The sequence below is a fragment of the Zingiber officinale genome, chromosome 5A, assembly GCF_018446385.1.
Source record: "Zingiber officinale cultivar Zhangliang chromosome 5A, Zo_v1.1, whole genome shotgun sequence".
Taxonomy (NCBI): Eukaryota; Viridiplantae; Streptophyta; class Magnoliopsida; order Zingiberales; family Zingiberaceae; genus Zingiber; species Zingiber officinale.
In genome coordinates this window covers 141,203,843-141,268,001 of record NC_055994.1, presented here as the reverse complement: position 1 = coordinate 141,268,001, position 64,159 = coordinate 141,203,843, and the positions used below count along the sequence as shown (strand labels likewise).

General features: G+C 39.0%; 3 protein-coding genes and 2 long non-coding RNA genes across 7 annotated transcripts; 2 read left to right on the top strand and 3 right to left on the bottom strand.

The window, feature by feature from the left end:
- Positions 1 to 20,738: 20,738 nt before the first annotated feature.
- LOC121980095 (zinc finger MYM-type protein 1-like) lies at positions 20,739 to 22,196 on the bottom strand. Its single transcript, XM_042532062.1, has one exon. The coding sequence runs from the start codon at positions 22,194 to 22,196 to the stop codon at positions 20,739 to 20,741; it is 1,458 nt and encodes a 485-aa protein (XP_042387996.1).
- Positions 22,197 to 22,217: 21 nt separating this feature from the next.
- On the bottom strand, positions 22,218 to 23,183 carry LOC121980094 (zinc finger MYM-type protein 1-like). The gene has a single exon (XM_042532061.1). The coding sequence runs from the start codon at positions 23,181 to 23,183 to the stop codon at positions 22,218 to 22,220; it is 966 nt and encodes a 321-aa protein (XP_042387995.1).
- Positions 23,184 to 33,594: 10,411 nt separating this feature from the next.
- LOC121983324 lies at positions 33,595 to 38,316 on the bottom strand. 2 transcript variants are annotated; one of them, XR_006112455.1, is made up of 4 exons: positions 37,955 to 38,316; positions 37,362 to 37,484; positions 34,564 to 34,662; positions 33,595 to 34,089 (listed from the first exon to the last, which is right to left on the bottom strand). It is a non-coding gene; the product is annotated as an uncharacterized LOC121983324 (long non-coding RNA). The 2 variants fall into 2 exon arrangements; XR_006112456.1 differs by having other exon boundaries at positions 38,106 to 38,316.
- Positions 38,317 to 39,327: 1,011 nt separating this feature from the next.
- LOC121983323 lies at positions 39,328 to 40,070 on the top strand. Its single transcript, XR_006112454.1, has 2 exons — positions 39,328 to 39,580; positions 39,669 to 40,070. It is a non-coding gene; the product is annotated as an uncharacterized LOC121983323 (long non-coding RNA).
- Positions 40,071 to 42,233: 2,163 nt separating this feature from the next.
- On the top strand, positions 42,234 to 47,162 carry LOC121982143 (putative E3 ubiquitin-protein ligase LIN-2). 2 transcript variants are annotated; one of them, XM_042535058.1, is made up of 8 exons: positions 42,234 to 42,622; positions 42,766 to 43,965; positions 44,094 to 44,229; positions 44,920 to 45,890; positions 45,995 to 46,139; positions 46,237 to 46,488; positions 46,574 to 46,886; positions 47,001 to 47,162. In XM_042535058.1, the coding sequence occupies exons 2-8, from the start codon at positions 42,980 to 42,982 to the stop codon at positions 47,108 to 47,110; spliced, it is 2,913 nt and encodes a 970-aa protein (XP_042390992.1). In that variant the 5' UTR covers positions 42,234 to 42,622; positions 42,766 to 42,979; the 3' UTR covers positions 47,111 to 47,162. The 2 variants fall into 2 exon arrangements, with proteins under 2 accessions (XP_042390992.1, XP_042390991.1); XM_042535057.1 differs by having other exon boundaries at positions 44,094 to 44,252; positions 44,916 to 45,890.
- Positions 47,163 to 64,159: the final 16,997 nt, after the last annotated feature.

Here is a 64,159-nt window from a genome sequence, read left to right as displayed (position 1 = left end):
TCTGCTGGCGACGTGATAGGCGCCTTTTTGAATTCGATGGTCGGATCTCCACCTAGTTTTTCACAACCCTAGATCGGACGACTCAGGTCGATCGGTCGTGAGCTTTATAAACCTCGCGTGCGTCATCGTCTTCCTCACTTCGCGTGCTTTCGTCTTCGAGTTTCCAGATGATGTTTCACTCCTTCTGCCTCTCCGGCGATCCTTCCTATAATCCTCTTCATCTTTTCCGTCAAATCTTTTCATTGTTCTTCATCATCCTCCTTGTTTTCGATGGCAAGCTCCTCCTAGCCCCTCGCCTCCGTCCCTGGGCTCTGGTACACTTCCACCGAGTCCAGATTTGACGAGGGCGACGTTGAGAGTTTGAACTCTGCTTACAAATTTCCCTTTGGATATCAAATTGCTTTTCCTTCTACTTTCGACCGGCCGCATGAACCACCATCGGATTTTTTATGCTTCTTTAGGGACCAGTTCACTATCGGTCTGCGATTCCCGACCCACTCTTTTTTTCCCGTGGTTTGTAAATATTTCCGTATTTCTATCCATCAATTAGTGTTGAACTCCTTTCGGCTGTTGTGTGGGGTCGTCGTCTTATTCCACCTGCACAACATTCCTTTGACTCCTCGACTCTTCCATTATTTATATTATTTGAAATTGTCCGAGCCGGGGGCTTTTCTCTTCTAAGCACGAGTGGGCTTAGTCTTCTTTAATAAGATGTCATCCTCCAATAAGCATTGGAGAGATTACTTTTTCTTTGTACGTTTTCCCAAGCGGCTAGATTTCCCGACCAGCTGGCAGCTAGAAGTGCTGAACCCTCCGAAGCTCAAGAAGTACAAGAGTCGATCAGACTACCTCCATGCAGCTTCAAGCTTGGTCGATTAGAAGTACCACATCCACAAGTTGTTGCTGGAGGGCGTCCTCTACGTGTTCATCTTGAGCCCGATCCGCACGAAGCTTCCGTCCAGCCTAGGTATGCTCTTTCTTCTCCCAACCTTTGAATTTAACTGATTTTTCCTCCTTTTGTACAGCTCGAATCATGTTACGAGCGCGTCTGGTTGGCAAGTGAATGCTCGTGAACGCAGAGATCAACACTGTGGTTGTGGCCGAGTTGGAGTGTAAAATACGACACCTAAATATAATTTAAGGGAATTTTCAAGCATTTTTAGAAATTTTCTGGGAATTTTTCGGAGCTCGTAAGACGAGTTTAAGGGGATTAATTTTTGGGTCACGGGAAAGTCTGTTTAAGCTACTCATTTAAACGAGAAAAAATTTTATTTTTCTTCCTTTTTTCCTTTTCTTATTCTTCTCTCGTCACCATGTCGTGCCCCATTTCTTCTCCCCTCTTTTCTTCCTCTTCGCCGCTGAACCCTTCTCCTTCGCCCGACTTGTGCCGCTTTCCCCAACCCGACATCGGCCCTATTCGTCTTCCCCAGCCGGTGCTGACCCTCGCTTCATCTTCCCCTTCTTCTCCTCTTCGATTCCACTGCCTGAAGCCGACCGCCACAACCCGACACCGGTCACCAGAAGCCGAGCACCATCTTCTTTCCCGACGTGTCGCTGGCGTAGATCGACGGCTGGCCTCGTGCCCTAGCCGTTCCTTTTCACCACCGGCTGTCATGGGTCGACACCGGAGCATAGGCGTTGTCGTTGGCCCCTTTCTAGCTACAAGTCTTCATCTTACCTTGGGTTGTGACCTAGTTTAGGATCCACAGCTATCTCTGTCTTAGTCCGAGCCCAACTCAGCCATCGATCGCCTCTCTTTCGGCCATAGGAAGGTACGCTATGCTTTTCCATTCCTAATTTTCCTTCCGTTCAATTGTCGGCCATGGAAATCATCATATCTGCATATAGGAGGCAGACCCAACCTATAACACTACACCCCTATTGATATCGTCCAGCAAGTATTGGTTTGTAGTACTTGACATAAAGGGCAGAAGCTTCACCTAACTTCCTTCAATTGTAACCTTCAGCAACACATTCTTCTGCACCTTCTTAGACTGAGAGTTAGCAGAGGTGCCTCTTATTTGGGGTCAGTTGTTAGCATAAAGGTTACTGATGTGTTAGGTCTGATTTGATTAATAAAGGAAACTTAACCAAGGTTAATCAATAATGTGGGATTAGCTATTTGTTTCGGATTGTGATTTAGCTATATATAACATATGTAATTAGATAAGTTAGATATGTGATGTAGGACATTGATTTAGGGAGAGGATCACGACATGAAGTTTATTTCGGATACGATCCTATATTTTAAGGCAGGTACCATTGACTTATCGTTTGATATTGTCATTCTGATATGCTTAGTAGGTTATAATTTACAGTAATGGTTATGTTGATTTCTGTTTGGTATGTCACTACATGATACCTGTTGCATGCTTTTTATCTGTTCTACATTTATGTTTTATTACCCTCTTGATTATTGCCATGTGTATTTATGTTCATGGAGGTAGTGACATACCATGCCTTATTGTGTACTGCACTAGTTATTTGTCATACCATTTACCTTTTTCGACATACTTTATGGATGTGGATATGGTCAGAATTTACATGCTTAGTGTAGAGCTGTCAGACGGGCCAACCCGTGGCGGGGCGGGTCGACCCGTGGCGGGTTAACCATTTGGCGGGGCGGGGCGGGCCAACCCGTCAACTTGGCGGGTTGGGAAATTTCCAACCCAACCCATTCTAAGGCGGGTTGCGGGTTTGGCGGGCCAACCTGCGGGCCCATCAAAAATTTTTAAAAGAATTAAAAAACATTTCATATCTTCAACATTTTACTTCAAAAAAATTTTCTACAATTAAATGTATACATACACATGTATTTTAAATATAAATGAATATAAACGAGTACTTATGTTGGATGAAAAATACTATTTTTATTTCAAAATTATAACAAAGAAAGATAATAAATTGGCCTAAAACTTATCTTACATGTGTTTGTCAACCCGCGGGCCAACCCAAGCCCAAGCGGGCCGACCCGCGCGGGTCGCGGGCCTAGGCGGGTCGGCCCACGGCGGACTTGGGTTGATAAAATTCCAACCCAACCCGCTTAAATTGTTTGGTGGGGCGGGCCAACCCGACGGGCCCAACCCAAATTGACGGCTCTAGCTTAGTGTCATACACCTTATTGCATGATTGCATGCTGAGCAATTGACATCTCCATTATTGTTGAGCTCATCGTCAGTTACATGGATCTGCACACACAACCACTCATGAGTTAGTGGTATATCAGGCAGGGTGTGTGGCAGTTTGCTCTGTCAGTGCTCCGCTGGTCCACTCATAAGTAGCGTGACTCAACGTGGTAGCACGACAGGGATCCCTCCTCTGAACTGTCTCAGGGAGATGAGAGCATTGAGTTCCCCTACTTATAATTTCGGGTAGGAGGATAGGTGTACTCCGACAACAATCTATCCACTCGGTCACTCAGGAGCAGTGATGGCAGAGTGCACAGTTATCACAACCCTACCCACTCGGTCTCACCATCGTGTGTGAGATAGCTGACTTGCATCATGGGTGACCATGACATGTCATTTACATCATATGCATGATTGCATTTATTGCTTGTGTTTGCTGCACTTTGTTTGTTGCATATTTGATGGATGTATATGATTGACATGCATACAGGAGATATGATATTTTTGGTCTGACAACCTTATTATTCTGATAGAAGGTCCTGATGAGTACAACTTCTCCCATTTTCTACAATTTTGCATTTTCTATTATTATTCCAGGAGACTGTATGCATAATTGTTACTATTGGTTATTTTCTACTATACACATCAGCTTGGTATCCGCTGAGTGTTGGACTCATCCTGTTGATATATTTTCTATTTCAGGTTGATACTGTCAGGAGGTTCCAGTTGCTAGTCCCCACCCTGAGTTGCGACAGTTTCTATCTTTGAACTTTTGGTTTCCTTGTTATGTTCCTATATACTTATAATGTGTGGTTGTACTCGAGGATTTTTATATCGAGTTTTGGTCTACTACCTTTGTTTTTCCGCTGCGATGGTTTTCCGTTGCGGGTTGTGTTTTCCTCGAGTAGTGGTATAGGTTTATTAAACTGCGTGGTTATGAATTGTTGTGTAGTTAGCCGGAGGTTGAATTATATAAACTGTTGGTGTAGCGGAGCCGGCAAGGGGTGAATTGCCTGCAATAAAAAAAATACTCTCCTCGATCTTTCAACTCTAAAATAGCAACAATAAGATAATAACAAATAAAATAAAAGAAATAAAAAATAAGAGACTCAGAAATTTGACTTGGTTACAATCTAGATAGTTGTTAATCCAAGGCGGTTGAACAACGCAATAAGAATTTCCTTCTCTGAAGGCAGAGAAGCCTTTTACATACTTAGAGAGCTCAAGAGTTGCTAGGAAATTGAATACTGAGTTGAATGAACAATTCCTAGCTCCAGGGGTCATTATATAGCTCTTGGAAATCCTATCTCGAGTCTTGAGGGTGATAAGCAGATAAAACTTTATCCACACACAAACGAGCGAATTGACCCAGTTGAGGGCACCCTCAATGTTGTTGAGGGTGCCCTCAAGCTGAGAGGGCAAAGGTGCCTCTAACAACTGTTCAGGGCGCCTCCAACTACTTTTCCAGCAATTCTTCATCTTCTCTTTAGCTTCCGAAGTTCTGATTGCTTAGGTGATTACGGTCAATCGAAATAGGGCTCACCTGAATCCAATTTCCGGCCTTTTCCTCGAGCAAACTTCCGCCCCGGCTTCTCGTCCCTCGAACGTCGAGCGTGTTCTTCTCGTCCACCAGTGTACTCTTCCGCAGCTCTTTCATCTTTCAGATGTACCGAGCCCGTCGGCTCCCTTCTCATGTCATTCTTCTTGCTAGAATCTTCCGCTCGACTTCCTGCGCTCCTAAGCTCCTGCACGCTTAGACACAGGAATCAAAACCAAATAGGATCTAACCTAACTTGGTTGATCACATCAAAACAACCACGGGGACCAACATAAACTGCGTGGTTGTTTAAATATTTTATTGTATATGTTCTGGCCGTGTTGGCCGAGGTTTGTGAGCCCTGAGGGATATGTAGATGAGTTCCATATTGTCACCCATACAAGGGAGATGTTGTCGAAATTTCCTCGATAGGGACTCCCCCGGGGCATGACATGGAAAGTCGCGGCTTGTAGCCGGTCGGCTCCCACGAAGATCCGCTCGGCGATGATGAGGGAACACAAGTGTTGGGGAGCAGAGTTGGGAGAAGTCAGACAGTCGCGAGCGACGCAGTGGCTGCAACAACGGACCTTTCACCTGAACGGCCGTCGATGGCTCCAATCGCGGTCGCTTCAGAGTCAGCCATTTTTGGCTAACCCTTGCGGCAACGCAAGAGGTGTCGCGCAGAAGGTTCCTCCCGATCTGTGACTTCTGCCCTGCAGACCCTGACACCGATCGCCTCCCGACCCTCATCTGAGTGGGGTGAGACCTTGCTTCCACCTCTCTAGCAGGCAGTCATAAAACTCCCCGCGTCCATATCATCCGACTAGACACTTTCGCTGTCACCGCTGCCTCAAGGGATGATTTGCGCGCCATCGGTCACCTTCATGCCACCACCTTTGACAGCGACCCAGGTGTCTCACATCCGACCGGTTCTATCGTCTTGGTCTTCAGGCCGGGCAACTTCAAACCCCTCTAGCCCGAGCAGCCACAGGCAAATAACGACAATCATTCATTTGTCGACGGACGAGTACCACAGTGCGGACAACCCAGCGCCCCTCACCCCTGAGCACCAAATAAGAATTCAAGGGTCGCTCGCACAGATATGGGCCGATGCCCGAACCCGTGCAGCGGTTATCACTCCAGGGGAACTCGCCAACAATGACACCCAGATGCCCACTGGGGTATATACGCTATACCTTTCTTTTCTTTTTTACATCCGTTCGGCTCATACAATTTTACTGTCGTTGTAGTACTAGGTAGAGAGCCTGGCTATGTGCCATAGGCTCGCATATCTAGAACATGAAGTCCAGCAGCTGTGCTCCCTGAGCGACCAAGAGGCGGCTTCTCAGGCGCGCATGGAGCAGATGAGCGCCGAAATGGCCCAACTAAAGGCCGATCTAAAGAAGAGCTCTGAGCTGTTGGATGCGGAGAGGGGCAAAAGCGCCGAGCAGGCTACTCAATTGGATCAAATTAATAAACAGGCTACCTCCTTCGAAGCGAAGATCCACTCGGCCAATACCAGGAAGCACCGAGCTATCAAAGACTTGTAAATTAAAAATAAAAAGTTTTGGGCGTTGACTCATAACCTGAAGGAGGCGGAGGGCACGCTGAACGCTGAGCGGGAGGGCAGGTCGGCCAATCGATCTGCAGCGAAGGCCCAGCTCGACGCCAAAGATGCAGAGCTGACCACTTTGAAGGCGGATTTAGAGGCATCCCAATCGGCGCTGGAGGTTTACCAAAGCGCGGAGTCCAGCCGGTTCAAGGTGCAGAAAAAGGCTTACCTCCGCTCGGACGCCTTAAATGATCAGGTCTCTGATCAGGCGCTCCGTCTTTTCTACCTTGCCATCGACGACACGCTCGACCAACTGAAGAGCGACGACCATATCTCAACCAGCCTGACGAGCAAGGTTATAATCCGAGATAAGATGACTGAGTCGCTGCCCGATGACGTACTTAACTACCTCGAGTGAGTTTGCTGTGCATCTTGTCTTCTTTTTGTATTGCCTCGTCTAGCCTTGTAAAAACAAGTTGTAGGATCGAAAAGAATGTTAGAGGGGGTTGGGGGGGGGTGAATAGTGATCTCAAAAATCGATAGCGAATTAATTGAAGTACGCAGTGGAAGGAAAAATGAACCAATGCTAACAAATCGAGTTTTACTTGGTTCGGAGCTTTTGATGATTCCTACTCCAAGGCCTGTACTCGTTGAGTGCTTTCGTTGGATAGATCACTAACAGTTCGTAAAAGATTATAGGAGTTAAGTACAAGAACTGAAAAAGTTACCAACAACAACAATGGAATTGAAAAGTCTTGGTCGTCGGTTGTTAGTGGAGCGTAGAAGTGTTACGGGAGCCTTTTAGAAGCACCGAGCAAGAAGAAAACTTATAGTGATTATTGTTTTGAAGCTCAGGGTCGAAGACCTTTATATAGGTTAATTTCGGACGCCTAGACCACGTGGCTCGGCCAATCGACACGCTTTACGTCAGCTTGTAGATGAAGTTTCAAGTTCGGGCACCTAGACTGACTTTGGGCGCTCGGACCACTTGGGCGCCTGCGGCCCGCCCGAGCGAGCTTGGTCCGAGCGCTTGGACTATCTCTGAGCACCAGGACGCCTTTTCTTCAACAGTTTTCCCCTGCAGAAAATGTTAGTCCTAGGCAACCAAAAATGGAATTTTTTCCTACAAAATAGAGTTAGCACAACATAATAAAATATGAGTAGTAATTAGATCATGTCTCCCTAACACCAGGATCTAGTCAAGATCTCAGCTCAGGTTTCCCAAATAGACCTAAGTTGGACCGACGCCTACAGTTCCCTCAACGGGGAATGCGTCCTCATTGGATCTCTCCTCCAGTCGCTTACCTTTACTTACCACTTGCAATTACTTGACTTGCCTTTGACCCACCAGTTGTCAAGTCCGCAAACCCAATTGGACTTCGGCCGATTGTCAGGTCCTGCGAACCCAACCAGACTTCCCGCCAGATATCAGGCCCTGCGGACCTATCTGAACTTCACACCAGCTATCGAGCCCCATAAACCTAGTTGGATTTCAGTCTGGTGTCAGGTCCTTCAGATCAGTCAACTCCTGCACATTTGGTAGAAACGTTAGACAAACAACCCATCTAACTTTAACCTATTTGTCATACATCAAAACCAGAATGTTAGTGCAACCTGCACCAACACTAGTAGTGTTAATGAATGGTCGCCCATTGGGCGGTCCTTTTTATTTGATGTCGCTCCTTCATGCTGCACCGTTCGACACTTCCTTATTTTATTTTTTTGACTTGTTTGTCCCTGCGTTGCCGCTCAGGATCGATTAGGACTACGAACCGCTTACCATTTTATGAAAATTTCCAAGTGTGGCTCCATGGCCCGTCGGTCGGTGTTTGTACTACTTGTTTGGATAAGTCATTTTTCGTTGGCCTCGGGTTTATAGTCGTCGCTTGACTGTTGAAGACGTAAACTTGGATTTAAGGTCGTTGCTCGACCATTGGCACACATAGATGGGGATTTAAGGTCGCCGCTGGACCGCTGATAAAGACAAAGGTTTAAGGTCGCTGCTCGACCGTTGATGATGACAGGGTTTTAACGTCGCCGCTCGACCGTTGGTGAGGACTAGGATTTAACGTCGCTATTTGACGGTCAGTGAAGACTAGGATTTAATGTCGCTACTCGACGGTTGATAAAGACTAGGGTTTAACGTCCTGCTTGACGGTGGTGAAGACTAGGGTTTAATGTCGCCGCTCGACGGTTGTAATGCGTAGACAAGGGTTTATAGTCGTTGCTCGACTTTTGACTTGGCCGATCGGATCAAGAGTTTGGAACACTTTGGATTTTATTCATATTTGTCCTGCATCCAAAATGTTGGGACCGAAAAGTAGCTAGAGGGGGGGTGAATAGCTCTTCGCGTGCTCGTCGTCGGCGTTGCTCGTTTCTTCAGAGATATGCAGCGGAAATACAAGAAACAAAAGCATACAACGCTAACAAATGGATTTTACTTGATATCCACCTCACAAGAGGTGACTAGTCCAAGGATCCACACACGCCCACACCTTTTACTATGAATAACCCTCCTTTATGGTAACTACCAAAGGCGGAGAAGCCCTACAATCTCTCTATACAAGAAGAAAGCAAAGGGAAAACAAACACAAGAAATATCTTACAATATAAGCAATGAAAACCCTAGCTTTTCTTCTTGTTGTGTTCTCGCCTCTTGACTTGGATGTCTCTCCAAGATCCTTCAAGAACTGGCGATCTGAACCTTAAAGAGTTGCTGTGGAGATGCTGTAAGGATCAGAGATGAATCGGTGAAGTTCTCCCGAAGGAATCGAACGCCTGCAGCTAAATACGACGCCAACGGTCGGATCCCGATCGATTGGATTGCTCCCAATTGATCGGGGAGGATTTGGATCGATCCACTGATCGATCCAGAGCGCCTCTATGCTCTCGGAAATTGCCTGGATCGATCCGCTGATCAATCCAGGGCTTATCGCGCGAAATCGCAACTCCCAATCGATCCACTGATCGATTGAGACCTCTGGATCGATCAAAAGGGTTTCTGTTCGTGGGAACTCACCCGATCGATCAACTGATCGATTGGGCATGATCCAATCGATCGGCTGATCGATCCAGATCTGCTGGATCAATCGGCTGATCAATCCATATCTTGGTTTTTGTCCAAAACCAAATCCAAAGCCCCCTAAACCAACATCCAGTCAACCATGACTTGTTGGTACATAAAACCTAGCATCCGGTCACCCTTGACCAGCTAGGACTCTCTCACCAAGTGTCTGGTCAATCCCTTTGACCCACTTGGACTTTTCTCCTCTTGCCAAGTATCCGGTCAATCCCTTCGACCTACTTGGACTTTCACCAGATGTCTGGTCAACCTTGACCCATCTGGATTTCCCCGTGCCTGGCTTTACTCACCAGGACTTCCCTTCTACCTAGCTTCACTTACTAGGATTTCTCTTCTGCCTGGCTTCACTCACCAGGACTTTCACCTAACTTCACTCACTAGGATTTCCTTCTGCCTGGCTTCACTCACTAGGAGTTTCACCTAGCTTCACTCACTAGGATTTCTCTTCTGCCTGGATTCACTCACCAGGACTTTCACCTAGCTTCACTCACTAGGATTTCCTTCTGCCTGGCTTCACTCACCAGGACTTTCACCTAGCTTCACTCACTAGGATTTTCAGTCAAGTATCCTGTCAACCTTGACCTACTTGACTCTCCTTCACAATCTCCCCACATGAACAATTGCACCTGCAATTGTTCATGTGTTGTCTACAAGTATTGTTAAACATCGAAACCAAATCATTAAGACTCGAGCTTGACTCACTTCAAGCCCAGTCAAACAGGTCAACCTTGACCTAGGAAATATTGTACCAACAATCTCCCCCTTTTTGATGTTTGACAATACCACATGTTAAGTTAGGAAATTAAGCTAATCTCATAGCCTCAACTCCCTTCATGCCAATATCTGAATGATGGTTCCCTCCATTATTCTCCTTTTCTAGAGGGCAAACTCCCCCTTTAGGTACCAAAGGCCTAACTTACCAAGCATTCTCCCCCTATTGGCACACATCATAAACATGCCCCCATCTTTGGGCACACATCAACCACAACCTCTCCCCTGAAGAGTTGTTTATCGTTGTTCACAACTTCACTCGTTGTGATCAACATGATAATAAAGATCTCATACCCTTCATTATCATCAATGCTCACCCTTGAGCGTTAACCACTTGAATAACCCAAATGAAGGTCCCATACCCTTCATTTTTTATTAAATGCTCATCCATGAGCAAACTCCACTTAAACAATGAGGATATCCACTCCCCATTAATTTCAATGCTCAACCTTGAGCATTTTCTCTAAAAGAAGGTTAACTACCTCCCAAGGTGTATGAAAAAATAATTTTCATGTCCTTAAAGAGTAACTCCCCCTAAAGACATGGTCGTACCTTCTGTCATTGTAACAACAATGACTTGGAATCCCTAAACCTTTAGGAAACCCAAATTTAGAAGTTTTGAGATTCAAACATTCAATATTGAAATCAAACCTCAATTTAAACTTCAATTTAGTCTTCCCCAACCAATCCATCTTTGTTTTCAACATGAAAACACCCTTTTTATGTATACAAATGTATTTTGATGGGTCTGGAATGGTTACCTCGATTAAACCTGGTTTGGAATGCTGAAATTAGGCTTTCCCAGCCAAAATCAGCTTCCTCAATCGATTGGAGTCGGGTCCCAATAGATTGAATTGCTTTGAATCGATCCACTGATCGATTCAGCTAGTCTGGATCGATCGACTGATCGATCCAGCGAGCTTCTGCTCGCGAGAATAGCCTTCTCAATTGATCGGCTGATCGATTGAGACACTCCAATCGATCGGGTGATCGATTGAAGTTCTGATAGTTGCTGAAATTCCATTTCAATCAACTTCAGAAACCCCTAGAAAAATCTACAAAAATTTAAAAATTGTGAAAATTTGTGTAGACATTATTTAGGGCATATATTATCATGGAAAAAATAATTTTATAAGAAAATACTTCATATTTTCTAAGATTGACACAAACTAGAGAACTTGTAAAAACTTTAGTGTTTTCTTCTAGTTTGTGCTCAACTATTCAATGATGATTACTATCAAAAGATAATCTTCATCAATGTTTGCCAAAAGCATTTTAAAATGATTTTCAAAACCAATATCCCACCATGTTCCTTGGGCTTAATGCACATGACTTGTACATTAGCTTTCCCAATGATGGGAAAACACATACCTATGTGTTTTGATGAACTTAGAACTCAAAAGAATGCACTAAATCAACATCTTGAGTTTTGTTCATCATCCTAATATCTCACTTGTATCTAATGTGCACTAAACCACATACAAGTCACCTTATGGGTCTTTGTGAGATGTAAAGTTTGGTTTTGCCCTAATCTAGGGATCATGCATATCTATCTAGGCATTTTTGAATACTAAACTTCCATCAAGGATGTTACTTGTTAATTAATACCATTAGTCCTTAATAAACAAGGAATTCAAATGATGCATGATGATGTTATGACATACATAAAAAAGGAATAATTTTCAAAAGAAAATTTCTTATAACTATATGAAGTATGGATGACATGACATGGTATTTTTGTGTTTTTCATAATAAGGCATGAGTGCAAACACAAATAAATAAATATGATGTCATGGCATTTGATGGGCAAACAAAGCATGACAAGTTAGCATAGATAAAATACCTAGATTACCTACCTAAGTATTCTTAACCCCATAGCTAATTTTAAATCTAACCTAGATTGCCTAAAGTGCTTCAAGACAATGCCAAAGTCTAAATTTGCATTTCTAATTCTCTTGATTAATTTATGCCAATTGAAATTAATCATATTCCTCAAGTGTTGGCATATTTCATTTTTCCACAAGAGTAGCACTTTAAATTAAGGCCCGGATTGCCTTTATCTCTTAAGAACATACCAAACTCCCAACTTGGTAGTTCTTATGATTATCCTAAATTGTGTCAATTACGATTAAAATCACTATTTCCAAAAGTTGGCACATTTTACTCTTCCAAGGAGTAAATGATATATCTATTTTATTTTCAAAGGTTAATAATAACCTTGAAAATGCTCTTTGAGTGTCAACTTCAACATGATTAGGTTAACTACCCTTTCACTTAGAGTTGACACTCTCTAACCTATCTATGGGGTAGAGAAGATGCTCCTAGGAACCCAAAACCTATTGGTACTCCTTGGATTCTCTAGGTACTCACTAGGGATAACCTCCCTAGATACCTTCCTAGTGACCTTGTTTGGCTTCTTAGAAGCCTTTGTCACATTTTCTAGGTCAACCCTAGGAATTGCTTCCCTTGTGACCTTCTTTATGATTTTCTTGGACTTCTTAGAAGTCTTAGTCACATTTGTTGCAAAAATACTCTTAGGGGTGACCTCCCTAGTATTCTTTACTTGACCACTAGACCTAGGGTTAGTTCCATAACTATATGGAACTCTATGATAAGTAAGTACATCCTTTTTGGTTTTATATTTGTATCCCAAACCTCTATGACCCTTGGATGACCCTTGTTGTCCTAAACCTAGATTTTGACTCTTGGACCCTTGTGTCATATTTGTTATTTTTCGAAGAGTCCTCTCTAATTTGTCAACTCTTGACCTCAAGACTTGATTTTCCTTCCATAATTCTTCACCCTTAGGTTTTTCACTAAAACCTTGATTTCTCTTCTTCTTAGGCAAATACCTAGAATCCTTAGGGTTCTTGTCTAAATTCCTATCTACCTTTTTAGGCCTAGGTTGAGAGGTTTTAGCATGATAAGCTACATGATTTTCCTTAATCTTATCATGCCTTCTATTTTCATGGTAAATAGCATTAAAATGATATAGATTAGAACTATCATGCTTTTTACCATTATTAAAGGAGGTAGGTTCAATGAACGATACCTTCCTTTTTACCTTGGAGGCTCCCCCTTGAATTTTTCTTCCTCCTTGAGCCTTGACCACCTTCTTCCCCTTAGGGCATTGACTTCGGTAATGCCCCTTTTGATTGCAAGAGAAGCACACAATGTGCTCCTTGCTCTTCTTTGTTCTGGGAGTGGTCTCCTTAGGCTTCTCCTTACCCTTTTGTGCCACTTGGCCCTTCTTCTTGACCAATTTAGGGCATTTGCTCTTGTAATGCCCATGTTCCCTACATTCAAAGCATATGATATGATTTTTATTATTAAATGAACTATTTATACCTTCTTGTGTAGGGGTGACTCCTTCTCCTTTGGATCCGGATGTTGATTCTCCTCCAATAGATATGTCTTGATTTGTGGAGGTGGAAGCTTCTTCATCCTCTTCTCTTCTTGATCCAGATATGGAGACTTCTTCTTCTACTTGATCCGGTGTCACCAAAAGTTGCTCCCCCTCAATCCTAGAGGTGGAGATTTATTCATCTTCATCTTGTACATAGAACAAGGAGTATGCTCCATCCTTGCTCTCTTCATTGCATCCTTTTGAAGATGAAGCTTCTTCTTGGACTTCTTCTTCGGAAGTTGAGCATCTCTCAACTTCGGAGTCCTCCTCTTGGTCTTGATCCAATGAGTCGCCCTCTTTGGATTCCTCTTGATTCAGTACAGTGGAGGGGATCTCATGGATTGATGCCAATTTGCTCCAAAGCTCCTTGGCATCCTTGAACTCTCCAATTTTTTCAAGAATGTGGCTAGGCAATAGATTGACCAAGAGCTTGGTGACTTTATCATTGGCCTCACATCTTTGGATTTGCTCTTGGCTCTAATTGCTTTTCTTGAGGACTTTGCCCTTTGAATTTCTTGGAGCCTCGAAGCCTTCCATTAGAGCAAACCATTGCTCTATCTCCACCATTAAGAAGTTTTTGATCCTTGATTTCCAAAGATCGAAGCTAGTAGATGTGTACGGTGGAGCCACCCTTGTGTCAAATCCAAGTCCATCTTGGAATTGCATCTTGAAGTTGAGCTTCTTGAATTCTTTGACTTTGATGAATTTGCTCCAACTTCTTCACCCTCTAGCTTTGCTTGTTTTGTTTGCCCCTTCCGGCGATGATTCCGATGAAGAGCGGCCTCGCTCTGATACCACTTGTTGGGACCGAAAAGTAGCTAGAGGGGGGATGAATAGCTCTTCGCGTGCTCGTCATCGGCGTTGCTCGTTTCTTCAGAGATATGCAGCGGAAATACAAGAAACAAAAGCATACAACGCTAACAAATGGATTTTACTTGGTATCCACCTCACAAGAGGTGACTAGTCCAAGGATCCACACACGCACGCACCCTCCACTATGAATAACCCTCCTTTATGGTAACTACCAAAGGCGGAGAAGCCCTACAATCTCTCTATACAAGAAGAAAGCAAAGGGAAAATAGATATAAGAAATATCTTACATGATAAGCAATGAAAACCCTAACCCTAGCTTTTCTTCTTGTTGTGTTCTCGCCTCTTGACTTGGATGTCTCTCCAAGATCCTTCAAGAACTGGCGATCTGAACCTTAAAGAGTTGCTGTGGAGATGCTGTAAGGATCGGAGATGAATCGGTGAAGTTCTCCAGAAGGAATCGAACGCCTGCAGCTAAATACGACGCCAACGGTCGGATCCTGATCGATTGGATTGCTCCAATCGATCGGGGAGGCTTTGGATCGATCCACTGATCGATCCAGAGTGCCTCTGTGCTCTCGGGAATTGCCTGGATAGATCCGCTCATCAATCCAGGGCTTATCGCGCGAAATCGCAGTTCCCAATCGATCCACTGATCGATTGGGACCTCTGGATAGATCCACGGATTGATCCAAAGGGGTTCTGTTCGTGGGAACTCACCCGATCGATCAGCTGATCGATCCAGATCTGCTGGATCAATCGGCTGATCAATCCATATCTTGGTTTTTGCCCAAAAGCAAGTCCAAAGCCCCCTAAACCAACATCCAGTCAACCATGACTTGTTGGTACATAAAACCTAGCATCCGGTCACCCTTGACCAGCTAGGACTCTCTCACCAAGTGTCTGGTCAATCCCTTTGACCCACTTGGACTTTTCTCCTCTTGCCAAGTATCCGGTCAATCCCTTCAACCTACTTGGACTTTCACCAGATGTCTGGTCAACCTTGACCCATCTGGATTTCCCCGTGTCTGGCTTCACTCACCAGGACTTCCCTTCTACCTAGCTTCACTCACTAGGATTTCTCTTCTGCCTGGCTTCCAGTCAAGTATCCAGTCAACCTTGACATACTTGACTCTCCTTCACAATCTCCCCACATGAACAATTGTACCTGCAATGTTCATGTGTTGTCTACAAGTATTGTCAAACATCGAAACCAAATCATCAAGACTCGAGCTTGACTCACTTCAATCCCAATCAAACAGGTCCTTGACATAGGGAATATTGCATCAACACAAAAGACACACATGCACTTATACAAATACTTCTATATTTACTCACGCACCTCCTTGCTGCAGTCAACAACGTGGATCTCGAGTCACCGGGCGTGCGCCCTGCTCGCTTGGAATCATCGCCGGTCGGCCCACTGGGGATCATGTTATTTCTCCTCGAACGGAGTTGCTCCTGTTCTCCTCCTCTCGAACTAAAGGTTTGCTCCGTTCGGCAGAGGCTCGGGCAGGACCTTGATCGTCCCCTCTCTGAGATTGATGATGGCGTGGCACGATCGTCATCCTTTCTTCGTCCCTTCACCTGGCTGATTAGCGCCTGTGTCGCCGATCAGGAGATGGTGGTTGATGACGACGTTCTCCCTGGGGTGGCCGACTATCTACCGACGTTAGGTCGTAGCAATCCCTGCTGTTGTGTGTTAGTGACCGGTGGATAGAGCAAAATATTGGCGTCCACTCCTTGCTTTTTGCAACCTTTGGGTGACCGACTGCCACATGTTGCACGACATGCGTTATGGGCTCGTGATTTGGCTGTGATCCCCTTGATTGGGGGCTCTTGGGTGGCTAATGGTTGTTTGGCGGTCGCCTCTCAGGCATTGTTGCAGCTTTGATCAGCGCCTCCCTTCTTCTGGCCGCTTGGGCTTCCTCCAGGTTTATGTATTCTGTTGCCTTCCTTTACAAGTAGTCGAAGTCCCTCAGCAGCTTCCGAATGAGCAATCGAAAAAACTCCCCTCAATGAGCCTTTGGGTGAAGGCGTTTACCAATACATCTGAGGAGACCGCTGGGATATCCATGGTCACCTGATTAAAGCGCTGGATGTAGGGTCTCAATGCCTCTCTGGGCCCTTGCTTCAATGAAAACAAGTTTACGCTTGTCTTCTGGTGGCGTCATCTGCGGAAGACCCCCAGTTTTTGTCCACTCGACCCTGTTCCTCTGATGGGGTCTTGAACAACGCTCGGTGAAAGGGAATAGGTGCATTGGGCGCTTCCTCATATGTGCCAACCGGCTTCTTGCTATTACCCTGAGCGGATACTCGATCCGCTCGGTCACCCTGTTCGGCTCGTCGACCGGCGGCTGATGTTGTGGATTCCTGCGCTTGGCGTTCGACAAGCGCCTGCTGTTGCTGTTGATCGACTATCTTCGTCGCTCGGATTTGTATTAGAATATCGAGCACATCTTATGTCAGCGTCATCGTTGTGAATCGTCTAGCATTTTCATTTTCTTGTTCGGATGCAAATTGTGTTCCCATAGACAACGCCAAAATGATCCCGTCTGAAAGCGAAAAGCTAAAAAGCTAGGGAAGTGGTGGCTTCGCTGACCGGCTGTGGACCTCGCTCCGCTTTGGAACACAAACAATGTCAGTGCCGAACCAGGGAAAGGGTCCCGACGTTAGTCCTCCGACGCTCAAGTCAGTCACCGGAAAATGTGGAGAAGCATAGCAACAATAGCATTATGTGCAAACAGTAGATAACACATACTTCCGCAGGTGATGGACCCCCCTTCATATAGAGCTTTGGTAAGCAATGTGGGTGCTTCTCAAGGCATGGGCACGCTCTCTCATGTATCCCATGAAAGGGTTTTATCAGGAAAATACCTCTGACATCCTACTTTAATAGTGCATGCATATCCCTGATGCGACATTAGAAGCTTCTGTCATATGATCCGCCTCTCGACCATGCCACGTGTTAGTGACACTATCTCCCAAAAGGATGTCGAGAGATACTACAGTGATCCCGTTGTTTGGCCAAGCGGAATAGCTACTCGACCGGAACTCCACTCCGTCCATGGCTAGATTCCGTTGCTTGGCCGAGCGGGGTAGCCGCTCGGTCGAGCGAGGTAGCCGCTTGGTCGGAACTCCTCCGCTCTATCGGCCTCCGTGGTTCTTCTAGCGGTGACCGTGCATTAACATATCTTCCCTTATTTAGACTAACTATGCGGTATCCTCAGCATCCTGCTACTTCGTATTGAACGTCGGTTATCTTGCGTATCATCCCGATCCGAAAATGGGGGCATGCTCGGACCCGTCTCCTGCCGATCGAGGTCTGACCGCCCGACCAACCATTATAATTATCCTCCGTTCGACTCTTTAACACCCGGATATTGACCCTCTAAATTTTGACATCCACCCTGACAATTAATCCCGTGTAAGAAATGTCTCCCTCGACTTCGTATTTTAATCGCACATACATATCAATCTTGTTATATTGGTATTAGAGCATTAACAGATTTGATATGCATGTTTGTTTGCCTTTTTTTTTTTCCTGCAACCATGTTTTGCAAAATTTATGCATGTTGAATCGTGATATTAATATTGAAAAAGGATGATAAACTGTAAACATGTCTGTTTAATGTTCCCAAAAAAAAAACCATTGCTCCATTGCGATCTGCCATTAACACTGGGCGCAGTCGCGATCAGGCCCCGTCTTTGTGCTCCTGAAGTCGGGGAATGCATCACGGCAGAGGGGCGCTGGCAGAAGAGTAGCGTCGCGCCGGGTTCTCTCCGTCGTCGGACTATCACAGGTAGAGCTAGTGATCGGCTTTTGGGGCCGGAGAGCGCTGGCGACCGTGTCAGGAGACCGGCGATGAGCAGCCGCGACAGCTGGCGCATTCGTCATGGCAGAGGCGTGCGGCGTGTGGAGAGGATCGTGTGACTGCGTGGGTGACGGTGGTTCGAAAAAAAAACTCGAAGCTTTAGGTTTCGTGTTGATAGTAAAAGCAAGAAATAAAAAAACTTGTTTTGCATGCAGATAAAACGTTATTTTTATTATTTCCATGCTTCTGTTTAAATTCTGGCCTGTTTAGTTTTTTTTTTTTAAACCAATTTAGTTGGACTGATTTAATCTATCAGTGAAGTAGAGAAAAATTTCCAATCACAACTTAAATTTTGCATGTAATCTCCACTCATAAAAAATTTTGTTTTCATTCCCTGCATGTAAAGTTTTATTTGTTTCAACTCCCTCATACAAATATTGTGACCTAATTGCCCCTCAGATTTTTTAGGTACAAAAGGTCCAAAAATAAGTATAATTCCTCTTAAATTCAGTACTTTACATTAGAATTGAGTATATTTTCTATTAAATTGAGTATATTTTTTTTCCTGTTTTAATATAATTCCTCCTAAATTCAGCACCATGTAAAAAGAAAATCTAGTATATTTTCTATCCAATTAAGTATCATTTAAATAAAATCTAGTATATTTTCTATCCAATTGAGTATCATTTAAAGAAAATCTAGTATATTCGAGTATATTTTCTATTAAAATTGCTCTTCATATTTTTTAAGTATAAATAGTCTAAAAATGAGTATAATTCCTATTAAATTCAGCATTTTAAACTAGAATCGAGTATATTTTTTTATTAAATTGAGTATGACTTTTTCCTATTTAATATAATTCCTCCTAAATTCAGTACCATTTGAAAAAAATCTAGTATATTTTTTATCCAATTGAGTATCATTTAAAGAAAATCTAGTATATTTTCCATCCAATTAAGTACTATTTAAAAAAATCTAGTATATTTTCCATCCAATTGATGTGGAAAAAGAATCGTACTCAATTTGATAGAAAATATACTAGATTCTAGTTTAATGTACCGAATTTAAGAGGATTTATACTCATTTTTGGACTTTTTATACTTAAAATATCAGGGGCAATTAAGTAAGTATATTAGACTAGGGAGTGAAAACAAAGAATTTTTCGAATGGGGAGTGCATGCAAAGTTGTGTTTGCCAATGGAGACTGCATGTAAATTTTCCCTTAATCTATATCTGATTTACTAAGAGGGGTATTCAATGTTTAATTAAATAATTTTTATAAATTTTAAAAATTTAATGTATTCAACTTAGATTTTTATAAATTCTATAAAAATCTAGTGATATTCAAATTAAATTTTTATAAATTTTTTTTAAAAAAATGATATTCAAATTTACTTTTTAAAATTTTATGAAAATTTTTTGATATCTAAATTTTCAATAGATTTTCATAAATTCTTTTATAATTCCTTATATATAAATTTTAACCAATAAAAACTCTTCAACAATTTTAAAAATAAAATAAAAAATCTTCTCCTCAATTTTGAAATTTCTATATACTACAAATCATTTTAATTTTTTATGAATAAATCAATTTTTTTTTCCCGCTGCTCGATTTTATTATTTCTATAAATCTTAAAGGATCGATAATCATCCATTCTCCATGTGAGATAATTCTGCGATATGAAGATGAGCGAGGTTGTGGGGACAGTGGGATGAACGACTCCGGCGCAGGCACCGTGGCCGGAGGGGCTGCTGCAGGCCTTCTTCATGGCAGCGAAGGGGGCGTGGGTGATTCGACTCATGGCGCGGTTGGTGCACCAGGCGGTTTCGGCGCTGAGGGCGGAGCGAGGGGCAAGGTTCGACGAACAGTTCATGGAGGACGTGGCAATGGATAGGGTGAGGCGGGCGATGCTGACGAACGTGAGAGAGGTGGTGGCACTGAGGTTTGCAGAGCCAATAAATGAACATCATAATCCTATTTATATATAAACAAACTGTAAGCAAAGATTCAGAGATGCACATTAGGAGCGAGCAACAAGATTTACAACAACATTTCATGACCAGATCGTCTTCTTCTTTTTTTTCTAATCATAGACCATAAGACAAGAGTGAATTAGTTGGTAAGAAACAAAGTCATATTATTTGTTGGAGCTGTGTTGCTGTAATCATGCTTAATACATACAAAATCTTGTGTCCTTTTTACTTGAAAATAAAAACCCCCATGACTGTTCCAACAACAATGTCTTGCGCTATGCCCAACAAATGCGTTTTGCTTTGATTTCAAATTATGAAATATTTTAAGCTACAATCACATGAAATTACTAGTAACATAAAGAGGAACTGAGTCCGGTTTGAGACGTTAAGGCAGAGTTTACTTGGGTTGAAAATTATGATGCTTTAACATTCATCTATATTTTCATGTCACTTGTATGTTGCTGCAAAGCTACACTTCTTACCTATCAAGTTCGCCTTCGAAAAGTACTGAGTGACACATTTTATCTCAAGAACAACCAGAGACGGATCCAGGAATTAGAGTTGGGCTGGGCTTGAATTTAATATAACAAATTATATATTATTATTAAAAAAGAGAATAAATTATAGATATATAACCAAAAAAAAGTCATTACATTATACTGTTCAAAATTGTGCCCTACGAGATTTTGAAACATAAAATTCATCTATAATAGAATCTACATCTATATCTTTAGCTAAATCTCGTTCAATATAGAGTGTTAAACAATCTTCAAGAAAATCATCCTCCATTTTATTGTGAAATGCCGTCTTCACATGCTTCATTGCTGAAAATGCTCGCTCAGTAGTGGCGGTAGAAACAGGTAACGTCAAAATCAGATGAATCAATCTAGTCAACATAATGTAAACCTTTGACCGTCCACTCTCAGTCAATTGCTGACACAACTCAACAAGTGTTGAAACCTTCAAATTTTGCACTACATCAAGTTTATAATGTACCAATTCATACTCCAAAGCAACGATGTCTTGACTTGTGAAATCTTCAGGATAAAACTTCTTTGCAAGTTTGCAAATATCATCACTGTTGAATGAGTCAAATGAATTTTTAGGATCTAAAGTTGTACTAAGAGAAAGTAGTTCCATCGATGACTCATTGAACCGAGTATTTAACTCCATCAAGATGGAATCTATTGCTACATTAAAAACATCAAAGTGGTAATGATGCTCAACTGTAGTTTGCTGACGAGAACGACCGATCTTATATTGGCAATCAAGGTCAGGCACATCAATTTCATTTCTCGAACAAAAAACTTTCACTTCATGAAGAAATTCTTCCCAACCGCATTCTCTAAGTTCTTGAAGGATAGTTTTGGCAGTAGAGACAAATGTAATAGCAGTCAAAATATCTTGAGATTTTCTTTGAAGAATTTGACAAAGATTATCTGTTGTTCTCATAATTTTATGCATTAAGTGCAAAATGAACACAAATTCAAAGCTTGCCATGTTTCTGTAAATTCCCCGAACTTCAGCCTTAGCTCTTGCATTTGGAGAATAGTCACTAAGAACTTCAAAAACTTTGCAAGTTGCAACGTACATACCTATTAAGCTTTTTACTGAGTCATAGTGAGAACTCCAACGAGTAGCTCCTGCCCGTTGCAAATTACCAATCTGATTGGCCCCACTTCCGGAATCACGTTCTCCAATTGCCAACATATGTTCAATTTCATTTCTTTGTGCAGTACGTAACTCAGCAATACGCTTAGTAGAAGAAGTGACAATATTGACAATATTATCCAAATGAGAAAAGAATTCCCAAATAACGCTGACATCTTTGGCTGCAGAAACCAATGTTAGTTGTAGTCGATGAGCAAAGCAGTGGATATAATATGCATAAGGACAATCTCTGAGAAATAATGCCTGAAGTCCATTCCATGCCCCACGCATATTGCTAGCACCATCATATCCTTGACCTCTAATTTTCTTAACTTGTAAGTCATAATGTATAAGAACATCTGATATTTCATTTTTCAGATTCAATGAGGTAGTGTCACTAACACTTTTGATGGCAAAAAATCTTTCTGTCAAAATCCCATGATTATTCACAAACCTCAAGATAATGGCCATTTGCTCCCGTTTAGATATATCTTATGCTTCATCAACAAGAATACAAAAGATTTTATCTCCAACTTCTTTACGAATCATCTGTCGTATTCTATTGGTCATAATATGTAAAATCTCTTTCTGAATATCTGGAGCAATATATTGAGCATTTTTTGGAGCATTTTCTAGTACAACTTCATTAATTTCTGTACTCATTTTTGCAAAAGCCTTCACCAATTCAAGAAAATTTCCACGATTAGATGAAGATAGAGATTCATCGTTGCCTCTAAAGGCACAACCTTGAAGTGCTAGCCAGCGAACTGTGACAATTGAGGTCCTCAAACGCAAACGATTTTTCTCCTTTTCCTCTTTAGCTTGAACATGAATCACATTATCGATATGTTGAGAGGGTCTCATCAAATTTTCAGCCATTCTCTCACACATAGTATGAGGCGAAGAAGCCACAGAACCAATATGAGCAAGAAATGCACATGTTTTTCCTTGATTTACTCTTTTCCAATTGTCAAATCCTTCATTGACCAGTGCTGAGATATTAGATGAATTAATATCATTCAGAAAAAGAAAACAATAAAAACAATATGTCTTATTTGTTAAAGGCGAATATTCCAACCAATGAAATTTCTGGAACCATTTTTTCTGAAATCGACGATTTTGACTTCCAAATTTTGTAGCCGGATACTCCAACATATCTGGTTGATAAGGCCCCATCTTTAGATATGAACGTCTTATCTCATCTCGTACATTAACATGATATTCACATATTTGTTTTCTTTCCCCCGGATCTCGTACAATACAAGTAGAGGATGACTGATAATCTTCATTAGGAGAAGAAATAGAAGGGATTTGAACACTAGGAATGAGAAGATTCTCACTAAATTGATGTTCCATTGTAGTAGGAATTGAAGTGCTTTCACTAGTTTCACGATCTCTCTTTTTAAAGAAAGAGGATATTAATGTCTTTCCTTTCTTTGTAGCAGATTGATGTTCCATTTGAGATAGTTTAATTATATCCCCTAAATAAATAATCAAATAAATAAACAATTAATGACTCAAAGAATTATGTGAGGAACTAGTTTAAGATAAAATATAAATTATTAATCTTATTCTAAAAATAAAATCTTAAAAAGTTAAAGTCAAATTAAGGGTACACGGTACTAATCAGTAAAATCATTACTTTACTAAATTACCAAAGTATATTTACTCTATTGTCTATTGATTACCATTTACCAAAGTAAGTCAAGCAAGTTAACAACTCAAGTAGTGACAAAATCACCGCTTTAGAAAAACTAAGGCGGCAGTGACGCAACGTGCAAAGCAAATAAGCAATGCTTTGGCAATTGGCAATGAAGCCACAATGTTAGCTGCTCAATGGCGGCCACGACAACAGAAGTCGGGAGGCAATTGCAAATAAGTTATCGCAGGAAAGAGAAAAGAAAATATTAGGGATTTAGGGTTAGGGTTACCTGTCCAATTGTCCAACTTTCGTCCTCGAAGTCGGAGAGATCAGAGATACACATATGCTGCCAGGCCTGGTGCAACGGTGTCGTCGTGCCGATTTAGTGGAGTCACTCCACGTCTCCACGGTTGGATGCCGAGCACCGCCTTCAAGTTTGCTGTATCGTCAAACGGCGCAGTGTTGGAAATCAAGAGGTGTCTGTCGAGAGAAAACGGCAAAATTGAAAATTAAACATTTCACTTATTTTTATTTTTTTGGGCTGATAGGGCTGGGCTATAGCCCAGTATAGCCCTTGAATACATCCGTCTATGAGAACAACAATGAATAAATGTCAATACATAGAGAGATATAATAGCAAATCGAATGTAAAGCAATGTTCATGAAACTTATAGAATTTTTCTTTCCCGTAAATCCACAAGTTTCTATGAAAAAATTTACAAATGTATGTAAAAATCTTACAAAAAAAAGTCTATAGAACTCCATGAAATTCTTTTCATAACTATGAGAGATTTTATAAGAGTTAATAAAAATCTATTAACTCCACAAAAATCTATTATTAAAAAAAAATCAATAAAAGCTATTCAGTCTCTTAATTGAATACACCCCCCTAAATCAGACCAACTAAGTTGATTTAACAAGACTAAATTTAGTTCAATCAGACCCCGATCTAGTTCAAACTATTAGTTAGTTTAACTAAATCAATTAAATCCAAATCAGGACCCATTATGGACCAATTTGATTTATTAGACTGAATCTTTCTAGACTTGATCAAATGGGCCAAATTTGATCAAAAATAGATCAGATTGCCTAATATGTCATTTAATTTATAAGTCATGTAATAATTTCTATCATTATATATCACAATAAACATAATTATTTTATGAAAAGTTATGTTATGTGTTAACAAATTTAATTTAATAATCAGTTCATATTTAACTTAATGATTAGTTCATTTCATGATTAATTCATATTTATTTTAATAATTAATTTATTTCATAATTAGTTTATTTGTTGGGATGTATGTAATAGAATTAATCATTATTTATTTGATTGAATCATACGAATGATGAGTAAAAATGTAATTATCACTTAATTTTGTAAACCAACTCAGATTAACATTGAGTCAATCTTAAATTGCATGCATATGAATTACACTGAATTATTAAATAATGTGTTTATTTATGTTAAATCATGGGAACTAAACATCATAGTTGAATTCAATAAGGGAGAAAACTTAATAAAGATAACTACAAAATCTGACGCCTCAAAATATAATATATTCTTGAGGAACAAGAAGTTCTAGAGAATGTTCATCAGTTTATAGAAGAACCTGCAGATGGTTCTACGACACAATATAAAGTCTGGGAACTAAACATCATAGTTGAATTCAATAAGGGAGAAAACTTAATAAAGATAACTACAAAATCTGACGCCTCAAGATATAATATATTCTTGAGGAACAAGAAATTCTAGAGAATGTTCATCAGTTTATAGAAGAACCTGCAGATGGTTGTACGACACAATATAAACGTGATCTTGATGCCTCAACTATGAGTATATTGATTAGTTCAATGATAAATGATCTCAACTATGAGTATAAGTCATTTCCATTAACTCATCTTATCTAAGTAGCCCTTAGATAAAGTACAATGGAGTTTGTTTAAGCAAACTTCGTCAGCTGACAATATAGTTTGATAACTACAAAAAGTGCTTAAATGTTACCATGACCAAACATTTGAGGGAAATAGCTAATATGATTCAAGAGCTAAAATTGTTGATCATGAGTTCACTGCTAAACAACAGGTTTAAGCAGTAATTCGTTCCCTTCCTGATTTTTGGAAAATGATGAAACAGAATCTTACATACAGTGAGAGTATCAAGACTTTCATTGATATCTCACGCCATGTTAAACTTAAGACGGAGAGAACAGAATCTGCAAGGATTCTGAACAAGTTTTTATAGCTAAAGGTTTTATTCGAGCATCTGGATCCAAGAATAAAAGGAATTGATTCCATAAGAAAAAGGAAAAGGGAAAAGAAATTGATAGTGTTCTTGGACAAGGTATAATCAAGACGAAAGGGAAAACAGTAAGAAAAGAAACCTAAAAGCAAACTGACTTGCTATAACTGTGGTAAGAAGGACCACTTTGCTCGAAATTGTACTGAGCCAAAATAAGTAGATTCATGTTTAACTTCTTTTCATGAGCATTATGTTGCTAGTTCAGTATTGTTAGTTGATTTTTATCCTTTGTGAATTATAGATTCAGGAGCAATGAATCATGTAGCTCATGATCGAGCTATATACGTGGAATAATGTCGGATGTCAGCTGGTAACAAATGAATATATGTGGAAAACAACGCAAGAATTGAAGTCAAAGGAGTTGACACTTACAAACTCAACTTATGTGGTAAACTTATCTTGTTTCTATATGATGCCCTTTATGCTCCTAAGATTCGAGCGAATCTGGTTTCCATTACTAGTTTTCCTAATTTGAGTTATTGTATAATTTTTTTTAATTAATGTGTTGAACTTCAAATTAACTCTGTGTTAATTGGGTGTGGTTATGTAACAAATAGTTTCATGGTTCTTAATGTTGAACCAGATATTAATTATGGTATTAATAATTATTTTTCAAACATTGCTCTTACTAGTTATACTAATATTAATGATAAAGTTTGTCATGCTAGACTAGAACATATTAGACAAAAACGAATAAATAGATTAGCTAAAGATGGTCTATTAGGCGCTCATACTAAGATTGACTTGTCTATATATGAGCATTGTTTTGCTGGAAAAGCAACTAGGAAACCATTTGATAAGACTATTAGAGTTGAATCACCATTGCAATTAATTCATTCGGATATTTATAGTCCGATGAATATGAAGGCTAGAAAGGAGGTTCCTATTTCATTATATTTATTGATGATTTCACACGTTATGATTATGTGTATTTGATTTCTTATAAATTTGAAACATTAGATTGTTTCAAACATTATCTAAACGAAATTAAAAATCAATTAGAACGTAAGGTTAAAACTTTACACATTAACCATGGGATGAATATTTGTTTGATCAGTTCAAGACAATTTATAATAAGAAAGAGATTATTAGACAATCAACTATCCCTGGAACTCCACAGCAAAATAGGATTGCTGAAAAAAGAAATCAAACTTTTGTTGATATGGTTAGATATATGATGGCTTAAATTAATTTGTCAATTTCCTATTAGAGAGATGCGTTATTAGCTGCTAGTGGTGCAATCGACCTCCAAGATTTTAATGTCTGACAAATATGTTTAATGGAGCTTAATAAAAGGAAGTCCTAATCACGGCTAGGCAAGGGTGAGAAATCAACCAAGAGTTGCGGTTAGGCAAGGAAAATCTTGATAGATCGTGGAAGCTAAGTAGAAAGATTTGATAGGTCTAGAGGGCCCGATATCAAATTCCTGGTGGGTTGATCCAATGCTAAGTCTTGATGAGTGAAGCAAGTGGAGAAAACTCTAGGGGGTGGTAACATTAGGTCCTGGTGAGTGAAATCAGGTGGAGAAACCCTAAAGGGAGATAACTCTAGGTAACGAGAAGCCTTAGAGTAGTGAACTTCAAGCAAGGTTGATCGCGTGATCGACCAGACCAGGAAATTTGGTAAATCTAAGTTTAGTTTTACCATAGTATTCTATATTACTATTATTGCAGCTAGCTAATGTAGTATTACAGGAAAAGTCTTAGTGGATTAGACGATCAGACACTGAGTAAAGAAAGTTCAAACAGGTCTGGAGGACAAAATGTTTGGCAGGTAAATTGAAGAATGCAACTGGAGAGGAGCGACGGTAAGGTCGTGTTCCAGAAGGGAACAAATCCTAGGTCGCTGATCCAACTGAAAATACCGAGAAAGTTTCCAAATTGAGATCAAGATAGTTCTACTGTTAAATATTATTCATGCATCTTACTACTCATGCATTATATTGTGCTAACCTTTGTTTTGTAGGAACATATTTTGTTTAACTCTGTTTTGCAAGAAATGACATGATCGGTCGACCAAACCAAGAGATCGGTCGATTGAACCAGATCGACTCAAACCAGAGATCAAACTAGAGCAGAACAACCCAGAGTCCGATCAAAGCCTGATTGGTCGATCGAACCTTAATGATATGGAACTGAGCATAGATTAGATCAAGCCGAAGCAAAGAAGGAAGTCAAGCTGATCGGTCGACCAAACCTGAGAATCGATCTACCGAACGACCACCTCATTAATGATAAATTAAGTATGAATCTCGTTGAATAGGGAAAGTTCACTGTTCGATCAACCAAACAAGGTGATCAATCAACTAAACCATTAAAGCTCATAAATACGCAAGGATCGGATCTCAACAAAGAAAGAAAGCACAAGGTTCAATCGACCGAATGGATCAGTCAACCGATGAGTTTATCAGTCGACCAAACCATGCTTATAAGGGAAGCTCGAGGTCCGAGGCAGCAACGAAATTTTTTGTTCATCTCTGTGCAAAGTCTCTATTCGTACTACTACTCTACAACGCATCTTGAAGCAAGCTACTACTCCAATAAAGTGACGACAATCCTCATCGCTTCTTATTGATTCAGTATATATTTATTTAGCTTGCTTTGTATTTAGTTTCAAGTAAGATAGTACGTTGTTACTATCTTACATATTTCATTATACGAATTGCTTTTTCATTATAGTGATTTACCCAACAGTGCGATCAAAAATCGCGGATCTTGGAATAAGAGTCGACATAGACTCTGAACCAAGTAACCACCTGAGTATTCTGTATTGTTTTTCTACTTCTACTTTGATAATCGTTTTATGAATCAATACGAAAAGAAAGAGTTTTAAAGGAGCGATATTCTCCCTCCCCCCTCTCTCTATCGCTCTTTTTCGATCCTTCAATTGCAACCTATATACTTAACCGAATGTCTTCTAAACCTATTCTATCACTCCATATGAATGTTAGACATGCAGAAAATCATATTTGAATAATCTGAGACATTGGGGGTTAGTTGCTTATATTCATAATAAAACTCACAAATATAGAAAATTAGGACCTAGGGAAAGAAGTGTATCTTTATAAGGTATTCTGATACTTCTAAGAGTTATAAATTTATCGATGAGTAACAAGATGAAACTATCTCTAAAATATAGTCAAGAGATCCTACTTTTCTCGAAACTAAGTTCCTAACAAGAGGTAAAATTGATAAGACAATTCCTTTATTTGCAATAGAAAAAAAGGATAATGTTCCTTTATCAACAAATTAGGTATCACAAGAGATGCCTAAATCTAGTCAACCCATTGGGAGTAATTATCAATTAATGAGATGATTTCTCAACAATTCAACCTACGTAGAAGTAGTTGTAAGATTATTCCTCGCAGAATGTTTGATATTGAGAATGAGACATTAATAATTCTCCCAATTATGATGAGGAAACTTGAACAATTGAGGAAGCAATGAGATGCTCAGTTAGAGAAAAATGAAAAATTACAATGGATGAAGAAATAAAGTCTATGAGAAAAAATCAAGTTTAGAATTTTATCGATCTTCCTCCGAGTCAAATGGCTATTGGGAATAAATAAATTCTCAAAATAAAGAGGAAAATAGATGGATCAATTAATCGATATAAAGCTTGACTGATTGCAAAAGGATATACTCAAATAGAGGGTATTAATTCTGAAAAGACATTTTATTCTATTATAAAATTTATGTTAATACGTGCCATCTTAACTATAATAGCACTAGGGATGGCAATTTTCCCCGCGGGTTTGGGGCCCCGCGGGTTAAACCTGAAATGGGGATGGGGATCCCCGATTTTTCGGGGATGGGGCGGGTTCGGGGCGGGTATGGGAATACTATCCCCATCCCCAACCCGCCCCGAATATTATTATTATTATTAATATTAATAAATAATAATATGATTTTTTTTTAAAAAAATATTAATAATAGTGTTAATATTAATATTAAAATTTTTGAAAATATTATTATTAATAATATTATTAATATTGATATTAATATTAATATTATCATTAATAATAATTATTAAATAATAATAATAATATAAATTAAAATTGGGAATGGGACGGGGATGGGGGCGGGGATGGGGATTTGATCCTCGTGGGTTCGGGTTCGGGGAATCCTCGAACTCGAAAAAATGAGAATGGGGTGGGGATGAGAATGACAAACCCGCCCCCGCCCCGCCCCATTGTCATCCCTAAATAGCACATTATAACCAAGAATTACATAAGATAGATGTAAAAATGACTTTCTTTAATAGTAATCTTGACGAGAAAATTTATATAGCGCAGGCAAAATGTTATATTGTTACAAGCCAAGAGAATAAAATATGTATACTTAAAAAGTCTATATATAGGTTAAAGCAAGCGTCAAGACAATGAAACATAAGATTTAATGAAATCATTTTATCTTATGTTTTCTAAATAATCAATGAAGATCATTGTGTTTACTTAAGAAATAAGAAAGAAAAGTTGAGCATATTATCATTATAGGTTGATGATATGCTAATAGATAGAAATGACATAAAGTTTGTGATAAAAGTAAAATCATGAGTTTCATCACAATTTGACATAATAGATAAGGGAGAAGCATAGTATATCTTAAGAGTAAAGATTATTATCGATCAAAAAGATTTTTGAGTGTCTCAAGTGACCTATATCACTAAGATACTACAACATTTCAATATGTCATATTGCAACTGTAAGTACCCCGGATAAATTTTGATGTAATCAACCGGGTTAAGTTAGGTCATATGGTGTTTTGATCCTTGTGTCTAAGTGCGCAGAAACTTCGGAACACAAAAAGTCGAGCGGAAGACACAACAGATGAGAAGGATGACACGGGAATCGAGTCGAGCGGCTCGGTGCATCCCAAGAACGAGAAACTACAGAAGAGTACACCGGTGGAGCAAGAAGGAAGCACACAATATTTCCTAGGGATGAGAAGCCGAAGCAAAAGACTGCTCGAGAAGAAAGCTGGAGTTGGGTTCAGATAAACTCAACTCTGGAAGGCCAGAGAATCACCCAAGCGGCCGAAAAAGAAACCAACGACTATAGAAGGTGCCGGGCAGTCAGCCCGAGGCTGACTAATCCGAGTGCCCGAACTAGATGGTCCAGGCGCCCAAACCACCAAGGCGTCTAGTTGCAATGTCGTTGATGTTGATCACCTTCAGGTCTATGTCAGCAACCGTCCGAGAACCCGAACATGGTCCAGACGCTTGGACATGAAAAATTCAATCTCGAAGCCATTGCGTGGAGATAAAGTTTGTCTCACTAGAGGCGCCCGGAGAGGGTCCAGGCGCCCAGAGTTGCCACGTCAGCAAACAACTAGTTTCGACCAGTGAGCTATAAATAGAGCCCTAGTCATCTTCATTCTGGACAATACACTTGTATTCATCTACAAATTCTGTTAATTATTTTTGTGCTTTCAACGACTGTAAGAAATTACTCTGCCGACGATGAAAGGAGAATCTTAGTGAGCTTTATCTACCTTGGATTAACAATCTCCCTGATTGTAACTAAGTAAAATTTTATTTGTCTCTTACTTTTTTTATCTTATTTATTTTATTTAAACTAACAGTGTGACTTTGCTAAGAACGATAGCAAAAGAAAATGTTAAATTTCAGTATAGGACAATTCACCCCCCTCTTACCGATCACACTGGGACCAACAACAACATAAACAAATACTATAGTGAGAAGTACTGTTCTGAGTAAAAAGTATGTATCCTAAAACTCCTGAAGAAATAGCCGAAATGAAAAAAAAAATTATATGCCAATGTCATTAGTAGTTTAATGTGCACTATGTTGTGTACTCATCTTAATATAAGTTATGTTGTTGGCTTAACTACCCATCTCCAATCCAACCCAGGATTGAGATATTGGAAAGCGGTGAAAAGAATATTCAGATATTTCAAAAGGACAACATATTATTGTCTCTGTTTTCAAAAGAATCTTAGATGAACCTGAAGGGTTACACAGATGCAGATTGAGCAAGAGACATTGATGATAGAAAATCCACATCTAGTTATATCTTCTTACTGAATGGCGACATCATCTCATGGAACAGCAAGAAGCAGACTTGTGTAGCCTTGTCCACACTAAAAGCTAAGTATATGGCTTGTGTAGTGACTATGCAAAAAGCTGTCTTGTTGAAAAAATTCCTAAAGCATCTAAGGGTTGCTGAGGACAATGGGAGTCCTATTATAGTATACTATGATAATCAAGCTACTATAGTCTTTTCCAAAGATCCCAAATATCACATCAAAGACGAGCATATAGAAATTAAGTATAATTTTATAAGAGATATTATTGACAAAAAAAGATAATTCTTGAGTATATTCCTACATATGTTATGCTTGCAGATCTTTTTATTAAGTCATTGACTAAAGAGACATTTCAAGAATATATGAAGTCTTTATAATATCGTAAGACCTTTGAGATTATAAATTAATCTCAATTTTACACTAAGTAACTATTTAGCTGTTACTTGAAGTTCTAATCAATGTCTACTACTTTAGCAAACATCCTATGACTATGAATGATTCGAATGGAACATAACTAAGAAAACGACTGATTAGAATGAATAGATTATAACTAAAAAGGAAGATTTAGATAAATTTATATCTTTGACATTTATTCACGAATCGACCAATTACATTTTTTTGTTAAGTGCATAAAATGTAATTATGAATAATTGTATTAATTGGAGATATGGAACATACTCTAAACATAATTGTCGTTATGAAGGATTAGAGATGTTCATACTGATGTAAATGATTTAATCTAGAGTAAAGGCAAGATATAGATGTCCCTGATTCATTTGGAAGAGCGACCAAGTAAAGTACAATAATTTTATTAGCATTGATCGCTCAGAGAGCGACTATGCAAGGTGTAACAATATTCTTAACATCAATCACTCAGTATACTTGTCGCACGAACAATTTTCCCTAATATATGAAATGGATGTTCTTATATAATCTTTGTGACTTGATTCTTATATAGTAGTGACTTGATTCTTGTGTAGTCTTTGTAACTTGATTCTTGTATAGTTGTGGCTTGATTTTTGTGTAGTCTTTGTGACTTAATTCTTGTGTAGTCTTTGTAACTTAATTCTATTTAATCTTTGTGACTAATTCTTGGTAACTTGACTTGGATGAATAGGAGATATTGGTACTGAAAACGTGCAAATGTGAGATTACCCATGATACACACATTGGCCACATTTAATTAGGGCAAATTATCATACTACCCCTGGTGGATTCCTATTATATAAGCATCCAAGTCATTTATCCTAAAAAAAAGAAACATAGAGAGAAAAAAGCAAAAAAAAAAAAAAGGCAAGAGAGAAATACAGAGAGAAAAGGAGAATGTCCAAGCAAGAGAGGGATTTGTTTCGTGGATCGGTGAAGGGCTTTCCGATTTTGTGATTGCTCTTCCAACGACAAACATCATTCTTCTTCAGGAGATACTGTAAGTTTTTATAGTGTTACCGGCTTCGTATTTTAATCACACATACATATCAATCTTGTTATACTGACATATGACTAGAAGGCCTACTCCATACTCCAATACAAATTTAACATATCTGTATTCATACTTGCAAAATGTGTACTAATTGCTCAGAAGATAAATCTACTCTCCAGCACATTCACCTAACCTGGACAATATTAATGGTACCATTAACATTTGTGATTTATGATGTGAGTTTGAGATCAAAAACATATAACTGCTAGATACAAATAATTCACAAGCAGTACGAGTGGTTAGGTGTATGTATGAAGCTGATAACTGACTCAGACAGGCTAAAGTTAATAGGCCTAACACAAATGTTAGATCAAGGATGAAATTGACATAAAAATGAATCTGATTTTGGAACAGACATGATAAAGTTACAAAAACACTTGTCTAATTTGACTTCTTTTATAGAAATAGAAACGTAGGGTGCTGCAACACACCAGATCATAATTTGACTTATTTATTCAACTTTTAAAATTACAAGATTAGAACAACTCAATTATTACTTATTTCAAGTTGCCTCTAAATATTGCAACTCACAGCTACTCATGCACTCGTCACAGGATGCTGGCCTGCATCCTTCTAATCACTGGATTTGTTTTTTGTTATCTGTTTGACGATGGGTTAAGAACTACAACATAAAAGTCAGTGATGCAGATATTGATCAAGAGGTTAACTTAAATCATGCTACAGCACATTTTTATTGCAATAAATACAAGAACAAAAATGCTCATGAATGAATGACTAGATAACTACTGCAGGACAAGAAAATATAATGACTTACTTCAGTAGCTTTGTGATAAATCTCATTGAAAATCTCTTCCTCCTGTATGTGATCGGTTTCAATGGAGTCAAATAATGGATCTACTGCATCTGCAACTGGTTCTCCGGCAGTTGGATCATCTATAGTCGTAAAACTTAAAACAATGTTTGCTGTCTTCTCAACGTTAAAAGGAAGGGAAGATGTAAAAAACATGAATAGTTCACACCATACAAAACCAACCAAAAATAAAAAAGAATTTTGAACTAATGAGGGGTTAACCATGACAGATCAAGTGCTACTTCGGAGACGGTTACTGGAAGATGCATGCATAAAGCCTTTGGAAATAGTTGATATTTTATCACTTAAGTGTGGTGTTATTTTAGTCGACCCCACCTACTAGGATAAGACTTGATTGTTGTTGTTGTTATTGTAAGTGTAGTGTTATTTTAGATAAACCTAGTTCATAACACCGGACAACCACTAACATGCCAAAATTTACAGAGATATGTCCATGGTAAAACAATTGAAGCATAAATTAGATATTTTAGCTTAATACAGTATGTGTGACTAAAATATCCCTTCAACTTCATGCAATTATGACAATTATGTTATACCTTGTTCAATTTCTGGAGCAACTTCTTCAATAGGGATTCATAAAGCTTTGAGGGGTCCCCGCCATTGGCAACTTTATCCTTCAATTCTGATATGCATCTCTTGAAAATAAAGAAATCAGAAATATTAATATGCATTTGCCTGAAAGAATTTGTTGAGTATATGGAACAACTAGGTAGAAACCTGCCTTCAATTATGCATCCTTATTTTTTTTTCATGACCAATACAAATTTTCATTGCAATGAATAGCAAGCTACTTCATTAGGTGGCAACTCTATCTTTCAAATCTAAGCAAGTTAAGATAAAAGGAAAAAAATGCTCAGAAATCTACAGATGAATTTGCTTACCAATTATAATGACAAACAAGTGAATTAAATATTTCAATTTGTTATGCTCCATGCTACTTAATGCTATTTCAACTATCATTATAATTGGAAAGCTACTTCATACTCAATGCTTGTTGTATTGCTTAAAGAAATCTCACTTACCATTGAGCTGTGTAATGTCATGTCTTTAACCATAGCAATACTAATACAACCTAGTGTTGTCATTTGTAAAATTAAATTGATTCTTCGAAACAGTCAATGCACCTTCAGTCTCAAAATTGAATATTGAAACAATGACAAAAATTTCTCTACCAAAATCTTTCTTAATCTGATAAATGGGTACTGACAATTTTTACCTCTAGTTGTACGCTGTCTTTTTTATTCTTATAATATATATAACAAGTTATCCAAATTATGTCTTCCCTATACGCCCCAAGTGTCCATCAAAATCTACATTTCTATTTACTTTTTTAAAAGCTTTTATCTTGTAATTTCTAGCGTTCAATGGTTTTCCATGTTTAGTGTAAATCATGATAGTGTGCATTTCATAGCTAGTAAAAAAAAATTATTTACAGCTTTTCTTCTTGAACTCATTATTGTTAACAAGAACTTATCTCATCTCACTATTTTATAGCTTTTATCTAAAATTACACTCTGAAACAAAATTTATAAATTTGAGGAACCTTTTATATCTTCTAATACCTAACTTCTCTATATGAAATATGACAACATTTCCATTCTTATTTTAGCTACCTAATAAAGGTTGTTAAGCATAAAGTGTTTCCTTATGTTGACAATCTTTTGGGTTCAACACACCACTCAAATTTCTCTTCATATTAGAACTTCCAACACTATGGAATGCATTTTCCATATCCTTAATCTTAGTAGCCATCAAAGGCACGTTGGATTAATATTATTTGTTAGTCCAAATCTTTCATCATTCTATCGTAGGAAAGTCATGTAATTATCCTGAAATTCAATCTAGATTAATGAAGTTTCAAATACTACTACCTAAGACTATCTAGCATTTTTAGTTGCTGTTCATTACTTAAAATTTCACAGGTACACAAATATTTCAAGGAATTTAAACAGAATAACTATTGAAATCATAGTAGTAATGGGGAAAAAAGTAAGGGGGCATTTGGTTTGTGTTTTCTATGTTATTTTCTGTTTTCATTTTCTGAGAAAATGGAAAACGCATTTGGTTTGTGTTTTCCACATTCATTTTTAAGAAAATGAGAGAGATTTTTCTAAGAAAACGAAAAACGCGGAAAAGTCATTTTCTGAAAAACGAAAAATGCGCGTTTTTCAGAAAATGAAAATGAAAATGGGGCAAACCAAACACACCCTAATTTTTTCAAGCGGACTCATCATTATTTGTAAAACAGATATATTTGTGTGAATAAAGTAAACTAAAATCACAAGAAGTTAAAAATAGATGTGAATAGTTCATGCAAAGCATTGATGTCTTAGATGAATCGTGATAAACTTATGCCAATGTGTGTAACCATTTAAGAACAAAAAGAAAAAGGGCAAGGTGAAGATAATCAATATCCCATATTTTCAACATGTAAAGAAACATTGAGATCGATAAGTATTTGAAGTTCCTACAACGAGTTATTGAAGTAAACACAAACAAAGCAGTATCTGATGTTCACGTAGTAGACAAGGCATGTTAAGGAAATCAAGTATTGTTAAAAGGTCTTCATACTTTAAGGTGCCAAGTCCTGGATTACCAAAGGTGCTAGGTGAGAGCCGAAACAAATCAAGGTGCATTTATTTTAATAATCATATTTAACATTTAATGTTTTGTTCCTTTGACATAAGAAGAAAAAAAATTGAAGAGAAAGATGGCCATTCAAGCATATCCATGTTTACTAGAGGAAACTTGTGGATAGTCTAAAATTTTACTTTGGCATGCAAGTTTGATGTTTGTTTATATTTGTGTTAGCATGACTAAAGGGTCAATAATAAGCAATTCAAATTTTCAACAAAAGAATGCCAGAAAGTTGCAACCTCAGCTTCTTTATTAACAGAATAAACATTTGTTGAAGATAATAAAGAAGAAAAATGGAAGACTAAAGTAGTAGAGGGGAATAGGAGAGAAACAAATAAGGGGGCAAGTAAAAAATATTAATTGTTTTTCAAAATTGTAAAGATCTTCACATCATTACAACATCACTTGTTTATATTGAAAAAAGTATGAAACATCTATGTGAGCACCTATAGAGCATACCAGATTGAATTCTCTTCCTAGCAAGATTTAAGGTGCTCCAGTAGGCTTTGCTTTGTAGAGCACCTACATCACGTGCCTTAAAATAGGAAAATCTAGTGATTTTGCTTCATCTTAACCATCAATTTTAAACAACAGTGGTACATCAGGAACATATATGCAGCTTCACAAAAGAGGATAAACAAAGGTACAACACACTAAAAAAAATTACCTTAAAATTTATACAGGATAATTAACTTACCCTAACTCGTCCAGTCGCACCAACTTGCTCAACCTTGCGAACAAATTGATCAAAGGAATAGTAAGGGATTAACTGAGAATGCCACTGTGCTTAAAGACCAGTCAAGTTACCAAGATCAGCAACCTGGAAAAAATAGAATGTAGCTTAATCACCAGTGTCTAAGCACACATTAAAAAAAAAAAAAATGAACCCTTTCTTTCATGAAAAATCCCCATACAAATTTTACTTTTTGACCAGATTCAAATTGTTGCACGCTGACATCTACGTTGACTGAGTTATAATCCAGTCCACAGAGAGCAGCAACGTAATCATTCAAAAAGGCATCTCAAATAACTCAAAATTCCCCAAACCCCATTATCTAAATTTGAGAAGAATAATACATCGCATATCAACGGTGAAAGGTGAATTAAGTATGTCACAAATATCAAAGATTTTGTCCATTAGTTGAATTGAAGCACAAAAATAAATAGAAAAGAAGGAAAAGGAAGTAAGGCAATCATTCGTCTAAGCTCTCAACTAGGGAGAGCAAACAAAGATTTCAAGAAAAAAAATGAACCAAAGAAGAAAGAGAACAAATATAATATTCTTTTTACTTAATGGCCGCAGCCGAGATACTTGAAGGCGCGGGGGAAATGGCGAACCACATAACCAAGGCCATCCTCCGAGTTCAAGAACCGCGGGGTGAGCTTGAGCCTCGTTCTCAGAGCCTTCTTAATGGAGGACTTGGTGACCGCCAAGGCTTACCGAGAGGCTGAGTGGCGACGAGATTAGGGCTAGGTTCATTAGGGTTTGAAGAAGAGGAAGGACGGTCGCGCGACCAGTGCTCCGTACTCCTGCACTTGATGCACCCGCCGGTGCAGCCTTCGTCCCGCCTCACGAACTCCTCTTCTCCATCGCTGTCCCTCCATTCTTTCCGCCGACTTCTCTCCGGTCCTTCTGTATAGCAGTACAGCCTCGTGGCGGGAAATGAATGAGCCAAAAAATATATATATATTTTTCGTTATCACTAAAAAAATATTTTATTTTAAAAAAATAATTAAAATTTATTTTATTTTAAAATATATTTCATATAATAACCTTGTCAAAATTGTCATAGTATTAGAGTAATTTAATAATTTTAATTATGTTAAAAAAATATTTTAGCATAATAATATTATATATAATAATTTTGATAAATAAAATAATTTTATTTTATACCTTAGGATAAAAGTTTTTTAGATAAAAAATAAAATAAATATTTATTGACAATAAGTAACACATAGGGGTGAACAGTCAACCCGCAAATCGACCAATCCGTTTATACCGACCCGAACCGAACCGAAAAAATAAAATCCGCAGGATATAGGACCGGATATAGGGTCATGATATTACATTATCCGATCTAGTAGGGTCGGATAGTTTTTTATCCCAATAACCGAACCAACTCGATCCGCGATCCCCCCTACTTGTAGCAACTACTGTCGATAAGTTGCTACACGTTCTAGTAACTACTGCGAATAAGCTGCTACACGTTGTAGTAGCTACTGTCGATAAATTGTTACACGTTGTAGCAGCTATTGGCAATTAACTACTACAACGTGTAATGAGTAATGTCTATTATCATTTTAAAATATTTTATTTTTTATTATTTTATATTTCATTGGATATAGGGTCGGATATCCAAATAACTGATAACCCGTCGAATACCTGATACATAATAACCGCCGGATATAGGGTCGGATGTAGGTCCTGATATTGTATTATCTGATCTAGTAGGGCCGAATAATTTTTTATCCTAATAATCAAACCAACTCGATCCACGATCACCCTAATAACACATCATCAAAGATGCCTTTTTAATTTTTGGCCCATACAAATTGAGAGGAAAATTAATGTGGTATTTTTGAAAACCTAAGTGCTTTGATGAAAGTTTTGTAAAGTAAACAAAATAAGGAAACGCAATTTCAATAATGCCCTAATCATGAATTACGAGTTTAGTCACGAGTTCGGTTAAAGGCCAAACTCCTCGAGTCACGAGTGAGGACACGCGCGCCTACTGGAGCGTATGTAATCGTCGGCGACTCCAAGCGGAAGAATCGCCTCCTCCCTTCGACGTCGGCGAGTCTCCTCTTCCCATGTCGGATCGCGAGGCGGAAAACGTCGGCGCCCTCGTGCGCCACCTCTCGCGCCTCCTCCATCCCAAAATCTCCGACGTCCTGGCCCACGCCGTCCACCACAAGGTAAATCGTGCCTTTGTGATCCTAACCCTAAAACTTTCCCGCCTCGATCAGTCTCCGATTGGATCCTAACCCTAAATCGTCGCTGGAGGTGCTTCTCTGGTCTCGCAAGGAGGCTTGTCTGTTGGACCGGCCGTTGAAGGACGCCAATGTGGTCCAAACTGTTGCGTCTGCTGTTGAGGATGAATTCAAGTTTGGCTTTGGGTTTTGGAATCTTCGATGACTGTCTCTAATTTTTTTTTTCTTTATTTTGAACTATCGTAGTTGACTCTCTGACAGATCGTGAGGAATAGACTTGGTGGTTGCCGAAGGGTAGGGAATCAGAATAGATGAAATCGTTCTACATTTTTGTTGTTTACTTCAGAACCACTTTTCCTTTTTGGTTGTATTCACCTACCTATATGCTCGATTTCAGTCTACAAGTAATCTAGGCTGTAATGTGCAGATAAATATACAGTTTAGGTGGATCTAACTTGGGCATCCTGTGGCTTTACATACTGAGTGATGATACATGCTTCATTTACTTCAGAATCACTTTTGCTGTTGTGGCTGTATTCATCTATATGCTTGGTTTCTATCTACAAGCAATCTAGGCTGAAATGTGCAAACAAGTATACAATCTAAGTTGATGTAGCTTAGGCTTCCCAAGACCCAAGACTTTACATACTGAGTGTTGATAGACTGGGCTTTATGATTATTACAACCTTGATCCTATTTGATCAGACAATATCCTGCTTAACTAGTATCCAACGGGTGTGTTCCTTCAGGTTAGTAGGTTTTTAGTGCACTAAAATTACCATTAACATTGATTTCACATCTTCCAGTAAGCAATTTGGGGATCAATATGAAGCTTGCACCTCCTATTTGCTCTATCACTTGGATTGAGTATCAGCATGTTAAAACTGTAATTACTCATGTTGTGCTCAGCTTACTTAAATAAGTAATCTTATGAGCATTTCCATCAAGTTAACTTGATCATCTTCAATTTGTTTTTGACATAGATGGGTGGACATGAACAATTTGTATTACTGATTAAGACATTCCTGGCTTTGCCTATTGACATTTTGGAGTAATCCTTGGTTTATAAACTTGATAATTTTGTTCTCTTATTCCTTTTCTTTGGTCCTTTACAAATTACTCGCCAGCTTCTGGGAGTAATCCTCAGGAAGAAAACCACCGAAGAGCTTCAGGTTAATGATTTCTATGTGCTTTGTTCTTCTTCTTTCTGGTCTAGTTTGATTGAGGAACCCAATGGACGTGCAGAAACATGCTACCGATAGGTTCCTTGTGCTCGAAATGATCAAAGAAATTGGTAAACATTGTGATCTGTTTTTGATTGAAACTGTCCTTGATGATGAGAATGAGGTGGGCTGTCCTGCAGCGGGCATGAGTTGTTCCATGGGTTGAAGAGAAGTTTTTTAAAAAAAAACTTAAAAGTAAGTGAATTGGAATCCAAATTTAAAATTTTTAACCATTTCTATATTTTTTATTTATTTCCAAATTTTTAACCATCTTGAATTAGATTGAATTGAATTGGGTTAGAAATTTTTGGAATCAGCCAAATGATGGATTTTTTCGCGGGTTGATCTATCTCACCATGGGTCAATCCGTCTTACAACTCTACTCATTAGGATGGATCATAATTGGATGACCCCTTTATGAACCAGTTCAGATCCTCTGTCTCCAAATTTCTCTGTTCCCGTGTCTCCTACCGATCGGATGGACCAGATTATATTTCAAGACATCATGACATCTTTAAGATGTGTACAGTATCCTCGTGATGTGTAAGGTATCCTTGAGATATAATCTGGTTCGTCCGATCGACAAGGGGACACGGGGACAGAAAAATTTGGGGACAGAGGATCCGAACTCTTTACGAACTACCACCTGTGATCCCCAAAGTCCAATAACCCTAGAGTTTTGTATATTGATCTTTTATAAATATTAAAGTCGATAGCAATAATCTTACTTTATTATTATCGGTGGTGGTGACTATGATAGCTTAGTAACTTAAGCATTGCAAGAGTTTTGTCAGATAATTTTGATGCCCTTCGATGACTTCGGCAGCCAACGTAGATTTTTGGCGCATTAATGTATATAATAGTTTTGATCAAAACTATAAATGATTATTTTAAAATGCTTTAGTCATTTTAAAAGTAGGAGAAGTCTCTGATGACCTTTTAGAGTATATCTATTTATTCATATTCAAAATGTAAAAAAGAAATGGACATTTTGGATAAAATTATTATGGGGGAAAAATTAATAGAGCGCTATAAATTAAGAGAAATATTAAATATGTCATATTGTTTGGTTGCATTGCAAGTACGAGTGAAGTCCAATGTCTCTGTAACTCATCTATATATTCAAATTTTAAATTCAATTAAAATAAATATATAATAATTTGGATAATTTATTCTTTTTATAAAAAAACACCTTTTAGGCCAAATTTATTTGTTACTTGGCATAAAAGTGAAACGAGAATGTAAGGCTCTGAGTCAGAATAGCTTTCTGAATGTTTTCCAAAATATTGCCAAACAAGTGAATAATTGAGACCGAAACGACTGTAAGCATAGTAGATATATCGGCCCCTAGTGCCATCTAAATTTCTTCGTGCATGCCTATGAAATTATAAATACCCTTCTTCTCAAACAAAAACAAGATTGGGGGTCCAAACTCCAGCACAGAGATTGAATGTTTCATAAAGATATCTGCAGGCTCCCAAATGGCATCACTTAATAGCTCCTGAGCAATCTCCATCAGAGAAGCTGCCGCCTGCAAGTTTTACCCATCCACTTGCTAACTTTTATTACCCCTCTTCAGGCAACCAAAGCCGAATACTGAGGCTGAGAGAATCGAGCTCAAGTAGCTAGTGCGAGAAGGCGTGTCCTGCAAAGTCTCCCTCAGAGACAAGTAGCCACCTGCCAAACCTTGATTACTTCGAAGTTTTTAGCTTTTGAACCTTTCCTCGTAACCTGGGAGAATCACACATGTCACCGTGCAGTCGAGCACAGCCCCCTGCAACGGACAACGGAACGATCGAGCATGGTAAGAGGACGACTCAGTCTTGCTCAGTAATTTATGGTTTTCCCATCCCAGTTTCTTCGAATGCCGACTGACTGCTATTATGTTCTTCTTCACGTGTCACGCATCATGGGATTTCGTTTATTTTATGCTGTAAATTTGTACAGGGAGAGAGATGGAGCGAGCGCGGCGTGCAGAGTGGCGACAGAGGGTATGACAACTGCGCTTGCGGTTTGTGTTCCCTGAAATCGACTCCGCTCTTTGTCTTCATCCTCCGGCCATGCTGCGTTAAACTCAGTTCGCATCTTTCACTGCTCCATAAGCGATGCCCTTCACAAGGTCCTATTTTTTTCACTTAGCTATCCGGAGCCAACCCCGTCCATGGCTGCTTCTCTCCGGGAGCTCCTCGCTCAGGAAAGCTCACAGCTTTACTCCAACCGCAGTAAATCCACGAGCTCCCCACTTGTCTCCGCCAGGCGCCGGAGCTTCGACCGCCCCCGCCGCTGCGCCGGCCAACGCTCCGAACCTTCCAACTCCAATTCCAGGTCAACTACCGTGAGCGCTGCTGGATACGACGATGATGACCCGGTTGTTGACGAGGCCGCGCTCTGCGGTGTCGTTTCCGTCCTCTCCGGCTACGCCGGCCGGTTCTTGAAGGATGCTGACTTCCGGAGACGGTTGCGGGATAAATGTGCGGCGTGCATCGTCACGGCCCGGAAGGGCGCCGCCACCCATGCCGTGCTCACGAACTTGGAGATGGGGATCGAGAGCATCGAGAGGCTGGCGGAGGAAGGCCCCTACATCGGCGGCGCTGGGGACTCCAAGATCCGATCTTTGCGGAACTCCATCCGGCTGCTGAGCGTGGTGGCGTCGCTCAACTCCCCCCGGTCGCGGGCCGGCCTCTACACCTGCGGCGTGCCCAACGCCCACCTCTCCGCCTGCGCCCAACTCTACCTCGCCGTCGTGTACAAGATCGAGAGGAACGACCGCGTCTCTGCCAAGCACCTCCTCCAGGTGTTCGTGGATGCGCCCTACCTTGCGCGCAAGAACCTTCTTCCCGATCTCTGGGATCATTTCCTGCTTCCGCACCTGCTTCATCTCAAGGTGTGGTACACCAAAGAAGTGGAGCTCGTCGCCAGCTGGGAGGCGGCGGACAGGGAGCAGAAGATGAAAAGCTTGAACATGACTTACAACGATCAGATGGACGCCGGCACCGCTCAATTCGCAGTATACTACAGGGACTGGATTAAGGTTGACGGCAAGGCGCCGCCCATTCCCACCGTGTCTTTGCCACCGAGGCCCAGCTACCTCGAACCATGGGGCAAGAGATCTCTGTCTCTCTCACGGAGTTCCATCAATAAGAACCTGTATGTGATAACGTCCTTGGAAAACAATCTTTTATGTTCATGCCACTGTAGATTTCTTGACATCCCTTCTTCTTTAAGCTTAAAAATCTCTCTTTTCTTATGTTTTTATTACTCTAAATTCCATGAAGATATCAAGCAGTTTTTGGTCTGTCATTGGAACGAGAAGAAACTGGCGATGGCATCCTCATTGATGATGCTAAATTAGTCTCAGAAACTCAATTGGCTGCTGATTCAGATAGCACCGATCGTGGGAACGGTGTCCATGTGAGTCAATGCGGCTTCTCTCGGTAAATAATTCAACAAATGGTTCATTCTCCCATTCGCATTATTGATCTTCTGTGCAATGGAATCTACCTAAGTATATGATTGTTAGTATAGAGACACAAACATGGTGGATTGCTTCTCCTACAAGCAATGTAGTTACAGTAGATAGATTTGTTTGGGACCTTAACACCACAAGAAAATGTATTATTAGGAGTCGTTCTGTTTTCTTCATTGTTGTTAAATACTCTTCAGATAAGAAACCTGAAAGATAAACTGCTCAATGAATTTTGTCGATATGGTTCTGCTTCCATGCCTAGACATTAAGTAAGAAGCTTCTTAGTTTTGTTAGTATGCTGATTTCAGCTGCTTTACTTAATTAATCATGATTTGGATTCATAGTAGCAAGAGATTTTGATACTTTAGATGTTTGCTCTTGTTCTTAGACTCTTCTCTATCTTGCTTCATGATTTTATTCAGATCATGCACATCATCAGCATTATCTGAATTGTTTTTTCATTTTTTTTTTTGTCAAATATGAAAGGGGGGAGTAAACAAGCACTCTGATATCGTTGAAAATCTTCAAAATGTAGAGATGGTTGTGCTTTTTCATTCATGGTGGAAAAGTAGTATCTTATATGAACTAGTAACTTTTGGATGTTTTCTTACATGTTCTTCGTTTTGAGTAGACAGAATGATGTTGGTGTTAGGCAAAGAGAGACGGATAAAGTGCAAGAGAATTTAATCTCTAGAGCAGAATTGATACCACGCAAATCGCATTCTTTTAGGTTATTCTCATGTCGGAGTGTGCCAGATGCTGCTACCGTGCATCATGTGCCAACTCCCAAGAAGGAATTTGCAGTGGTTGCTCAAAAAACAGACAATAACATGCAACCACTGAATCTTAGCAAAGCAATTGGCTTAATTTCAGAATCTGATAATCTCAAAGAATGTGAAGTTGCAATTCACATAATTGCAAAAGCTTGGCGTGATTCACATAGAGATGCTACGCTTGTGACAGCACTGTCTACATCATCTGTGATCGAGGGCTTTCTTGAGGTAAATTTCACCTCTACAGATGATGATGTGCTAGAGTTATCTATCTCAATCTTAGCAGAGTTGGTTGCAAGAAATGACGTGAACAGACAGATAGTACTGCATGCAGATCCACAGCTTGAAATTTTCTTAAGACTGTTGAGAAGTAAAAATATATTCTTGAAGGCAGCAGTAGTCCTTTACCTGTTACGACCAAAGGCTAAGCAAATGCTATCTGTCGACTGGATACCATTGGTATTGCGGGTTATGGACCATGGCGATGCTTCGCAAAGTCTGTTTGCTATAAAATGTCATCCCCGAACGGCTGCATTCTACCTCTTAGATCAGCTTCTTACGGGCTTTGATGTGGACCGAAATGTAGAGAACTCGAAACAGTTGGTTGCTCTTGGTGGATTGGACCTGCTGATGAGAAGACTTGAAATAGGTGATTCTCATGAGACGCACTGTGCTTCAATCTTAGCAAGATGTGTCAGAGCAGATGGAAGCTGTAGGGAGTACTTGGCAGAAAACATAAACAAAGCATCGATAGTTCAACTCCTCCTATGCAACCAAATGAAGTCCAACAGCAGTGCAATCACTTTGCTGAGTGAGATGGTTTGTCTCAACAGGTTTGTTCAACTACTCCAGTGAACTTGTAATTTGATTGTAGTCATGTTCAATGCAACATTCTTGCCTCAAAACTTCAATCTCATCCATTCTTCTAATTACACAGAACAACACAGATTATTACCTTCCTGAAGGAATTCAGAAATGCCGGTTATATGAATGCAATGCATGTTCTATTGGTTTATCTGCAACAAGCGCCTAATGAACAGCGTCCACTAGCTGCAGCTCTTCTACTGCAGCTTGATCAACTGGTACAAATTCCAACCAAAATCCTCATCATTCTGTTGCTTTGTTAAAAGTTTCCAGTATAGTTCTATGTGCGGTCTCGATATGGCAGTTATGTTTCAGGGAGATCCTTTGCGGCATAGTATGTACAGAGAAGATGCAGTTGATGCTCTAATCACAGCCTTGGAACACAATTTACACAACAGAAAGATCCAAGAGAAGTGCAGCAGAGCTCTTTTGCTCTTGGCAGGCAGATTCTCTCATTCCGGGGAGGACACCGCTGAGGCATGGTTGCTAAGGAGAGCAGGTCTACAAGACAGTTTTTCAGACTCATTTAGAAGCAGAGAGATATTTTTAGATGAAACTGTGAGACCGGTATGTTTCGAGATTGATTAGTTCATAGCCATCTTATTCTTTTAGGGCAAACTGTTCCAATTATAGATTTGCCTTCAACTAACAGGAAGAAGAAGAAAAAGCGACTGAAGAGTGGCTAAGGAAGTTGGCCATCACCTTGCTTACCAGTGGTAATAAAAGGTTCTTAGTGGCACTTTCAAATTGCATATCTGAAGGAATCCCGAGTCTCTCGCGCTCATGCCTTGTCACAGTGGCATGGATGAGCAGCTCTTTGGCTTCATGGCAGAATGCAAACCATTTGTTGTTTCATGCTTGTTCAACTCTTGCGCCGCGCTTGTTTGAAAGCCTGAGCTATCACAAAGCCCAGGAGGAGAGGGTGTTGGCTTCACTTTCCCTATTCAACTTTGTTAGATATCCAGGCAATGTCTCGTCTACTTAAATGAATCTTTTTTCTCCATGGTTTCCTGTAATTGTTCTCTAGAGCTCATATTTGTTCGATGTTATTTATATATTTCTTGTTCATCTCTCAACAGAGTGCCTTCCTATGCTTTTTCCATTGGACAAAGAAACAGTTTGCTCACTGCAAGATCTTTCTCAAGTGACTTGGACAGCAAAAGAACTTCTTTTTGCGAGCTGCAGATGAACAGGTGCAGTGTTTCCTGATGTAAATTACAGTATATTATTGGAGATGAGAGGAAAAAAAAAAATCCATTCTCACGAGCTTATGGAACTCAAATCCTGCATAATTTTTAGCTCCTTCCTGGCAAAGGCGAATTAATGTTGTTAAACTATAATAAGGCCAGCTTTTTTTTTGCTGCTTTTGTTTTTGTTTTTTTTTTTTGGTTCAAAACTTCGTTTGCTTGTAAAAGGTAATATGAATTGTCTGTCTATTGTTTGTCCTGAAATCTCAAAAAGATAAATCTAAATCCCATTAATATTGCCCCTGGGCTGGCACAGTTGATTAATGCATATGGTATTATTGTAATAAGTCATGGGGTTGATTTTAAGTGTGTGTGAAATGCACCATAGATCACTAGACATGGGTAATTGTGTTGGGCGAATGATGCAGGTAAGATAGTGTAATATTATCCTGTGCGTTGTTGAATCTGTTGATTCGTTTATGAATGTTAAAAATAATTTTCAAAAAATTGTTGATTCGAAAAGGAATATAGGAAATAGAAAAGTAACGGTACCATTAAAAATATTATTAAACTAAAAATCTTCACCTTAAACATCAACTAAATAGACCTTTATGTATGTCCAAAATCCTAGGACGTGAAAGAAAGTAAAATAAAAATCAACAGAAGAAAAAAAAAATCTTAATATAAATTAAAAAAATCCCAAAAAAGGGGAAAAAAATCTAAACATACTAAAAATTTAAAATATCAACTGACTCAAAATCCTAAAATACCAAAGACAATTAATTTTTAAATAATAACAAAAAATTATTCAAATCCTTCTACATCAACCATCCCGAGTTGAAAAAAAACTCATCTTCGAGTTTTGAATAATTTCATATGGTAGCTCAAGAGGAAAATCATCTGGTATCAACTTGATAATCATTTGCTATGGACAGATGCGTGCTAGAATAGTTTTATTTGATCCTTGTCTTTCAAAGGTTGATTCTTCAACTACATTAGTTTTTTACAAGAGGTTTCTGAATCTATGTAGGCAGGAGTTGTAGAATTAAAAAGACGCTAGAGGGGATGAATAGCATTCTCACTTTTTTTGGAATAATGAGTTAAAATAACACAGCGGAAAAGAAAGAAACGAGAACAGAAAGACAATCGCTAACATAAATCTTTTTTTACTTGGTTCGAACCTTTCGGTGACTCTTACTTACTTCAAGGCCCACACTCATAGAGTGTTTTCGTTGGACAATCACTATCAGTTCGAAAATGTTTACAAAATTTGAGTACAAGACCTTGTTAAATTAAAAATGCCGACAACAGAAGAAGTAATTGCTTGAGTATTGGTTGTCGGAGTAGCCTTTCGGTGCCGTTGGAATCTTCTTGGAGAAGTACGCGAGTACAAAAGTCAGAGCGAGTGATATCTAGAAGGCTTTGGTTGAAGTCTTTTTAATGGCTCTTTCCAGGCACCTGGAATGTTGATGACGTGGCTGCAACTCAGTGAAACTCAATCTCTGAAATTTCATACATCTTCGGGTGCCCATACCAATCCGAGTGCTTGAACTTGATGTGTATCGGGCAATCAGTGTGTGTCACCTTAGCCAGCCACCTGCTGGTTTGCCTAGACCTCCTCCGGGTGCCCGAACCTCCAGGCGCCTAGACCAAGTTATTAGGAAATAATTATTATAAGTAAATAGTTATTTGTTTCCTAATTATTAAAAAATAATTATTATTAGGAAATACTTATTGTTTTCATAATTTATGTATTTTCCTATTTTCACTTGTAATGGTATTTATATATACCATATGCTATCATTAATAATATGTATGAATTCTATCGTCAATATGGTATCAGAGCGATAAGCTTAACAACAATCTTTTTTTTAATTTTTTTTCTTTTTTTTCTCCTCTCTTCCGTGTTTCCTTTTCTTACGGTTCAAAAAAAAAACCTTAGCTCTCTTCTCCTTTTTCTGCCATTGACGCCAACGGGATTCGCCGTTGTCGCGCCTTTTCTACTATTCACCTGTTGCTGCGGCCAGAGAAGGCGTCATCGTCCAAAGGCAGCCTACCATCGGCCTTATCGCCATCAAAAAAAAAAAAGTTCTTGCTGTCCCTCCGCTGCCGACGTCCTTGTATCACCAGCCCCCCTTTCCCTACAAACTTAGCGACTCCACCGCTTCCTTCGCTTTCTCCTTCTCGGGTTCAAGTTCATCCTGTGGCACCTCCTTCATTGGTGTCGCCTTTTCTCGAGTTTTCTGTCCAGCTGCTTCTGTGATCTCTTTAGCTTTCTTAGAATCTTCTTTCTCCCCTATTTTCCTTTCTTATGTTTTTTTGTCCTAAAAAAAATCTCTTTTCTAACTTCATTTTTTCCACCGTATAATAATTTTATTTTCTTCTTTCAAAAAGTTCATTAATAGCGAGGTTCAATTCCTCCTCTTTTTTCTCTTTCTCTTCTTGTTTTTTCTCATAACAAGAGCAATATTATTATCTTTTTTCTTAAGTTTAAAAACATCAAATTTCATCCTTCTCTTCCTCCTCTCCTTTGTTTGCTTGTTTTTTTTAAGCAGCAGCCACATTATAGCGGTCTTTCCTTCATGAGTATTGTTTTAGCCATCTTCTGATAGGCCAAATAGTAAGTTTTTTTTTTCAAGTTTTGTTCAATAACAGATTTTCTACATCTGTTCCAGCATATGCAGCCACCAAAATGCAGCCTTCTCTCTCTGCTGCTGTTATTCCGATGACAAGTCAGATTCCAACCTTCAAAAAACAACACCTCGTCTCCTTCTAGTTGTTGTCTTCTTTCATCAAAGGCAAAGTTCAACAAATTGTCGTTTCGTTGATCGCACTGGTGGATTTTGCTCTAAAAGAATGCCCATCGACCACCTTCTACAATGGTTGTCGCTGACGACATCACTCACCGGCTATCTCTCACAAATACTCCTGATTCATCTTCCAAACAACTCACTGTTGTGTGCTCTTTGACTGAGGCTGAATATCGTGTCATTGCCTCTGCTGCAACTAAGATCCAATGGATTAAGTTACTTTTGACAGATCTATTTCTTCCAGTTACCACACAATAACTTAAAACAGAAAATACGAGGCACCGGAGTTGACTTGGTTACAACCGGGGAGGTTGTTAATCCAAGGAGAATGATCGTACTAAAAACTCCTTCAGGTGGAGATGCCTCTTACAACGATGAATCGCAGAAAATAGAAGCTTAACTACAGAGAAAGCGTACAAGTGTAGAAAGAATGAATTGCTTGAGTTATTAAAAAAGCTTTTGGACTAAGGCTATATTTATAGCCTTGGTCGGGGCTCCCTGAAGGTTCCAGGAGCCCTGGAGGGGATAAACTTTATCCCCCAACGTTCAAATCGAGTCAAAACTCAATCTGGTCAAAACTCAATCTGGTCAAAAAGTCAACTCCAGGCGCTCGGAAGGGTTCCGAGCACCCCGGACAGCTCCGGGCGGCCCGGAGGGAAAAGTCAACCCCGTTGACTTTTTCCAGCCCGGGTCTTCTACTCTGACTCCATTCGCCTCTGACCGAGTATCCACTCGCTTGGGTGATCTCTGTCACCCGGAATAGGTCTCACCCGAACCCAACTTCCGGTCTTCTCGAGCAGGCTTCCACTCCGGCTTCTCGTCCCTCGGAATTGCCGCGTGCTTCCTTCTCATCCGCCAGCGTACTCATCTGCAGTCTTCGTCCCTCGGTTGCACCTCGTGCCGACCTTCTCGCTAGATGCGTCTCTTGCTCCTCGAGCAGTCTTCCACTCCGGCTTCTCGTCCCTCAGAACCACTGCACGCTTCCTTCTCGTCCGTCGATGTACTCTTCCGCAGCGCCTCGTCCCTCGGACGTACCGCGTGCCGGCCTTCTCGCTAGTTACGTCTTCCGCTCGACTACCTGTGCTCCTAAGTTCCTGCACACTTAGACACAAAGTTAAAAACACACAAGACCTAACTTAACTTGTTGATCACACCAAAACAACCTTGGGGTTCCAACAATCTCCCCCTTTTTGATGTGAGCAACCCAAGTTAAGTTAGGGTAAAATAGACATGAAAATAAACTAACTAAATTTGCAATTAAGTGCAAAAAGATAGAAAATTGTCTACCTCCCCCTGGACTTATACTTTTCCTTCTCCCCCTATGATCACAAAAAAAATGGGGTTCCGAAAAAAATCTAAGGGTTAAAAAAAATTTCTAACTTTCTTAAAATATTCTAATTTGAAAAAAAAACTCTAAGTTAGAGAATTTTTGAAAAAAAAAATCTAACTTTAAAAAAATTTACGAAATAATTTATTACTTTCAGACGAATTTTGTAACTTAAGCAAAAAATGTTCTAAGTTAAAAAAACTTTTAAGTAAAAATATTTTGACTTTAAAAATTTTGCAATTTTTTTTTTTGAAAATTTGTTTAAGTAAAGATTTTAAGCAGAAATTTTAGAAAAAAGTTTTAACTTTTGTATAAAAGTTTTATGCAAAAAAAAAAAATTCTAAACATAAATTTCTAATTTCAGAGGACCTTTTAACTTAGGCAATTTTAATTTTTAAAAAAATATTCTAATTAAAAAAAATTTGAAAAAAATATTTAAAAGACTTTTTAAAGCATTTCCACCTTAATGCTTTTATCAGAAAGTTAATTAAACATTTTATTTCAATATTTTAGCTTCCAGATTGTGGCGAGGCACTAGACCTTCTTAGTTATTGGAGCAACAACCACTTCCTTAGACAAAACCTCATAAAGAAATTTTAATGTCTAATTTTCTCGCTAAAAGCTCTAAATCTGATTAAAAATTCAAGTCAAACAAGATTTAGGAATCCAATATAGGTTCAATCTACTGGATTAACTAAAAAATTTTTGGGGACATATTTCTTTGAAATATTTCTAATCTATCCCTTATGATATCGAAAATACCAATTTAAATTATTAAATCTTCTAAAATTTGTATTAGATGAACATGCATGGTTTTTCAAGTTATCTACTTGAATTTTTAAATTTTCATTTTCTGATTTCAATTTCTCATTTTCTAGTTTAACTTTATCTAATTCTTCTAAAGGGCAAGATTTAGCTAATATTATTTTTAAATTCTTAATTTCTTTTTCTAACTTGCAGCAGTCTTTGTTAGAATCGGTTGAGCTAGAGGGGTGAATGACTCACTTCGTTTTCTTGATCAACTTGATTTTGCGCAGCGGAAACTCGAAGACAATGCTAACTCGGATATTTACTTGGTATCCACCTCCCCAAGGAGGTGACTAGTCCAAGGATCCACACCACTCACACTCTTCCACTATCAAAACCCTCCTTCTCGGAATCACACCAAAGGTGGAGAAACCTTACACGATTACAACTCTCCCTCTCCAAAGTAAAGGATCACACTCACCACAATGAAAAAGAAAAGAAAGATTACAGGATTTAGAAAGGCTTCTTCTTCGCTGAGTGAGATTTGAGAAAGTAGCGAGCGGGAGATTCTAAACTTGAGCACCTTTTGAAGATCTTGAGCACTTGAGAGAGTTGAGACCTTGGAGAGCAATGGAACAGTATCTCTTTGTTTTCTTCTATCTTTTCTTTTTCTTCTATGTCTTTAAACGTTGAGAAAACTATCCGTTTCTCACGTAGCCGTCGCCGTGAATCGATCGGAGTCATATTTGGATCGATTCATAAGTATCCGTTGGAAACCATCGCGTCACGATCAACGGCTTAGATTGCTTCACTTGAGTTTGAATCGATCGGTGCAATTCTTGAATCGATTTAGACCACTGCTCGTGAAATCGCAGCTCTGTGGATCGATCGCCCGATCGATTGAGTAACCTCAATCGATCGGCTGATCGATCCAAGGGAAATATGTGCTTCACACAGAGGCTTCCTGGATCGATCGCTCGATCGATTGGATTGCCCCAATCGATCGGCTGATCAATCCAGAAGCATTCTGTGCTTCATACAGAAGCTTCCTGGATCGATCGCTCGATCGATTGGATTTCCCCAATCGATCGGCTGATCGATCCAGAAGCACTCTGTGCTTCGCGCAGAACCTTCCCAATCGATCGGCCGATCGATTGGCTTCCTTCCAATCGATCGACTGATTGATCCAGAGATATTCTGCCTCACAGCCGTGTCTAAATCGATTTTCCAATCGATTTCTGATACGTGAGGGATCATGCATCCAGCTTTATGACCTGCAGGAACTTCTTTTGCCAAGAATCCGGTCGTCGACCTTCTTGGACTTCTCTTGCCTTGCATCCAGTCTTCTGACCTGCAAGGATTCTTTTGCAAGAATCCGGTCCTCGACCTTCTTGGACTTCTCTTGCCTTGCATCCGGTCTTCCGACCTGCAAGAACTTCTCTTGCAAACTCACACTGTATGTTAGATCCAACGTATTAACATAAACTTAAATAATTGTCAATACATTGAAACTTCCAGGGCATGATTGCACCAACAATCTCCCCCTTTTTGATGTTTGACAATCTATTTAAGTTTAGGCCAATTTCCAATATACCACAATAGTACAATTGATAAATAATGATTGCAACAACGCTGAAAATCATAAGCAGTAAGTATGAGCATACACAGCAAGCTTGAGTTTCAATTTAAATTTTATTTAGCATGAACTTCAACATATATCTCCCCCTTTGGCAAATATCAAAAAAATAGAACTCCCCCTCAAAATGTGCACTAAGCAAACACAATAAACCCAAGGATTACTCCCCCTAAACCACACAGATATCAACAAAATATAACCACGTGAATTGGAGAAGCAAAAGAAAAAGTAGAACAAGTAGCATATATCCAAAAATAAAATAGAGTTCACATAAGGACTCCATAACTACCATCCATAAGACATACAATAACATATCACAAAGACACATAAAACTCGATAAGATCATCGCCCGAAGGAGGGGGATCAGCAGCAGCAGCAGGAGGAGCCGAAGTAGTAGCTGGAGCAGGAACCGCCGCAGAGTCAGCACCAGCAGCATCCTCAGCCTAGAGAACGGGAGCTGTGGATGGAGCAGACTGAGACGGATGACCCGTCACCCAGGAGCTCACTAAATCCACTAATGTATCCATAGTCGCCTGCATCGAAGTCTGTCGATGGACCATGGTCTCCATCATGGAACGCAGGTCGGCTACCTCCATGGTCAGTGTTAGGATGTATACTAAAAGCCTAGCTTTTGGTATAAAACATTTATCTAGAAATAAGAATCACATTGGTCAAATGTCTACATTTGTGATAAATGTAGTTGTTCAATTAATTTATATTGTAGATAACATGGTGTGTGGTGTCACACACAGAAGATCATGTTATCAGTATCTTATAAATTATAAACAGTAGCTCACGACCATGATGGAAAGGAACAAACCATTGGAAGGTCGTAGTGTAATTAGGTGTTAGTTTATCTTAACTATATAATTACACTAGTACACTAAGAGTGTATTGAGTAGGACCATTAGAGGTCATTTCTTTTATACTGACTTTATAAAAAACAAAGACCTCAGTTATTATGGAAGTGTGTGCTCTTAATCCTAATATAATAACAAGCACATATATTTGATATTTATTTCTTTAATTTATCAATGGGTGAGATTTAGTTCGATAACTCAATAAGCCCGATAAGTTGGGAAATGATATCATTTATAGTGTGTGTTGTTGATTATAGAAGGAAACTGTGTCCTAGTAATCTAGGTTGAGAATGTCCCCAAGAGGAGCTCATAAGGATTGTCATGTTAAACCCTGCAGGTGGACTTAGTTCGACATGACGATAAAGTTGAGTGGTACTACTCTTGGAGCTAGATATTAATTAAGTGAGTTGTCAGTAACTTACTTAATTAGTGGACATTTGTTATCTTAAACACAGGGAGACTGACACACTCATGATAAGAAGGAGCCCAAAATGTAATTTGGGATTGGTGCGGTAGTTCAATAATAGTTCTCTAGTGGAATGAATTATTATTGATAAAATTAAGTTGTGTGTTCGGGGCGAGCACGGGATGCTTAATTTTATCGGGAGACCAAAACCAATTCCTCCTCTCGGTCCCTATCGTAGCCTCTAGTATATAGAGATTTATACCCACTGCATACCCACCTTCTTACCCATCCAATGGGGCCGACCAAGCTAGCTTGGAACCCAAGCTAGGGCCGGCCAAGACCAAGTGGATGAGCCATGTAGGTGGCTGGCCAAAGCTTGGGTCCCAAGCTTAGGTGGCCGACCACTAGAATATTAAAAAGGATTTTTATTAAAATTATTTCTTATATGGATATCATGATTTTAAAAGAGAGTTTAAAAAATTAAAAATTTCCTTTTATAGCTTTCTACAAAAGATTAAGAGAAGAGATTAATCTCTTTCCTTATTTGTAATTTAAAAGGATGGTTTTAATTTTTGGTAAAAACTTTCCTTATTTGAAAATCATCTACACGTTTAAAAAAGAGTTTAAAATTTGAAATCTTTCCTTATTTGTTGATTAAAGGAGGATTTTAAATTTTAAGAAAACTTTCCTTTTTAACCATGTTTATGATTTAAAAGAGAGTTTAAAATTAAATATTCTCTTTTATAAGTTTCTACAAAAGATTAAGAAAAGATTTGATATCTTTCCTTATTTGTAGATTAAAAGAGATTTTAATTTTTATAGATAACTTTCTTTTTATTCACATGTTTAAAAAAAAGATTTTAATTTATTAAATTTCTTTTTTATAAACCAATCATGAAGGGAAAAATTATTGGACAAATTTTTTATAAATTTCCGGAAGCAAATAAGGAAGTTTTAATTTTTGTTTAAAATTTTATTTGCTTGGAGAATTTATGTGGTGGCCGACCATTACAAATTGAAAAGAAAAATTATTTTTAATTAAATAAAATTTCCTTTTCAATGGCAAAAGAATTAAGGAAGTTTTTATTAAATTTTCCTTATTTGCCAAGACCAAGGATTATAAAAGAGGGAGTAGAGGAGGCTTCAAGGCGAAGGACTTTATTCTATTTTTCTCCCTCTTTTCCTTGGTGTGGTGGCCGACCCTTCCTTTCTCTTCTCTCCTCTTGTTGTGGCCGAAATCTATCATCTCTTGGAGCTTGGAGGATGTGGTCGGATCAAGGAAGGAGAAGAAGGAGAGAAAGCATGCATCCCTTGGAGCTTGGCTGGTGGAAAATTCTTCATCCTTTGGAAGTTCTTGTGCTTGGCCGAAACTTGAAGGAAGAAGGAAGAAGGTGTTGGTGCGGGTAGCACTAACGGTCTAACCCAGGTTTTGATGAATGACAAATAGGTTAAGTTAGTTTTGTTGTTGTCTGACACTTTGATCAAGTGTGCAGGAAAAGTCCAGACAGGTCGACGGGCTGACCGAATGTCTGGCACGAAGTCCAGCTAGGTCGACGGGCTGACCGGATAGCTGGCGAGAAGTCCAAGCGGGTCGACGGGCTGACCGGACGCTCGGTGAGAAGTCCAGCTAGGTCGACGGGCTGACCGGATAGCTGGCGAGAAGTCCAAGCGGGTCGACGGGCTGACCGGACGCTTGGCGAGAAGTCGGGCTGACCGGACGTCTGGCAGGTAAGCAAGGTAAGTCACCGGAAGGGAGGACAGGAGGACGCGTTCCGGGAAGGGAACATTAGGCGTCGATCCGGCTTAGATCCATTTCGGATGTCTAAGTCGAGATCGTGACTAGATTCGGTCTCGGAAAGCGGAATCTAAGTCATACTCTTTTAATTATCTGTTGAACCTTAATTGTGTTGACAACTGTTTTACAGGATATACATTTGCCTCGGACTAACTTTGTTTTGCGGGAAAAGGGAGTTTTCGGAACAGGTGGTCGGGGCCGCCCGGAAGGCGAATTCTATCCAGCCCAGTCGTCGCCACGTGGAGCATCATGGTTTGTGCAGCTACGTCACGGGAAATATATCAGTACAAATGGGAAAATATCAAAGGCGGATTGAGAATCAATCAATTAAGTCGAATTGGTGTAAGAGAATTTTAAATAATCTTTTTTTGCTTTATCAATTTTATATCTGATTGCCAAAGTTTTTTTCCCCGACATTGTTCAATCGTTATGTAGTTGCTATTCTGCAACATGCTGAGGTAAGCCAGATAGATCTTATTTTTGTACCATAATTTAATTGTGAGAGATATTTTGTTTGATGCAATAAGTTCACCTTAATCAAGGTTCCATGAAGTGGTATCGAGCAGTCGCCTCGATTTGGTGCAACCACCAATCGACAGGGGTGAATTGTTTTGTTTTTTAATTAATTTTAAAAGCGGTGTTTCGTTAACTTAATATTTCACTAATCAATTTAAATTAGTGCAACACGAATCTAGATTTTTTCTATTTCTTCCCGCACTACTAATCCAAGACCAAGTCTTGGGATATTTTTTTGGTTATTTACCTGTGCACGAATGTCCCAACAAGAAGGATTCGGCAAAGTTCGACCTCCACTCTTCAACGGGGCGACTTCCCTTACTGGAAGAAGCGATGGAGGTCTACCTCAAAATAGACTTCGACAGTGGATGAGCATTACGAAACCTTACAAAATTCCGGGACACCGCCGGGAATCTAGTGGATCTCAAGACTGGACAGCAGATCTCAAGAAAAAGCGTCAGCGAAAATAAAGCAATCAACACTCTACGGTGTGGATTGACAAGAGAAGAACTGAACGGTCCACAAAAAAGCTAAAGAGCTATGGGACAAGCTGATCGAATGGGAACGAGCGACGCTAAGGTAACAAAACGAGACCGCTTCTAAATAAAATTTTAATATAAAAATGCAGGAAGGAGAAACAGCGAATCAACTACACGCGAGGATCAAGGACATCCTCAACGGGCTTCATGCAATAGGCCACCAAATGGAGAACAGAGATTTAATAAGGTACGCTTTAAACGATTTTCCACGTAATAGTTTGTGGGCATCAATAGTGGATGCCTACAAAATTTCTAAGAATCTTTCTAACTTAAAATTAGATGAGCTGTTTTGTGAATTAGAATTACACGAACAAACTAATGCTGGAGCCGAGAAAGGTATAGCACTATTTGCAGGTTCCTCCAAAGAAAAGAAAAGCAAGCTGAACTTGAAGAAGACTCGATCAAGATTCTGAAGACGAAGAACACCGGTGAACTTGGTAAGAAAAATGTTCACCGGGAGAAAGAGGAGCTTCAAAAGGATCTTCAAAGATCAGCTCTCCTCGAACAAAAAACGTGACTTGCTACGGTGACAAAAGGACATTACAAGAACGAATGTCCAAAACTAAAGTTTGACAAACCAAAACCAACCAAAAGAAGGCACTCAAAGCAACGTGGGACGACTCCTCGGACGAATCGGAGGAAGAAGAGTAGAAACATCGAGCCACCTCGCACTGATGGCCCATGGAAGACGAGTCAGAAGATGAAGACGGGTCTGAACCCGAAACAAGCCACGAGTCCGTACTCGTTTCCGAAGGCCCGAATGAGGTATACTTTAATTTAAACAAATTTTTTTTTTAGAATTATTTCCTGTTTAAATAGCAAATTAACTAAATTAGAAAATGAAAACAAATCACTTCTTGAGGACAATCAAAACCTCAAGGAACAATCAAAGAATTCGAATCCAACTCAAGATCTAACACTTGAGGAAGAGAATTTATCATTAAAAAATGAAATAAACAATTTAAAAGAGATGTTAGAAAAATTCACAACAAGATCAAAAAATTTAGACTTAATCCTAAATAATCAAAAAGCATGTTATAATAAAACCGGACTAGGATATAAGTCGAATTCAAATAAAACCTTCAAATCATTAATAACCCAATACAAGTCAACCAATCTAGCTTGGGTTCCGAAAGCGTGTTTGACCACGCAAGTAGGACTTAATCAATATTATATACCTAAAGAAAAAATACATTATATAAAATTAAATAAACCAAACCAAAATCCAAAATACAAACATAAATCAAATTCAAAATCTAAACAGTTTAAAAAACAACAAAATTATCACCAAGTTAACTATAACTATAAAAAGAATCGACACAAGCCTAAAACCAAAATCTAAATTAATGGCCAATAATTCAGGGGGAGGCTCCAGAATAGCTGGCACCTCCAAAACTAACTAACCCGGCAGGGTAATTAGGATTAGAGACCAAGTTTAACTTGAATCATGGTATCGGTGAAATTTTTGGATGATAGTACGTTAGGGAAACTTGGGCATCGCATGTCTAGAAAGATATGGTTTCGATCTGGTGCATTTGGCCAAGTGGAACTGACCGAAGCTACCCTTAAACGAATCCTAACCAGTTAGACCAAGATTTAGTACTAAGTTCCGTGGATAGGACTATTCGGAAAACCTCGAAAGGTTGGTTACTTCTAATGATGTCCTTGTGACTCACCAAGCTTAGAAGTTTATCCGAATAATGCCTATTTGTGGAAACCAAAGCTAAGTCTGAATCTAACACAAGTTAAAACAAAACTCTGTAATCAAACTAATTTCATCTCACAAAATCATAGGATTCCCTGATTGATAATATAGATCGGGTGAGATGAATAAGGCTTAAATTTTAATTTTAAAAGTTTTTTTTTAATTTCAAAATTAATTTTAAAATTTTAATTTTAAACTTAAAAATAAATTTCAAAAATTTTAATTTTAAACTCAAAAATTAATTTCAAAATATTAATTTTAAACTTAAAAAATAATTTCAAAATTTTAATTTTAAACTTAAAAATAAATTTCAAAATTTTAATTTTAAACTTAAAAATTAATTTCAAAATTTTAATTTTAAACTTAAAAATTAATTTCAAAATTTTAATTTTAAACTCAAAAATTAATTTCAAAATTTTAATTTTAAACTCAAAAATTAATTTCAAAATTTTAATTTTAAACTTAAAAATAAATTTCAAAATTTTAATTTTAAACTTAAAAATAAATTTCAAAATATTAATTTTAAACTTAAAAATAAATTTCAAAATATTAATTTTAAACTTAAAAATTAATTTCAAAATTTTAATTTTAAACTTAAAAATTAATTTCAAAATTTTAATTTTAAACTTAAAAATAAATTTCAAAATTTTAATTTTAAACTCAAAAATTAATTTCAAAATATTAATTTTAAACTTAAAAATTAATTTCAAAATTTTAATTTTAAACTTAAAAATTAATTTCAAAATTTTAATTTTAAACTTAAAAATAAATTTCAAAATTTTAATTTTAAACTTAAAAATTAATTTCAAAATTTAACTTTAAACTTAATTTCAAAATTTTATTCAAACTTAAAACTTAACTTCAAACCTAATTTTAAAAAAAAAAAAAAAAAAAAAGTCAAAAACCATGGGCAGGCGCCCCTGGTATTCCCCTCCGGGGCGCCCGGAGTCCCCTATAAATAAGGGGCAGCAGGCGCCCCCAACCTTAGCCCCACAATCACTTTTGAACCTCAGTGCGAAAGTACTCTAAATCAAAATTTTCTTGCCGTGAAGACGCTGTTGCGATTCAACCGAGGTCGTCAAATCTATATTTTTCGATGGCTCCTCGGTAAATAAAATACTTCCCCTCTCCAAAATCTTATTAGAATTTGTCTTCTCAATTTTTTAGAATATTCTTTTATTTATATACAGTAGGAAACGAACAAATACTGGTGCTGGACCCTCCAATGCTAGTACAGACCCTAGGTTTCCCACAGACGAACTTAGGATTAAGTTTGAGTCCACCATTTATAAGACCATTAGGACTACCTGCATAGATAGATCGTTCTTTCTAAGGTCATGTCCCTCTGCCTTAGAGGTTATAGGCCACTATAACTTAAGGAACCTTGTTGAATGTACCAGTCCAATAAACATAAGTCTGTGTGCCGAATTTTGCAATAACCTAGTAAAAATAGACGATCTCACCTATACCACTAGGGCAGCAGGCACTGATATCGTATTTTCCCCTACGACTATCCGGGAGTTTTAGAGTTGCGTCCATCTACTTGCTCCTTTTGTGCTATCCTCAGGGATCTCGTTCAAGATCCTACTCACATATTACTCGTCGATTTATTCGTATTTTTCGAGAGAGAGATCCACGGTGACACGGTTTAGGTCGATAGAACTTCGAGTCAGGACTACGCTCTTTATAGGGTTGTAGTCCTTGCCTTTTACCACCGACTACCGGGACATCGCTGTGATGCGCCCATTCCATTCGTTCTTACTTTATGCCCCGATTCATAGGTTAGACATTGACATCACCTACATATCTTCTCCACCATCATCTATTCAGCTGGATTTGTGACTGACAATCGAGTCCATATACCATTTGGTCACATTCTGACAGCCTATATGCACATTGATATCACTAGGGGAGACGTTGCCCATATGGCCGGGTTCGATGTTATAGGCGCTCGGAACTTTTCCCTAGCCGACATCCAGATAGATAGAGATGACGGGACTATGTCTTGGCGGAGGGGGCACAGCACCAACTGATCCAGACGCACAGGTGGACGAGTTCATGCTCGCACTATTTCCAGGAAGCCGCATCGGCTCCACCACCACCCCAGCTCGAGCACCACCACGCTCCCCGCACTAGCCGACCGTATGACCGGACTAGAGAGCTATGGCGAGTCTCCAGCAGGAGAACTCGATTTTCATCGGGACATCGGCGAGAGGTTGCGAGTTCTGAGGAGACACCCGACACTGCAGGTGATGGCACTTCTTGATCCTTGGGATCTGGACCACCCCCTTCATCATCTCAGTAGCCTTAGTCATGACCTACTTCTGTAGCTACACTACTTGTAAAATATTTTGGATTTATCTAGTGGCATTTCAAACTTACATTGAATATGTTCTATCTTAATAGGTTAGGATCATTCAAAAATACTTTCAAAAATGATTTTACCAACTTATAGGCTAAACTTGTTTGTTTTCAAACTTTCCATTTTTAGACTTTCAAAAACAGTTTTGGCCTTAGACTAGTTTTGAATCCTTAGAAAGCATGTACCCATAGGACTAGTTATTGAGCATCTCACCAACACCCTAACCTTGATTGTGTTTGACAAACATAGAAAGGGGTGAGATGCATAGGCCAACTGTTTGGACTTAAGATGCTTATTTCAGTGCATCAACATAAGTCTGGAAGTTAAATACAACTCAGATATTAATCAGATTAAAGTTCATCAGTCAAGTCAAACACTGACTGGTTATAATTAACTTAATCTGACTAACCAAGTGAAAGCTACTATCTTCTGATAGTTAGTTAGTACCTAATTGGTTAGACAGCTGGTTAGAGTTAAGTATCAAGTTCAGGGGGAGAATTAACTCAAATTTTGTGTGTTTGAAAAATGTTTTTTAAAACCTAACCTATGTTTGAACATAGATTTACAAATTTTAAATTTAACTAAGTATTTGAAAAAAGTGAAAGTTTAATCCCACCCAATTTTCAAATTTAGCCTCTATCAAATTAGCCTTAAAAATTAATGTTGGAAAAAATTTTATTTCTTGAAAAATTATTTAATTTTTGCTTTGTTTTGAAAAATCGAAGTTGAAAAATTTCCTTTTTGAAAAGTAGATGTAACTTAAACATAAAAAGTAAATTTGAAAAACCTATTTTTGAAAATTTCCACAAGCTTAAGAGTTAAACTTGATCAACTTTTCAAAACTCAACTTGTCTCCCCCCAGTCAACTTGACTATTTTTTACTTGGTGTTAAAAGTTGCACTTTTATCTTTCAAATTTTGACCAAACTTAGATATTTTTTTTACCTGTTACAGTAACTCTTCACTAAGATTATTTACCTCTGTTCATTTTTTTGATGAATGCCAAAGGGGGAGAAGGGTTAGGTGGTTAAGTTAGCTAAACCAATTTGAAAACACAAACTAACTTTAAAACCACACAAATGCATGTTGCTTCTTGCATATGGTTTCACTAACTTAAACCAAGTTGTCATTCCATCAAAAAGGGGGAGATTGTTGGTGCGGGTAGCACTAACGGTCTAACCCAGGTTTTGATGAATGACAAATAAGTTAAGTTAGTTTTGTTGTTGTCTGACACTTTGATCAAGTGTGCAGGAAAAGTCCAGACAGGTCGGTGACCGGATGTCCGGCACGAAGTCCAGCTAGGTCGACGGGCTGACCGGATAGGCGAAGTCCAAGCGGGTCGGCAGGCTGACCGGACGCTTGGTGAGAAGTCCACTAGGTTGTGGTGGCCGGATAGTGGCGAGAAGTCAGCGGTCGATGGGCTGGCCGGACGCTTGGCGAGAAGTCGAGACGGGTCGACGGGACCGGACGTCTGGTAGGTAAGCAAGGTAAGTCACCGGAGTGAGTGTGAGGACGCGTTCGGGAAGGGAACATTAGGCGTCGATCCGGCTTAGATCCCTTCGGATGTCTAAGTCAAGATCGTGACTAGATTCCGGTCTCGGAAAGACGGAATCTAAGTCATACTCTTTTTAATTATCTGTTGAACCTTAACTGTGCTGACAATCTGTTTTACAGGATATACATTTGCCTCGGACTAACTTTGTTTTGCAGGAAAAGGGAGTTTTCTGGAACAAGGTGGTCCGGGCGCCCGGAAGGCGAATTCTATCCAGCCGAGTCATCGTCACGTGGAGCATCATGGTTTGTGCAGCTACGTCACATTCCAGGCGCCTGGAACAGCATATAAAAGAAGCCCCAGACAGGAGCTTCAGAATCAATCAATTAAGCTGAGAACTCTTCTGCTGCTGGTCTTGCTGCTCGACGTTCAGTGCGACGCCAACAAAGCTCCGACACTACGCTCCGTTCTTTTCCCTTTTGTCGGTATTTGTTTTTAGTTTTCATTAGCATTCACTGTATGATTCTTTTGTAATCATTATTTCGAATTGCTAGTGATTGCCCAACGAAAGTGGTCAAGGACCACAGGCCTTCGAGTAGGAGTCGTCACAGGCTCCGAACGAAGTAAAACAACTGTGTCTATTTTACTTTTTCGCTGCGCTTATACTCTTGTTTTGCGAATCGATATTCACCCCCCCCCCCCTCTATCGAATCTAACGGTCCTACAGAAGGTGCCTAGGTGGTTCTCATCTCGGAAGATCGTTGCCCACACAACGTCCGAGGTTAGAAGAGGAATACGGTAGAAGATCAAGAGGTCTTTCTAAAAGGTATAACTAGTAATTTTTCTTTTTCTCATCA

Bases quoted from the DNA above. Each gene is read 5' to 3' on its own strand.
- LOC121980095 (XM_042532062.1), bottom strand. From the start codon at position 22,196: ATGGCCATTATCTTGAGGTTTGTGAATAATCATGGGATTTTGACAGAA.
- LOC121980094 (XM_042532061.1), bottom strand. From the start codon at position 23,183: ATGGAACATCAATCTGCTACAAAGAAAGGAAAGACATTAATATCCTCT.
- LOC121982143 (XM_042535057.1), top strand. From the start codon at position 42,980: ATGGCTGCTTCTCTCCGGGAGCTCCTCGCTCAGGAAAGCTCACAGCTT. The intron at 44,253-44,915 runs GTAAATAATTCA...CGTTTTGAGTAG, and splicing joins AGTCAATGCGGCTTCTCTCG to ACAGAATGATGTTGGTGTTA. The intron at 46,489-46,573 runs GTATGTTTCGAG...TTCAACTAACAG, and splicing joins TAGATGAAACTGTGAGACCG to GAAGAAGAAGAAAAAGCGAC.